The sequence below is a fragment of the Mustela erminea genome, chromosome 10 (assembly GCF_009829155.1).
Source record: "Mustela erminea isolate mMusErm1 chromosome 10, mMusErm1.Pri, whole genome shotgun sequence".
NCBI classification, from domain to species: domain Eukaryota; kingdom Metazoa; phylum Chordata; class Mammalia; order Carnivora; family Mustelidae; genus Mustela; species Mustela erminea.
Window position 1 is genome coordinate 10,064,660 of NC_045623.1, and position 71,075 is coordinate 10,135,734.

General features: G+C 47.0%; 1 protein-coding gene and 1 long non-coding RNA gene across 3 annotated transcripts; one reads left to right on the top strand and one right to left on the bottom strand.

The window, feature by feature from the left end:
* Nucleotides 1-2,375: 2,375 nt before the first annotated feature.
* On the top strand, nt 2,376-25,742 carry LOC116600747. The gene is made up of 4 exons (XR_004289789.1): nt 2,376-2,545; nt 4,119-4,357; nt 21,935-22,010; nt 25,451-25,742. It is a non-coding gene; the product is annotated as an uncharacterized LOC116600747 (long non-coding RNA).
* A 64-nt stretch (nt 25,743-25,806) lies between these two features.
* ATP1A1 (ATPase Na+/K+ transporting subunit alpha 1) lies at nt 25,807-54,505 on the bottom strand. Of its 2 annotated transcripts, none has more exons than XM_032361022.1 (23): nt 54,393-54,505; nt 44,221-44,325; nt 43,459-43,518; nt 41,470-41,673; nt 40,307-40,420; nt 39,895-40,029; nt 39,690-39,807; nt 38,964-39,232; nt 38,283-38,481; nt 37,915-38,024; nt 35,910-36,044; nt 35,201-35,393; nt 33,690-33,865; nt 32,552-32,688; nt 31,595-31,745; nt 30,898-31,066; nt 30,607-30,761; nt 30,156-30,279; nt 29,008-29,153; nt 28,788-28,918; nt 28,417-28,518; nt 26,471-26,562; nt 25,807-26,101 (listed from the first exon to the last, which is right to left on the bottom strand). In XM_032361022.1, the coding sequence occupies exons 1-23, from the start codon at nt 54,402-54,404 to the stop codon at nt 26,073-26,075; spliced, it is 3,066 nt and encodes a 1,021-aa protein (XP_032216913.1). In that variant the 5' UTR covers nt 54,405-54,505; the 3' UTR covers nt 25,807-26,072. The 2 variants fall into 2 exon arrangements, with proteins under 2 accessions (XP_032216913.1, XP_032216914.1); XM_032361023.1 differs by lacking the exon at nt 54,393-54,505 and adding an exon at nt 53,621-53,724.
* Nucleotides 54,506-71,075: the final 16,570 nt, after the last annotated feature.

Genomic DNA, 71,075 nt, shown 5'->3' on the forward strand with positions numbered 1-71,075 from the left:
ATGTTTCTCAGTTGCCTTTCTGCACCCCTATCCCTGCAAGACCCGTAGGCTATCTCTGCGTGGAGGGATGGCTTGTCTGCTCATCACCTCCAGCTCTGCTGGAAATGATGGATAGAACAAGTGGTAGTAACATTGATCTGAACATTCTGGACAGTGAGTAGATTCATACAGTGTAAACAAGAAGCTGGTCTGGGTTTTGGTTTGATTTCTCACTCCAGAAACCCACAGGCTGACAGCATGGTCAGCTCAGTGGTATTTATATGCCTTGGCAGCTGGGGTACATGGTGGCTGTTTGGGAGCATTATCCCAGGATCCCAGATTATTACTCTCTGTTACCTTGTCATCTCTAAGAGGAAGGATATGGTTATTGGTAGTGCATGATTTGTGAATTATTTCACTTCTCCTAGAGTGAACTGTCTCCCATAGGCCTTGTGACTCTTGGCCTTCATCAGCACTCTCTGCAGTGGCTGTGGGTCAAGATTAGCCTTAGGCATATGAAGGACAGGTGGCTACCCACTTAAGGTCACCAGAAAAACTCTCCTACCCCCAACAAACTTGACTAACTTGCTTTTGGATGCCTGAAGGCCCACCATTAGGCTTTTTGACTTCAAGCTCTGGTGCTGGGTTAAGTGTAGATGCCCTCAGAAAAGGGTTAATGACATCTCAGTGGAAGTACATTTCAGAAGTTCTTCAGAAAGAAAATCCTGGGATGTAAGTGGTAGCATTCCAAGTGCCCAAAAGCTTCCATGTAAAGCCATTTGGCAATAATACTGAAAGCCTTTACAAACATTCACACCCTTTGACCTAGTAATTCTGCCCCTGTGCATTAAACCTCAAGAAACTGGTCTGAATAGCAAGAGGTCTTTGTACACAAGAATGTTTATCACAGGGGCACCTGGATGGCTCAGTGGGTTAAGGCCTCTGCCTTCAGCTCAGGTCATGATCCCAGGGTCCTGGGATTGAGTCCCCCATCCGGCTCTCTGCTCGGCAGGGGGCCTGCATCCTCCTCTCTCTCTGCCTGTCTCTCTGCCTACTTGTGATCTCTGTCAAATAAATAAATAAATAAAATCTTCAAAAAAAGAAGATGTTTATCACAGAATAATTCATAATGATGTAAATTGGGAATGTTAACCTTAAACATCATTTTACCAGCAAAAATGAACTTATTCAGGAATAAGAGAATTGCAATCCAGGACATGCATGCTATGATAGAACCATAGGCAAGTTGAACAAACAAAGGAAAGGAACAGTTATTTTATGGAGAAGAAGGAGGAAGTTGGGAGGGGTTGTTTTGAAGCAAAGTCCCCTGGAGGAAAGCCCAAGCCCAGGGTGATGACAGTTTCTCATTGGCTGGGTTTCAGGGTAGTCCAACTCCTACAGAGATGCAACCTACACCTTTCCCTGTTGGGACCTGTAATGGATGACTCTTACCTCAGAGGATTCTTCTGTGGGAGTTTGTAATTGACAGGCCTTCCTGTAATTGACCTGAATGGTACCAGCTCTCCCTGCTTGTGCTCTCTTTCGCATTGACAAATAAATAAACAAAATCTTGAAAAAAAGAAAAAAAAGATAAAGTGGATTTGGGGATGGGAAGGGGGGAAGCTAAAAGGGGGAGCAGCAGGCAGAGAGAGAAAATGTCTCTCCCTCTCCCTGCTCATCAGGGAGGCCAATCCCAGGATTTTGGGTTCATAACCTGAGCCAAAGGCAGCCGCTTAACCGACTGAGCCACCCAGGCGCCCCTCCCCACTCCGCTTTAATAAAAAGTTTCTTTTCATTCGATTCCATAGGAACCACGTGAATGCTAAAACATTTGAAAATGCTCTGGTCAATACTAGCATATGTGCCCAATGAAAAACTACCCTGTCATTAGAAATGATACGACGGAAAGTTTTGTGTTACAAAGGTGAAAATGACTGTGCATTCGCATTTTTATGTGCGTTTCATCGCAGCTCTGTCAAAATAAATCTGTATACATACAAAAGGAATGAAGCCAAATATAGGCAATTAACAAGAGTGATATGCTTGGTGGTAAAACTAGAGTAGTTCTTAAAATCATGGCATCGTCCTCAGGATTTTCAAAAAACCTTGCGCGGGCTCTGTAGGACCTCAGTAAGGCACTAGGTCAAGTTTTAAGCACGGTGCATGCAGGTCGCCTGAATCTCCGGACCCGCGCGTTCCCAGCAGGACTCTAGCTTTAGGACCAGAGACCGCTCCCTCCACCCAGAATATCCCCACCTTTCCCTGAAGCCTGGAGGCTGGGATGGCTCAGAAGGCCTAGAGAGACTTCCCGCCGACCCCGCGGGAGGACCCGCCGCGAAGTGCCCGGCTCTGCGGAAGGACCCTCGGCGGCCGCCGTAGCTCAGCGCGTACTCCGCGGGTCCCCCTGCGCGGCGCCTATTGCGCGGTGGCAACCGCCGGAGGCCGCCGGGAGCATCCTCAGAGCGCGAGAAGCGTGGCTTCCTCGCCTGTAAGATGGGCTCCGGGCCCACGGGGCGTGTGAGGACTGAGTGAGGCGTGCGTATGCGGTGATAAAGCACTTATCACGGTGCGCGTTCCCCTGGTGGGTGGGTCACCAGCCCGAGGAGGCGTTCTTAGCTGCGTCGTGAGAATTCAGTGAGAAAAGTAACCACAAAGAAACTGCTTCTGGTTAGGACGTGGGAAGCGGTAGCTGTTGCTCCTGAAGTACGGTGATCTACACGCTGCACCTGTGGAAGCACACGCCCGTAGCGTCTGCTGCTTGTAAGAGTGCAGGTGGGCTGGGAGAAGGCATTTGCCAGAGAGAGCCAGAGGGGAGCCGGCCCGCGGCGCCCAGGCAGGCAGCAGCACCGGCTGGGACACGACTGCCCACCCCCCTGCCCCCGACCCTGGGGCAACGTGTCTGCTCTAGGCCCTGCCTGGTGTTTGCACGTGCTGTGCCCTTCAGTTCCCACAGCCGGACTCCGAGGCCAGGAGCACAAGTACAGCTTGTCCCGACTGAGCCGAGCGGGTGCCGCACACACTCCTAGTAGTATCCCTAACAGCTAGCTGGGACTCCTAGTAGTATCCCTAACAGCTAGCTGGGACTCCTAGTAGTATCTCAGCTAGCAGGGGTTGGCGGTGCAGCCTCCAGGTGAGTGAGGCGCTGTGAGGCAGCTTCCTGCAAATAGCCAAGTCCGGGCCCGCCTGGCTCAGTCCACCCTCCGCTCCTCGGTAAGCCCGGCCTTCTCCAGTACTACAGAGAAGCAGGTTGACCTTTCTTCGTCGTTCAAGTGAAGGTGTTTCACTTGCATTGAAAGTGCATTGTACCAGCTATGTTTAGCCCTTTCTCTTTGCACCCATTGTACTGAGTGCTCTGTAATCTCACTTAATCCAGGCAGCCAACCTCACAGTGTTCTGTCCGCTTTACATGTTGCGAAGCTAAGACTCCGTTTAAGAGGCATGTTGAAGGTCATAGCAAGAGAGGAGCAGATCCAGAATGCGAATCTGGGCTGATTTGACTCTTAAACCGTATGCTCTTAACAGCTACACTACTCTAGAGATCTACCCATACTTTCTGCTTTAAACAAAATGCTTTCTGAACCTTAATTTTCAGGACCTGTAATGAAGCGTTTTTCAGAGCAGGTTTTCTAAGTTCTCCCCTCTTCCCCCCTCCCATCCAGGCTCCCTTCACTAACCTTTTATTCACTGCAAACATGTAATAAATGTGGGCTGAGTTTGTGAGCTCAGCACTGGGCTTAGCCGACTTTGCTTAGAAAATTCAGCTGCAAGCCACTTGTTGCCCAGCCAGACCCTCAGAATGAAATCCAGGCGTTCAGGGACCTTGGCTGTGCAGCAGCAGTCACATTATGATATGGCCTCCTTGGGTCCTGCCTCAGATGCTTTCCATCCACCTGTTCTAAGCAATGCACTTGCCCTTCCCCACAAATTCTTGGGACAAAACGTCCTATGCTTTCACCTTTATGTGGCTTCAGATGTTGGATTTAATTAACAAAAATTTTGCAGCAGTAATGTGGTTATGAGTCAGGGATGTGTACGTGTGTGCTCGCCTGTGTGTGAAGCCAGTCTCTCAGCACCAGCTAAAAATGTGAAGCTGCCTGTCAGTGCCGGGAATTGAGGACACCATATGCTTGCATTTCTAGGTCTTCCTAAGAGTTACATAACTGCCCCCAAAGCCAGGGGGCAGGAGCAGGGCCAGCCGTGGGAGATGTTTCCAAAGAGGAATGCTGAGGAAGGACTGACCTTGAGAAGACCGGGAGTTCGCCAGGCCATGGAATGTTCCCAGCCTCAGGGCTTAAACAAAAACTGTATTCAGAGAGCGAGTGCTCTGTTGAGAACAAGCCCTGTCTGTCTCCCTGCTTTGTCTTGGGGGTTTATCAAGGTGAGCCCTTACTCTTTGGGGCACTGGCTATTGAATTTAGAGCTGGGCACAGCTGCCAGAGCAGAGCCCTCGTAATCCTCCCGGCCATCTCTAATTAGCAGGCTTTGGGGCCCAAGCATCTTTAGGGCCAGGCAGAGGTGAGATAAGAGCTCTAGCCTCATCTAGTCACAGAATATGGCTCCAGAAAGGCATTGTTGAGAGAGGAGAGCTGTGGGAGGGGACAGCCGATCAGCAAGGGCTTATCAGAGGCTCGCTCTGGTCATCTTTGCGGGAGGGAGGTATCCGATTGGCCCCTTGCCTTGTAGAGAACTTTCCTCCCCACCCTCCCTGCCCTCTGTCGTGCTTGACTAGAGCTTATTTTTCTTTCAAGACTTCAGTTCTGAGGTCTGAGACCTCGAGCTGCATTTTTCAGACTCTGGGTCATGACTGTTAGTAGTGGCTCACACCCAGCATTAAAAAAAAGAAGAAGAAGATGAATAAAGTGGGCTATCCAAGCACGTCAGACATAATAAAGATCATGTTATTTCAGGTATATGTATAAAATTAATTCCTACTGGTGATGATAGTTAAAAAAAAAGGAAAGCCTCTGGTTAAGAAGCTATCTATGTTGATATCCTTCTTACTACAACATCAGAAACCCTTGCTCAACCTAGTTTAGGCAAGAAGGGTGTTTATTATATCACTAAAAAGGATGTTTAGAGATGGAGCAGGCCCTGGGGTTATTGATACAGGCTCTACCATGCAACCAAGGATGTCAAGCCTTCCTGCTGGGTTTTAGCCTCAGGCTGGTAGCAAGATTTGCAGAAGCGCTGTGTCTGGCTGTCCTTGTGTCTCTGCAGAGTGAGGACATCCTCCCTAGACGCCTTCTGGCTACTGTCTCTCTGTTGGTGGAGAATCAGTCACAGCTCTAGTCTTAGACCTGTCACTGGCAAGGAGGGCATGACTCCCATGAATAGAAGAGCCTGAGCAGGAGGCCTTCTGGATCTGGAACCAGGAGGGAAGGAGGCATATCTGATCAGAAAGAGGGTTCTGACCAGGTGCTAGAAGGCAGAATGGGAGAAGGTACTTTCAGTGTTTCAAACTGACAAGTGACTGAGGCCTAGAATACACGAGAAATTCCTGCAAGTTAGGAAAAAGAGAGCAACCCCAGCAGAAAAGGAGTCAAAAGATAGGCAATTTTCATATACGAATTAACCCTAAAAGCTAACAAACAAGACAAGATACCCAGTCCTCATTAATCACCAAAGAAGTATATATTTAAATGAGGTTGTACACCATTAGGTTAACAGTTAGAAAGCTGGGTAACTCCAGTTGTTGGCAACCCAAACACACTGCTGGTGGCAGTGTGGACGGATGCAGCCATCCTGGAAGGTAGTCTGGTCTTCTCGTCAAGTGATGTAAATGTGTATAGTATATGACCAGCAGTTCTGCTCCCAGGGAAATTCTGACAGAGGCCACTGGGGATGTGTGTGACGATGTTTCCTGATACCTTATCTGTGGTGGAGGGGATTTTTCCACAATTCTGCCATCCATCCCTGAGAAAGAAAAGGTCAGGTGGGCACACCAACAAGGTACTATGCATCACTTAGGGGGGATGGATTAGACATATCCATGGCAACATGGATGGATCTTAAAAATCAAGTTTGTTGTTGTTGTTGTTTAAAGAATCTGGTCATGAAATTTTTAAAGGTCATTTTTTTTTTTTTTTTTGAAGTGGGAGACATGTACTGGATTTTTCTGGGTGAAGTGACACGATGTCTGGAATTTGTGTTAAAATACTGAAAGAATAAAGTGAGAGCATGGGGAAGGGAGATCAGAGGGAACAAAACTGAGGAATGTGGGTAATTGTTCAGGCCTGGTGATGGCTACATGGAACGTTACTACATTGTCTCTACTTGTGTGTACCTTAGAGATTTTTCATGACAAAAGCTTGAAACAACACATTCAAACAAAAAGCTGCACATTAAAAGGGTACCCGTAGTGCAGAAGAACATGGTGAAAGGTGGTTCTGGCAAATGAAAGACAAAAGAAAATAGAGAAGATCTTTGGTGTTCCATCTGAGAGGCTGAGAAGACTTGCCTCCCTTGGAGCATGGGCCAGGGAATAGGGAAGGACACGCCTCCGAGATCTGCTCAGTGCCCACCTTTATTTTCTCCAGGAGCCTCCCTCTAACGCCCAAGGCTTGGTTAGGCTTCTCTTGTGGGTTTCTGCAGGACTGGGGGCTCTCCTATTCTGCCATTGACTCCGCGGCATCTTCGTGCACCCTCTTCCCCAGCAGATATGTGTAATAGGGCCTGGGAATGTGCATTGTGTTTTGCTCAGTGGTCTGTCCCCAAGATGTGGCACAGGCTCTACTGCATTGGCTGGTCTCTGTAAAATCAGTTGAATGGAAAATAATAGTCAAGGTTTGTTGGTCATGACCTCATTTTATTCTCACAACTCTGCGAGGTCGGAAATCCCACTTTCCCTATTCGATCAGCAAGGAAATGGAGGCTCTAAGAGGTTAAGAGATGTGCTCAGTGTCAACTAGCTGAAGCAGGGCAGAGCCCAGGATCCAGTCAGACCTTCTGCCCTGAGAACTAATATTCTCCATCACTGTACTATACCATCCTGGGGGAGGGATCACAGCCCCTGAGGTTGAGAGGAGAAGCTAACTTACCTGAAGCGCTTTGAGAGCCCCGGCAGGTACTCCCAAACCAGGAGCCGGAGGGTGGTGGTACAGGCTCTGGAGTTAAAGGCATGGCTGAGAGGGAAATGGTGTGATCAGGGAAATGGGAAGCAAAGGAAGAGAGCTTGCGATAATAGCTGCTAGAGGCCAGCAGGTGATTGAAGCCAAGAACACTTTTTCTAAATTGTGCAGGGCTTGAAACTGGAGGCCGAGATCCAGTGCTCCCAGATGGTGTGTCTTTCTTTCTAATAGTTTCTTAATCAGTGGTTCTCACTGGGGGGCGGGGAGGGGGATTGTTGGCCCCAGGGGTCCTTTGGCAGTGTCTGGAAAGAGAAGGGGTAATTAATGACATCTAATGGGTAGAGGCCAAGGGTGCTGCTAAACGTGCTATAATGGAAAGGACAGCCCTCCCTGCCCCCCAACAAAGAATTATCCAGCCTCAAATGTCAGCAGTGCCAAGAATGAGAAACTCGGCTTAAAACTATGGATTGCTCTTAACCTGTAAGATAGTTCTGACCATTCACCCCTTTTGCTTCTTCCCGTCCTCTCTCAGCCTCCAGAAACACTGAGTACAAGGACTTGGCAAAGACAAGGCATTGTCAGGAGAAACCTGCATGCTGGCAGGGCGTAGGGGGGTTCATGTGTTGGAGGCATCATCTCCTCTGATGGTTCACCGCAGTCCTGGCCCACTGCACCATGCCGCCTTCCCACTCTCTGATACTTAGTCCTGGTTAGTGGTTAACAACCAGCTCTGAGAAAACAAGCCCTGGTTTGATAATTTCCACACTGTACATATTCCAACCTTGGCCAATTTCAAGCTACCTGTGTGAAGTCAGCTAGCCTGCAAAGGACCTGAAAATTGAACTGTCAGATGAGCTGGAGGGAGTTAGCTCTCACACACCACGGGTTAGACCCAACTTTGGATCTCTCATATTCTCTCTTCAGTCACACAGACATGCACTGAGCCAATGGCTTATCAAAAGTTTCTCACCTTCCCAATATGGGTATTTCTCTCTCTCTCTCTCTCTCTCTCTCTCTCTCTTTTTTTTTATTTTATTGTTTATTTATTTGACGGAGAGAGACAGCAGGGGGAGTGGGAGAGGGAGAAGCAGGCTTCTTGCTGAGTAGGGAGCCTGATGCAGGACTCGATCTCAGGATCCTGGGATCATGACCTGAGCCAAAGGCAGGCGCTTCATGACTGAGCCACTCAGGCACCCCAGCTCGGGTATTTCTGATACAGCCCTCCTGTGTGGCCCTTCCATGCAGCTCAGGACCCAAGCTCTTTCTGTCCTACAGCTTACCTTCCTCTAGGGCAGTGGCTCTCAGCTAGAGATCTGGAGACACAGTTCCCTGGGGCCCTGATTCAGCAGCTGGCGGGGGCGGGGTTGGGGGGGAGTGCCGGGGAATGGGCATTTTCTTATCAGTCCGCAAGTGATGCTGCTGGATGGGGCACACCTGTTGAGAACCATGTTGGAATCACCTGGAGAGCTTTAGCAAATCCTGATGGCTGTGTTCCACGTCCTGACATCCTGATCTGATGGGTCTAGGAGGTAGCTCAGGTGTAGAGATAGATAGGAAAGTTCCTGGGTGATTTCAGTGTGCAGCCAAGGATGAGAACCCCTGTTTTAAGGGCCTTACTATGTCTTTTTTCATTCAGCAGATGGATGTAGAAAGAGAATGAGGACTTTATGGGCAAAGGCTTAGGGCCAGGCCTGGAGGTGATCTTTCTATTAGTCAGCTCATATCTCATTGCATGCCTGCATCTCACAGGGGAGGCCAGGAAATGTGGCCTTACTGGGCCCACGGGTGGAATGTGTGCATAGTCTTTGTTGAACAACTAACAAGTTGCTGCTGTACCTACCCATAACTGCTACATTGGAATGGTTATGAGTGGGCCCACAGGTGTCGGTGCCTCTATGTGAGCTGTAGTAGTTGCTGGCTTTAGGGTAAGTTGAGATGAAAAACTCCCAGTGGCAACATAGGGTGTGTTTGAGTCCCTAGAGGGAGGCAGCTTGATGTAGTGGAAAAACCAAGGCTTATGGATCTGTGCTCAAACCCTTCCTCCACCACCATCTACAAGTTACTAACCTCTCCGAGTCTGTTTCCCCTCTGTAAAGTGGGAATAATTCCTACTTCTGACTGCTTCATAGGATTAAGTGAAATGACCATTAAGCTGCAAAGACATAGTACAGGTCCCACAAATATCTGTTCCCCTTCCCTTAGAAGATACTGTTGTGTTGGCACCAGAGCTCAGGGCACGGGGGCAGATGACCTGCAAAGACTCTGGGCTTCCCTCCTGGCGCATGCGTGGAGAGCTGAGTGTGCTGTGGAAGGGCTAGCTGGCTTTCAGGGTTCTGCTCTGTTCTCCGGGAGAGGAGGAACCCACCCACAGGCGACTCTCATTGTAGCATATGTTTCTGGGACGACGTTCAGTTGGCACAAACATCCTGGGATGTCTCATTTTAGGAAGACTTTAAGACCTTGCAGCCAGTTTTAAATGGAGGAATGATTTGTATTAAAGAAAGGTTCTTGACGTTACCGAACTATTTCTTTATAAACCATAATGCTTTCCAATGCATAAATTACACCAAGGCAGCCCTGAATGTGGGAAGGGCGGGGATCCTTGATCCCTAGAGAAGCCAGGGCCAGGAAGGACAATGTTGGAACCACTGAAGAGCGGGCATAACACTGAGGTTGCAGGAGGTAAGGGACTTGCTACCCTCCAGCTCACAGCCCTGCCACCTCCTGGGAAACAGATCTGTGGCTGCATAGCTGGCCTGGGATGAGAGCCACCTGCCCTCACACTTCCCAGTTCCACAAGCTGTGGGGTTGGTCACCCAGCAGTGCCTGGGGGCAAATCCACTTGAATTCAACGGCCTATGCTTAATTTCCAAGAAACTTTGCATGATCTTATGTTTTAACACCGACTCTGACCTTCCCTGTTCTTTTTCATAAAGCCACTGCCTTTCTCTGGTCCTTGGCCCCAGCACCAGCCTTCTGCCTGCCTAGTGTTTGCTTATAAGGTACCAGCTGCGAAGTTTTAGGAGGCTGGACTCTGAGCTCAGCTGTCTGGGTCTGAGGCAGATTCCCCTACTTCTGCCACTTTTTAGCTGTGTGACTTCAGGCAAGTCACCCCACTTGTCCGAGGCTCACTTTTCTTGTTTTGTAAACACTGGCAGTTTAGGACATTGCCTGGCACAAGTCACTGTTTATGGGACTGGGGAACACCGGGTAGGCGCTCCTAGATTTTATCTTCAGGGGACACTTGGAGCACAGCTGCCGTTGAGATGTGTGGAAAGATCGGGGAGGTGGGGGCTTAGGAAGTAGGTCACCCGTTAATGAATCCTGATGAAGAGCCAGGCGCTGTGCCAAGCCCTTTCCACGAGTTACTTCGCCTTACTCTTCACAGCACCCCATTAGGGAGGAATGGCAGAGGCTCGGGGAATATAAATGCCTTGCCCAGATTGCCTACCTATTAAACTGAGGAAGCAGGCTTTTCTGACCACTGCCGAGGCCACTCCGTTCTAGGCACACGGGGTCAGGGGCAGGAGGAGCGGACATGGACCCTGTACATGAAATAAGCAAGCCTGAGCCCAGCCAGGAGGCTCTCTACCCTATAAACCTCTGAAACTGTACACAGCAGGTCGGCCTCCAGGAGGGCAGGAAACCAGAGCCCACCAGCTAGAGCCTTGCCTTCGGAAGCCACATGAGGTTGTGGACAAGTCCCTATGCCTCTTTTCCCTTCTGTTTATGTTTTTTATACAATGATTTTATTGTAATTTTTAAATTGAAGTATAATCGAAACCCATATTCATTTCAGATGTACAGTTTTTGTATATATTTCAAAATGATCACAAGAAGTCCTGTCAACCTCTGTCACCATGCATAGTTACACATTTTTTCCTGATGATAACTTTTAAGATGTATTCTCTGATCCTCTCAAATGTACAATACAGTATTATTAACTGTAGTCACCATGCTTGTATATTATATCCCTAGGGCTTATTTATTTTATAATGGGAAGCTTGTACCTTTTGAACTCCTTTAGCCATTTCGCCCACCCCTCCTCCACCCCTGCTTCAAGCAACCACCAAGATATTCTGTGTATCTGCGAGCTTGGGATTTTTATTTGATTTAGAATCAATGTAAGTGAGATCATATGGTATTTTTCTCTCTCTGATTTATCTCATGCAATAATGCCCTCAAATTCCATTTACTGAGTCTCAAATGGCAAGATCTCATTCCTTTTATGACTGAATAATATTCCAGAATATACCACATCATCTTTATTCATTCAACCGTTTGATGGACACAGGTTGCTTCCATATTTTGGCTATTAGAAATAATGCTGCAATGACATGGGGGCAGAGAACGCTTTTGGAGTTAGTGTTTTCATATCATGTAGGGAAATACCCAGAAGTGGGCCTGCTGGATCTCAGGGTAGTTCCAGCTTCTTTAGCTTTGTTCTTGTTTGTCAGGATTGCTTTGGCTATTTAGGGTCTTTTGTGGTTCCATAGAAATTTTAGGATTTTTGTTCTAATTCTGTGAGGAACGTTATTGATATTTTGATTGGGATTGTGTTGAATGTGTAGATTGCTTTGAGTAGTAGGAACATTTTAATGATATTCTTCCAATCTGTGAGCATGGAATCTCTTTCCAGTTGTTTGTGTCATTTTAAATTTCTTTCATCAGGGCTTTATAGTTTTCAGAGCACACGTCTTTTACCTCCTTGGTTAAGCTTATCCTCAGGTATTTTATTCTTTTTGGTGCAATTGTAAATGGGATTTTTGTCTTAATCTCTCTTTCTGCTACTTCATCATTAGTATGTAGAAGAAATGCAGCTGATTTCTGTATATTAATTTTACATCCTGAAACTTTACTGAATTCATTGATTCTGATAGTTTACTACAGGAGTCTTTAAGGTTTTCTATGTATAGTATTATGTCATTTTCAAACAGTGACAGTTTTACTTCTTCCTTAGCAGTTTGAAGGCCTTTCATTCCTTTTTATTGTCTGATTGCTGTGGCCAAGACTTTCAGTACCAATATAAATAAAAGTGGTAAAAATGGATACTCTTATTCCTGATCTTAGAGGAACAGCTTTCGGATTTTCTCCATTAAGGATGTTGTTAGATGTGAGTTTTTCATATATGGCCTTTATCATGTTGAGGTGTATGTTCCCTCTCAGCCCACTTTGTTGAGAGTTTTTTTTTTTTTTAATCATGAACAGATGTTGAGTTTTGTCAAATGCTTTTTTTTTTTTTTTTTGCATCTATCGAAATGATCATTTGTTTTTATCCTTCATTTTACTTATGTGGTGTATTGTATTGATTGATTTGTGGATATTGAACCATCCTTGCGTCCCCAGAATAAATCCCATTGGATCCTGGTGAATGGATCCTTTCAATGTATGTTTAAATGCAGTTTGCTAATATTTTGTTGAACAGTTTTGAATCTATGTTCATAAAGGATATTGGACTGTGTTTTTACTTCTTTGTAACGTCTTTGGTTTTGGTATCGGGTAATGCTGTCTACAGAAGGTATTTGGAAGCTTTCCATCCTCTTCTATTTTTTGGAATGGTTTGAGGAGATTAGGTATTAAATCTTCTTTAAATGTTTGGTAGAATTCATCTGTGAATCCTTCTCATCCTGACTTTTTTTTCTTGGGAGTCTTTTGATTACTGATTCAGTTTCATTGCCGGTAATTCGTCTGTTCAGATTTTCTGTTTCTTCCTGATTCAGTTTTGGGAGGTTATATATTTCTAATAATTATCCATTTCTTCTGTGTTGCCCAATTTGTTGGCATATAATCTATCATAGTAGTCTCTTCTAATCCTTGTGTTCCTATGATGTTGATTGTTCTCTTTAATTTCTGATTTTATTTATTTGAGTGCTCTTTTATTTTTTCTTGATAAGTCTGGCTAAATGTTTATCCATTTTCTTTATCTTTTCAAAGAACAACCTCTGGGGTTAATTTATGTTTTCTATTTTTTTTTAAGTCTCTATTTCATTTATTTCCACCATGATCTTGATTATTTCCTTTTTTCCTACTTTCTTTGGGCTTTGTTCTTCTTTTTCTAATTCCTTTAGTTGTATGATCAGACTGTTTATTTGAGATTTTTTCTCAGTTCTTGAGGTAGGCCTGAATCACTATAAATTTCCCTCATAGAACTGCCTTTGCTGTGTATATTTCCTGTTTGATTTCTTTGTTGACCCATTGGTTGTTTAGTGGTATGCTGTTTAGCTTCCATTTGTTTGTGTTTTTTCCAGCTTTTTCTTCTTGTAATTGATTTCTGGTTTTATATTGCTGTGCTTGGAAAAGATGCTTGATATGATTCCAGTCTTCTTAAATTTATTTTTTGTTTTGTGGCTTAATGTGTGATCTGACCTAAAGAATGTTTCTTTTGTGGTTTAACCTGTGATCTATCCTAAAGAATGTTCCATGTGTACTTAAAAAGAATATGTATGCTCCTGTTTTTGGATGATGGAGTATTCTGTATGTATCCGTGAAGTCCACCTGATCTAATGTATCATTCAAAGACACTGTTTCCTATAGACTTTGTACCTGGATGATTGATCTATTAATGTAAGTGGGGTAATAAAGTCACCTAATGTTGTACTACTGTCAGGTTCTCCCTTTATATCTGCTAATGTTTACTTTATGTGTTTAGGTGCTCCAGTATTGGGTCCATACATATTTACAGTTGCTATCTCCTTTAGTTGGATTGATCCTTTGATCATTCTGTATATATGGCAGCATAGAGGGCTCTTGGGCTTTTTTTCCCCCCATTCCATCACCCTGTGTCTTCTAATTGGAACATTTAGACCATTTACTTGTAAACTAATTAATAGGGTTTACTTACTGCCATTTTGTTAGGTGTTTTCTGGTTGTTTTGGTAGTTCTTCTCTGTTCCTTTCTTCTCTTATTCTCTTTCCTTTTGACTTTAAGGTTATGTTTGGCTGTGCTTGAATTTCTTTCTCTTTATTTTTTGGGTATCTATTATAGGTTTGTGATTGCCCTGAGATTCCTGTATAACAGCCTAAGTATATAGTAGTCTATATTAATTGTCACTTAAGTTAGAGCATATTCTAGAAGAACTTTATTTTTACTCCTTCCTCTACATTTTGTGTGCATAGTGTCCTATTTTACATCTTTCCTATTGCGTGAGTTTAAATTTTTAAATATAATTGATTTTTATTACTTTTAAAAATCTTTATACTAACCTTATAAGTGATTGCTCTGCTATCTTTACTGTATGTTTGCTTTTACTCATGAAATATTTTCCTTTCTAATGTACTTATTTTCTTTTTAAAGGTTTTTAATTTATTTCTTTGTCAGAGAGAGAGAGAGAGTGAGTGCGTGCACAGGCCAGCAGAGTGGCAGGCAGAGGCAGAGGGAGAAGCAGGCTCCCTGATGAGCAAGGAGCCCCACTCAATCCCAGGATGCTAGGATCATGACCTGAGCCGAAGGCAGCTGCTTAACCGACTGAGCCACCCAGGTGTCACTCTAATGTACTTCTAATTATGGCCTTTTCCACTTAAAAAAAGTACATTTAACATTTCTTACAAGGCCAGTTTAATGGTGATGAACTTTTTAGAGGTTTGTTTGGGATAATTCTTTGTCTCTCCTTCAATTCTGAATGATAACTTTGCCAGGTAGAGTATTCTTGTTTGTGGGATTTCCCCTCTCCCCTTTCAGTACTTCAAGTATATCATGCCATTCTCTTCTGGCTTGCAAAGTTTCTGATAGAAAATCAGCTGATAGCCTTATGGCATTTCCCTTGTATGTAACCACTTGCCTTTCTCTTGCTGCTTAAAAAAATTTTTTTTTTTTTTACATTTTAATTATTATGTGTTATGGTATGGATCTCTTTAAGTTCATCTTGCTTGGAACTCTCTGTACTTGCTGAACCTGGATATCTGTTTCCTTCTCCAGGTTAGGGAATTTTTCAACTATTATTTCTTCAAGTAAGTTTTCTGTACCTTTGTCTCTCTCTTCTTCTGGAGCTTCTATAATGTGAATGTTTGCTTGCTTGATGTTATCCAAGGGATCCCTTAAGCTATCCTCATTTTTTTAAAAATTCTTTTTTCTTTTTGGTGTTCAATTTGGTGCTTTCTGTTCCTGTTTTCCAGATAACTTACTCATTCTTCTGCATTCTATAATCTACGGTTGCTTCCTTCTAGTATATTTTTCATTTTGGTTGTTGTATTCTTCAACTCTGATTGGTTCTTTTTTATATTCTCTATCACTTTCTTGAAGTTCTGAGCTCATCCACTCTTTTCTCCAGTCTGGTGAGCATCTTTTTTTTCTTTTTTTAAAGATTTTATTCATTTATTTGACAGACAGAGATCACAAGTAGGCAGAGAGGCAGGCAGAGAGAGAGGAAGGGAAGCAGGCTCCCCGTTGAGAAGAGAGCCCGATGTGGGACTCAATCCCAGGACCCCAGGATCATGACCTGAGCTGAAGGCAGAGGCTTTAACCCACTGAGCCACCTAGGCACCCCTTTGGTGAGCATCTTTATGACTATTACTTTGAACTCTGTTAGAGTTCATTTCATTTAGTTCTTTTTCTGAGGTTTCATCTTGTTCTTTTATTTGGAGCACAGTCCTCTGTCTCCTCATTTTGGTTGACTTTCTGTGTTTGTTTCTATGAATTAGATGGAACAGCTACTTCTTTTTTTTTTTTTTTTTTGGAACAGCTACTTCTAAATTTGAGCTCCTATGTGTGGTCATTCCCTGTATGAACTGTGTGTCCATGGTGACTTTGGCTGGGTGGCTGCTTGGAGATGTGGCTGACATTGGTTGAGGGTCCTAGGGCACTCCATGTTGGAACTGCCCTGGTGGGATGGCTAGAGCTGAAGTGGGCCTGGGCCAGGGAAGTTTCAGGGCTCTTTGGGAAGAGGGTACCCTGGCAGAATAGCTGAAGCTGAAGTGAGTGCAAGCTAGAGGGCCCTGGGGCACTCCTCACAGGGGCACACTGATAGGGCAGTTGGATCTGAGGCAGGTGTGAACCAAGATTTGCTGAGGCACCCCATGCTGGGGGTGCTCTGGCAAGTCATCTGGAGCTGAAGTGGTGCAGGCCTAGAGTGTTTCAGGGTGCTTTCTGCCTGTGTCACCTTGAGGAGATAGCTGAAGGTGTAATGAGCTCTGACAGGGATATCCTCATGTGTACTACACTGGTACCACATTGGTGGGATACCTGGGGCTCCTGTGGGCTAGGGGCTGAGGCTCACTAAAGTGGCAGGCCTGGGGCGCCTGGGTGGCTCAGTTGTTAGACATCTGCCTTCAATTTAGGTCATGGTCTCAGGGTTTTGAGATTGAGCCCCAACTTGCGCTCCTTGCCCAGCGGGGAGCATGCTCCCTCTCCCTCTGCTGCTCCCCTGCTTGTGCTCTCTTGCTCTCTCTCCCTGTCAAATAAATAAAACCTTTTTTTAAAAAAAGATTTTTATTTATTTATTTGACAGAGATCACAAGTAGGCAGAGAGGCAGGCAGAGAGAGAGGAGGAAGCAGGCTCCCTGCTGAGCAGAGAGCCTGATGCGGGGCTCGATCCCAGGACCCTGGGATCATGACCTGAGCCGAAGGCAGAGGCTTATTAACCCACCGAGCTACCCAGGGGCCCCTCAAATAAATAAAATCTTTAAAAAAAAAAAATGAGCAGCAGGCCAGCTAAGGTGTTGGATTCTGCTCCTGTCCATGTTATCAAGGTAGAAGAGGATATATCCCTCTGACCCAGAGGGATTACCAGCAGCAGCCCTGTCATTTTTGGGCTGCTAGGCTAGTTTCTCTATATTCTGGTTGCACTTTTAAACCATGGCTTTTTTTGTGCCCCAGAGTAGACAGATCTGCTCATGGTCCCTCTGTGTTATCCCTCCCCCGCTATAATTCATGGTGGTAGGGCTAGAAGTTCCTTTTGTTACCATGTTTCCATCTCTCTTGTCATTCCCTATGTGGGCTTTCAGTTGTTGTGCAGAAGCTGTTCAGCCAGCCCTCAGTTCTTTTTCAGGGGGAATTGTTCTATAAGATGGTCTAGATTTGTTGTGTCTGTGGAGGAGGTGACTTCTGGACCTTATTTGTCACCATTTTGGACCAGAACCAATCTTGTTTCTTTTTCTTACCTAATTGCTCTGGCCAGGACTTCCAGTACTATGTTGAGTAAATGGTGAGCGTGGGAATCCTTGTCTTTCAGCTATTGGGTTTGTGATATATGGCCTTTATCATGCTCGGGTATGTTCTCTCTGTACCCACTTTGTCAAGAGGTTTTTTTAAAAATCATAAATGAGGGCGCCTGGGTGGCTCAGTGGATTAAGCCTCTGCCTTTGGCTCAGGTCATGATCTCAGGGTCCTGGGATTGAGTCCCGTATTGGGCTCTCTGCTATAGTGGGGACCCTGCTTCCCCCTTTCTCTTTGCCTGCCTCTCTGCCTTCTTGTGATCTGCCTCTGTAAAATAAATAAAATCTTAAAAATAGATAAATGCATAAAAATAAAATAATAACTGAATGTTGAATTTTGTCAAATGCCTTTCTGCATCTATTGAGATGGTCATATGGTTTTTATCTTTTATTTATTAATGTGGTATATCATGTTGACTGATCTGTAGGTGTTAAACCAGCTTTGTATCCATGGAATAAACCCCATTTGGTCATGGCATATGATCCTTTAATGTATTTAATGTAATACATCATAGTTAATGTACATAATGTATATTTATTTTTTTGCTAATATTTTATTGAGGATTTTTACTTCTGTATTCATCAGGAATATTGACTTGTAAATTGTTCTTGTGGCATCCCTGTCTGGTTTAGGTATCGGGGTACTGCTGGCCTCATAAAATAGATTTGGAAGTGTACTCTCGCTTTCTATTTTTTGGAAATGTTTGAGAAGGATTAGTGTTAATTCTTTAATGTTGGGTAGAGTTCATCAGTGAAGCCTTTGGGTCCTGGGCTTTGTTTTTTGGGAGGTTTTTGATTACTGATTCAATCTCCTTATTAGTAATTAGTCTGTTCAGATTTTATTTCTTTATGATTCAATCTTGGTAGTTTGTATGTTTCTAGGGAATTTATCCATTTCTCCTACATTGTCAAATTTATTGGCATATGATTGTTTATAGTAGTCTCTTATGATCTCATCTATTTCTGTGGTATCAGTTGTAATGTCCCTTCTTTCATTTCTGATTTTGAGACCTCTTTATCTCTTGTTTTTCTTGGTGAGTGTAGGTTAAGTTTTATCAATTTTGTTTATCATTTCAAAGAACCAGCTGTTGGTTTCATTGATCTTTTCTGTTGTCTTTTTAATTTCTGCTCTGATCTTTGTCATTTCCTTCCTTCTGCTAACTTTGAATTATGTCCCTCGAGGTAAAATTACATTGTTTGGGATATTTTTGTTTGTTTCTTGAGGTAGGTATTTATCGGTATGAACTTCCTTCTTGGAACTACTTATGCAACATTATAAGTTTTGGTATGTTGTATTTCCGTTCTCATTTGTCTCAAGGTAACTTTTTTTCATTTATTAAGTTTTTTATTTTAATTCCACTATAGTTGACATAAAGTGCTATATTAGTTTCAGATGTACAATATAGTGATTGAGCAATTCCATACATTACTCAGTGTTCTTTATGGTAAGTGCACAGTACTTTTTGATTTCTCCTGTTTTCTTTCTTGATGTTTTAAGTAGCATGTTGTTTATTCTCCACCTATTTGTGATTTTCCCAACCTTCATCTTTTTTTTTTCTTTTTTAAGATTTTATTTATTTATTTGACAGAGATCACAAGTAGGCAGAGAGGCAGGCAGAGAGAGAGGAGGAAGAAGGTTCCCCATGGAGCAGAGAGCCCACTGTGGGGCTTGATCTCAAGACCCTGGGATCATGACCTGAGCCGAAGGCAGAGGCTTTAACCCACTGAGCCACCCAGGTTCCCCCCCAAGCCTTCATCTTATACTCAATTTCTAGTTTTCTACCATTTTGGTCAGAAAAGATACTTGATGTGATTTCAGTCTTTCATTTTTTTTAAGACTTGTTTTTTGGCCTAACATATGATCTTTTCTGGAGAATGTTCCATGTGCACTTGAGAAGAATATGTATTCTGCTGCTTTGAGATCGTATATTCTCTAGATCAGATGAATTTTAACAGATACATAATATGCCATATGAGACTGATGTTTCCTTATTGATTTTCTGTCTGGATGATCTGTCCATTGATGAAAGTACAATATTGAATTTCCCTACTGTTACTATATTACTGTCTGTGTCTCTCTTTAGGTCTGTTAATATTTCCTTTATATATTTAGGTGCTCCTACACTGGATGCATAAATATTTACAACTGTTAAGTCATCTTGTTGGATTGACCCCTTACCATTATATAATGCCCTTCTTTGTCTCTTACTACAGTCTTTGTTTCAAAGTCAGCTGTGAGTATAGCTATACCAGCTTTCTTTGGGTTTCCATTTGCATGGAATATCAAATATCTTTTCCATCCTTTCACTTCGGTCTGTGTGTGTCCTGTTTAAAGTGAGTCTCTTATAAGCAGCAATAGATCGGTCTTTTTTTTTTTTTTTTTTTAATTGTTTCAGCCACTCTGTCTTCAATTGGAGAAGCTAGTCCATTTACATTTAAAGTAATTATAGAAAGGTATATACTTACTGCCATTTTGTTCATTGTTTTCTGGCTGTTTTGTTTTTGCTATTTTCATTTGTGATCTGATGAGTCTGTTTAGTGGTATGCTTAGATTTCTTTGTCAATGGTGGCTCTTCTGCAAGTTTTTGCTTTGTGGCTACCGTGAAGTTTACACATAACAACTGGTATTTATAACAGTTTAAGTTGATAACAACTTAAGTTTGAGAACGCATACTAAGGCTCTATAGTTTTACTCCCCTCCCCACCCCCACGTTTTAGGTTTTTAATGTCACATTTTAGGTTTTTAATGTCACATTCTATGTCTGTTTGTCTTATGTATCTGTTAAACATCGTAGTCTTTTAACCTCCATACTAGCTTTAAATTGATCCACCATCTTTACAGTAGATTATTCTAAATTGTACTATATAATTACCTTTACCAATGAGATTTATATTCTTATATTTTTGGTATTTTCTTATATTTTCTATCTCTTGTGACGTTCTCACTGTGTTCATTCATTCTTTTCCTGAGTTTGGCGAGGCTGTTTCTTGACCATTACTTTGAACTCTTTATTGAATAAATCATTTATTTCTGTTTCATTAAGTACTTTCTCAAGGCTTTATCTTGTTTTGTTTGATAAATGAAACACATTAGATAAAACAACCCTGTCTTCCCATCTTTAAGGAGTGGCCTCATGGAAGAAATGAACCTTAGAGTTCAACCCTGCCCGAGCCTTGGATTATCTCAGACCTTTGTGACTGTCTAAGCATTATTTTTGGTGGCTCCCAGTAATTGAGGGTGAGCCAAGGTCTGCCAGTATCCAAAGGGGAGGAGTTCAGTCAGCACCTAGGTTCAGGCTGATTGGAAGCTAGACCCTTAGGCAGCAGCTTTTAAAGAATGCAGATACATATGGTTCTGTGGAACTGCAAGCATAAGTCCTTCTGGGCACCAGGAGGGCACCAGGGCACCAGGTCCAGGCAATCTTGAGGTGTCCTCTGGGTAGTAGTCCCAGACATTAGTGTGCCAGACAAATGTATGAGTTCCTCTCTGGGAGATACTGACAGTTTGGAGCAAGGCAGGGGGACCGTGCTTAGATGATGTGTCCACTGGCCTCTATCCCCACAGTGCATCTTAGTAGACCCCTAGATATGTACCAAACTGGAGGTCTGCCCCTCAGGCTGAAGCTCCTGAACGAGCAAATGGTTCTGTCACAGAGAGACCTGGTGTGTCTTTCGGTTTGCTGTCTGTGCAGTGCCCTGGTGGTGACAGCCAGAAAGGAACCATCCCCCGAATTGTTAAGAGTCCCATGGGATGCAGGAACACATGCCCTGCGGGTCACCAAGTGCTCAGTGATTGAGGGGCTTCCCCTGGGTGACAGCCATAAAAGCTGGCGCACCAGACACATGGACAAGCTCCTTTCCAGGAGGTACTGGCACTCTGGAGTGTGGTGGGGGTGGAGGGAAGTGAGAAGTCAGCACTAGCTGCTGAGGGCTCTGGAAAGGATGACACTAGGGTGTTAACTGTGGCTTAATTAGAAGCTGGCCCCTCAGGCTGATGATTTAAGATCAGCAAACAAGCCTCTTTCCCTGAAAGCCTGGGTGCCTCTGAATCGGCTGTTCCATGCTGGTCCTGGGGCAACTAAGTCTGGGCACAGGCTTTTTTTTTTTTTAAAGATTTTATTTATTTATTTGACAGAGAGAGAGAGATCACAGTAGGAGAGAGGAAGGGAAGAGATCACGGAGAGAGAGGAAGGGAAGCAGGCCCCCTGCTGAGCAGGGAGCCCGATGCGGGACTCAATCCCAGGACCCTGAGATCATGACCTGAGCCGAAGGCAGCGGCTTAACCCACTGAGCCACCCAGGCACCCCTGGGCACAGGCTTTTGAAGAGCAGTTTTACAAGTTTGCTCTATAGCCCTAAGGGTCTCATGAACAGAAACCCATTATTTTCAGTGTTCAGTGTTTTGGGGGCTTGTGTCTTAGAAGCTGGAGTTGCCCAGTGTAGAGCACAAAACATTTGCTTCTCAGGAAAAGCTCTGGGTTTTGAGTATCTGCCTTTGTTGGTGCTCCTGCCAGGGGTGGGGTTAATGGCCAGATTGTGTTTCAGCCTCCCATAGCTGCATCAGTGTGGGGTTTTCTTGTTCGCCTGATATGTGTAGGCCTCACTTTAGCTTTTAGGGTTGTTTTTCCAGAGGAAACTGTTCAAATGCAGCTGTAGATTTCATGTGCCTGTGGAGGGAGGTGAGCTCAGGATCTTCCTGTGACGCCATCTTGAACTGAAACCTGCTTTTCTCCTTAAATAGGGAGTACTGGCCACCGTGCTAAATGCCAGCTTCTTTTAAAGGCACTGAGCCGAGCGTGCAGGATGAAACAGAAAAGGTAGGTGCCTGGACCTCACAGAACTTACAGGTTAGCAGGGGAAAGTGGATATGAAATTAATAATTACCCAATAGAACAGCACTGTGAGTTCTGTGAAGGAATAGAGTACTAATCAATTATCTAATAAGAGATAGTGACCTAGTTGGGGCGAGGGCTGGGGAGTTTTGGAGATCATTTGAGGCCCAGGACAGGGATTCACATGCTCTGGGACGCAGGCATGTCCAAGGACCTGTGTCCTTGGTGTCTCTTTGTCTGTAGATCTCTTTGCCTTCTACCATCACTGGCCATGGTCTCCCACCGCTTCTTGACATCTTGACTCTATGCATGTTCTCTTCTGAATCTTCTTAATTTCCAATTTTAAAGTTTTAGGAGAGGCAGAGGCCCTAACTCATAGATTGCTGGTAGACCTGGGCATGGATTTCTCTTGGGTGAAGTGTCAGCCCTGATTTAAGAAACTGAGATTCAAGGTCAGGGTGAAATATTAAAAATATGGGGGTGGGGTGAAGTCTGGTAATGAACATTCATTCACTCAACAAGTACTGAATGTGCCAGATGTTGGGGAGGGTATGGCCTGGACTGTACAATTATGAACTTGTAGTATACCAAGGAACACACTAATACATAGGCATAAGTGCCAGGTGTGCAAAAAACAAGGGCCCAGTGAGCCTTCCTGAAGAAAGAATTGGGCCTGAATGGCATCCAGAAAGTTGAGTTGATTAGCCAGCAGAATGCAGGGTGGGCCAACATGGGGATGGGAGTTGCTAAGGGGACTTGCAGGATGCTGGGGGCAGTGTTGTATAGCCGAGGGACTTCCCGGGAGCCTGAATGGGGGAGCAGAGATGTGCATATGTGCTAGAGTCGAGGGTGAAGACATGGACGGCCAGAGAGGCAGCCAAGTGGAGCTTGGAAGGTGGGACAGAGCCATGGTTCTCAGATTCTGGCATGCATCAGAGTCACCTGGAAGGCTTATTGAAACAGATTGCTGCATCCCACTTCCAGTTTCAGAGTCAGTCTGTAGGAGAAGATGCATTTCCACAAAGTTCCTGGGTGATACTTGTCCAGAGACAACATGCAGAGAAGCACTGGGTTAGAGGAAGGCCAAGAGTGAGGGGACTGGCTAGGAGTGAAGGGAGGCACCTGGAGAGAAAGGGTTTATTGGGATTTATTTAAAGGATTTATTTAAAGGATTTATTGGCAGCCTCTGTGCTCATCTTTTTACATATTATCACAGTCCTGAGATGTCATCCTTATTCTAGAGTAAAGGAAGCACAAAGGCAAAAATCTGTGCCCATGGCCAGTTAGTCAGTGACTGTGTCTAGATTAAGACACAAAGCCTGTTCCCAGCCACACTGGAATGGACAAGTGGTGACTGACAGCGTGGTGGCAGGGGCCACAAGGGAGACAGAAACTTCATGGGACTTCCAGCTTTCTGTTTGGGCAACAGGATGGTAGACATAATTGCCTAGAGCAGGTTCAATTTGGGAGACCTCAAACTCGGGCTTGCCTTTGGGGTTAGGACTGGCATGTTATGCTTTCTGAATAAGTTCAGATGTCCGATAGACAAGTGGATGCAAGAGTCTGGGGACTTGGGAGAAAGGACCAGACTGAGGGGCTGGAAAGCATCATGTGGGTGACATCGTGTTGGGAAGCCCCAGGAATATGAGGTAGGCAGAGGGAAAGTATGGGGCCCTCCCTGAGGAAATGAACAGCCAAGGAGCAGGCGAAAAGGGGGCTGAAAGCTAAGGGCTAGGCAGTGATGTTGATGGTAGTTTCGGGAAGTGTGTGATGGAAGCAGTGCTGCTGTAGAGGTCAGGCAAGGACTGGGATGTGCTGCTGGATGTAATAAGGAGGTCAGTGGTGACCTCAAGCAGGCCACTTTCAGGGGACAGGTTAATGGGAGGCAGGAGGTGGCGGAGGGATGATTAGGAGGTGAGCAAGTCACGGGAAGAGGCCAGTCAGGATGGTTCTATTGCGGATTTATAGGTCTGAACAGGAGTTGGGGTCAGTATTCAGGAGCAGTTTCTGTCACTGTTCTGGAGCCTTCCTTAGGGACTATTAACAGGGCTTAAGGGAGAAACCAAGTGCAACATAGAAATTGACAACACAGAAAAGACAACACGTCTTGCTTTTAGAAAGCTTAGAAAGATCTGGCTCCTTAGGAGGGCTGATTTGGGTCCTAGTTTTACCTATCCCTTAGCTGCTTCCTCCAAAGCAAACTTTGGGCTACAAAACTTTTTATTCAGAGGATTGTCCGAAGGTAGAAATATTCTGGTGGGAAGGGGACAGGAGGTTCAGAGCCTCCCCTTGTCCTGCTCTGTTCCACCCTCCCTCCGGGTGTCTCAAAGCCTAGGGCCGCTTAGAGCAGTGAGAAGCCCCAGCCTGGAGGCCACCTGGGGTCACCCCCAGCCTTGACTATGTCAGGTCACTGACCATCATCATAGTAGTGTGTGTGTTCCCTGCTCAGTTCTCGGGGATGCCAGAAAGCAGACACGTGGTGATTAGGGGCGGGGATAGCAAACCTGCCAGGGCTGTATGGGTTTAAGCACATGGCAGGGGTCTCCTGCCGCCATCATGGCAGTGAAGCCCAGCATGTCCTCCAGCAGCTATTTACTACCTGTCTCACGGTCCAGTAATCCTGACAACTCTCTCTGTAGCTTCCTCCTGGTTTCCTTATGTCGGGCTGAGCAGATGGCTCTCTTTAAAGATGGCTGGCTTACAGGTGCAGAGCTCATCCCAGGGGAAGGGGCCCCGAGAAAGGAAGAGCTGCTGGGTTAAGGGCAGACCACCCAGCCCTCCCAGTCCCTCCGACTGGAGGGGGTAGGGACAGTTGACAGCCAGTATGTGGGAATGGTCTATCTCCCTTCCCCACCCAACTGCGCAGCTTAGAAGTGAATCGCAGGCAAGAGGCATGAGCAATGGATTAAATTTTGGAGGAGAAAAAATACTTGAACAACTTCTCTGATCACGTGCAGAGCATGATCAATCTGGGTCCAGTGGTTAAGGACTCTGGACTATTACCTGCTTGAAGCAAGGACAGCCTCGGAGCAGGGCTAGTGAATAGCACTCGGGCTGGAGTACGGAGCCAGGAGACCGAGGAGGGCGTTTTTCTGCTCCCTCTTTGAAAGCAGGCCTTCTCAGACTTGACCCCGAAGTAAACAGATCTCTTACCTTTTTTCCTTAAGTGCCTTCTGGCACATAAGAGCTTTCTGAAATGGAGCCGTTTGCTGCCACACTGGGAACATGCTATGTGAAAAAGGAAGCACGTGTAGAGACACACATGCCGCTGAGACAGTGTGTACGGGGGCTTCTGCCGCTCAGACCCACCGGGCCTCACAATGCTTGAGGCGTTGTGGCGGGGACCCGAGAGATGGCAGGTGGGCTGAGGGCTGGGACCAGGCTGGCAGGAGTGTTATTACACCAAGTGACTTCATCTTTCACAGGGCATGTTTTTCCACCAAGAAGCAGAGGATCGGCTGCAGCTGGAGTTACACCACCCCCAGCCCCCCCCACCCCTGTCCTAACGTGGCCCCTACAGGAGAGAACAGGTTGGGTAAAGCCATTTCCTCACAATGAGAGGGAGCCTGGGCAAAAAGTTTCCCCTGAACAGTGGTTCTGCACGGTGACTGGGACTCCAAATTGCCTAGAGAGCTGAGGAAGCTGCTGGGACCGGGCTGTGTGCTCGGAGAGTGGCACTCAGATGCCCAGGTCCCAAAAGGGAGGAGGGCACGAGACAGATTCCGTTATAATAGCCATCTTTATTTGTAAAAATCCAGATATAAAATGTATTCTTTCAGTCTTTCCAAGTTTTCCTTTTTACAAAAACAAAAAGGCACATAAAAACCATCCCCGCTGTCATTCCCATAGACGAGGTTTTTCAGGCAGCCCTCCCCCCTCCCCCCCATAGAGCTACATGCTTCATTCCGGGACGTCTCGCTCCCCCACATGCTTCGGTGCTTTCCTACCAGGGTAGAGTTCCGAATTCCAAGACTGAAGTACACAAAGGGGGTGGGGGTGGGTGCGAAGTGTGTGGCGCGATGCTCCGCGGCGTGCAGGACACGGGGTCTAGTAGTAGGTCTCCTTCTCTACCCAGCCTGGGGGCAGCACAGACAGACAGACACATGGCAGTGAGAACTCCCAGCTCTACCACAGTGGGAATGACAGGGAGCGACCGGGGGTGGGGGTCACCCAAATTCAATACCGGGCTTCAACTGTTCTTATTGCAAATGCTTCTAGAAAGGACTTGTTGATTGGGAAGACGGCTCCAATTTTGGACCAGCTTTCCACTCTATCATATTGGGCTTGAGTTCCATTCAAAATAGGATTGCTTCTGAAAGCCCTTGGGGATGGTACTGTGGCTGTAGGCAGTCTGGGTTGCCTTAGCCCACCCGACTGACGCAACAGAAGCCACGGAACGACAGCCTCCCCCACACCCCTGCTGAAGCTAAAAGGTCTGGCATTACCTCCAGGGCGTCGCCTGATGATGAGTTTTCGGACTTCATCGTACACGAAGATGAGAAGAGAGTAGGGGAAGGCACAGAACCACCAGGTAGGTCTGGAAGGAGAAGCAGGTACCGGTTTAACTCATGAACACAATTCAAAGGCAAGAGAAGGTATATCACAGTGACAGTGGAATAGTCTGGAAGGAGCCAAGCACGGTCACAACTAACCACTAAGCCCTTAGTGTGGACCACACAGGAGGGTCTTAGGAACAGAACGGTGCTCTCTGTGCCCAGGGCCTAAAGAGAGGCAGGGCAAAGCCAACCACGGACTTTCTTCCTAAGTCCCCTTCCCACCTTCAAGTCTGGTTTTTGTAATTTGGTTTATAGGAGGAGTTGAGATTTTTTGTTTACCATCCCACAGCAAAGGCACATTTTCTTTCCTCCCTTTCCAAAGTTTAAGAAGCCTGAGAGTGACCTTTGTCTATGTCCTGGTCTATGTGCAGATCAAGACTGCCAATGTGGGTCAAACCAGTTTCTCTATCCCTTGTATTCAGTCAGCTGTGTGTTGAATCCCTGTGTTGGGGAACGAAAACAGCCGAGCTCTTAAGAGAGAGCAGAGGCCTTTGGGAGCCTGGCGGGCCGCAGCCACAGTCCCTAGCCTGGAGACAAGGCGGCTGGGGCAGCCTCATCATAAGGCTGTGCTTTCCTGATGACCAGCTCCTGCAGTCAGTGCGTGAGGGAGGCTGTCCCAAGACAGAGACCTGGCACTCTCCTTCTTCCTGGTGCTAGGCATCCTCCTCCCCAGCTAGGAGAGGACCTCCTGTGACTTAGCCACAGAGTAACTAACCCACCTTTCGAACTGAACAGAACCTGTTCGGGAACAAGCTCCCTAGTCAGAACAAAACATGGCCTGAGGCACTACTCCATTTCAGTGACTTTCCATCTCAGCCTTTTGGAGAACTGGGTTCTCCTACCCTCTTCTCAACAAACAATGGCTCAAGCTGATGGGGCAAGCCTTGTCTAAGCTGCATCCTCCTAGTGTACGCCAGCTCTTTGTAAGGTGCTGCAACAAAGATCCCATAACCCATGCCTTAAAAGATCACAACCTAGTGGGGAGCAGAAATAACAAGTAATAGCAAAGAAGGGTGCAGATGTACATGTCCAAGAGGGCAAGATCACACAGGGCTAGCTAGCTCCAGGAGCTAGGCCCTCAGGGACTCTCTGGTGTCAGAGGTGGGAGGGAGCATCCTTACCAAGAACCCATGCAGGGAGAAAGAATCCTGAATTCTAACAGAAGCTTGGATGGCTACAAGAGAAGGCTGAAAAGACAAGCTGGACAGTAGCAGACAGACCCCTGGACGTCAGGCCACCCTTGCACAGAAGGGATGTCTGTATAGGCCCAGCAAGATGCTGGTAAGGCCCATGGGGCTTGGCTCCTTCGGGGATGGGGTCAGGTTACTGCAATTCACGCTTCTGATAAACCATTGTTTTTCACCTACAGGGTTTACCACCAAGTCCCTCACTGCTCCGGGCTGGTGGGTTTCCTTTGGTCTACTCTACCCATGACCCACCTCCAGCCTGCTTCTCCCGCCTCCTTCCTTTGAGAACAGAGGATTCAGGGGCCCACAGAGGTGGGGGCCTGACAGCACACACAGGGGCTAGGTAAGTAAATCAAGATATGAACCCGTCCCCAAACCTCAGAATACCAATGACAAGTGGGACTGTTGCTATGAGGGACCCGAGCACTCACACAGTTAGCTGGTGAGCCATCCCAAGGTACCAGAGCCTGTCGGGCCTGATCTCAGCCAAATCCCAAGCACCCTGGTCAGTCCTTCCTAATTTCCAGTGCAGAGGAATTCTCGTACAGGCCACCCCAAACTCCTAAAAACACCAGCTACTAGTGCATGTCACGAGGGAAGTCCCACTTCTGTTTCACGCTTTGGGGAGCTGGGTGAGGAGCAACTTACTTGAGGGGGTACATCCTCAGGGCAACACCCATTCCAGGGCAGTAGGAGAGGAAAGCAGCAAGGGCCGTCTCTTCAAAGAGGCCAAATATTAAGATCTTGTTCCTAAAATCAAGAAGACAGAAAGCTTAAGAACACAAACAGAAGTTTATGTTCTAACACTGTTCAGCAGCAGATCAATGTCTTTATGTGTTCGTTGCACTTAGGAACTGGAGGGCAGATGAAAACAAAGGCTGGAAAATGACACTGGCTCCTAAATTTGTGCCAAAGGGGAGATTCCAGAAACTGCCACGTGCCTCGGACCTGGATCTTACAAAGCGCTGAGAGATCACCAGAGCCCGGGGGTCCGAGGGCCCCAACTGTCCTGTACTCACTTCATCCCCTGTTGGAAGACAGAGTTCCTCCTGGTCTTACAGATGACCAAATCAGCCCACTGCACCACGACGATACTGACAAAGAAGGCTGTGTGGCAAGTGAACTCCACGATCTTCCTCTGTTCGTAAGTCTGAAACACAGAAGGCAGACAGATGAGCCCGGCTCGTGGCCCTCACGGCCGGCGGCCTAGGAGCCCCCATGGGTTGGGCCCTCACTTACCCACTGCTGCCCGTAGCTGTCCTCCACGTCGTTGATCCAGCGGTCATCCCAGTCCACGCGGATGCCCAGCAGGTGGGTCGGGAGGAAGCCGTTCTCAGCCAAAATCACAAAGTATGTGAAGAAGCCGCCCAGGGCCTGGATCATACCTGCACGTGTGGGAAACCATTCTAACCTGGTTCCAGGGCACCCGCACACTCGTCTGACCGCCACAGCCGGCCCGGGACGGAGCGCATTAGGGGCTGTCTTTCGTACTGGTTGGGGGAGGAGTGGGAAGACGGAGGGCCCCAGGGACACAGCCCTCACCCAGCGGCCGCTTCTTGTTTTTGAGTCACTGTTTAAAAACTTTAAAAGGGGAAGACACACAGGCCTTGCTCTGAAACACCCACTGCTGTCATATGATCATGTATCTACCAGGGCAGAGTCTCTTTAGGGGAAAAAGGCTTCCCTATTTTTAAAATTTCTGCTACAATGTGACTTTTCCCATCTCTGTTTTCACATTCCCGATAGTCAATGTGGCACCTTCTGACCAACCGCCCCCCCCCACCCCCTTCAGGACCCTTCTCCCCTGGCATCTGATCCCACCACACCACCCTGAGTTCCTCAGGGCCAGGTTTCATCCTATGCGCTGGCCCTCGTCCCCCTCTGAGTTAGGTCTTCCTGGCCATTAGCCAACTCCTTGTCAGCAGCTGTTAACCAGTCTCTGCCGTATTTCCACCAGAAACTCCTCTGTTCCGCTTCACATAAGTTCAGTGATGTAACCCATTGATCCAAAGGCCTGGGCTGCTCCTGGTGGCCTCACTGGTTTCTCCTGAAGGCCACTAGGCAGAACACGGTGGATCAAAGGGCATTTTCACCGCCCATTCCCTGAAGACCACCTGTTAGCTGGTCATGCTTCAGGTACCGTGGGAATCAAGTCTTGGGGTGGGGAGATGGGGGTGCAAGGCCCTTTGGTGGTGACCCGCCCGCCAAACCTTCAAGCTCGTGCAATTTCTTCAAAGCCTAACTCTCTACCCAAATTAGTGACCGACACTCTATCCCCAGGAAACGCGGCCTCTGAGTGGACTGCGCCTGGCATGAGAAACCAAGCCCATCTGAGGCCTCCCCTCCCCCCATGCTCCCCTCTCAGGACCGGGGGTGCGGCGGCTCACCGATCTGCCCGTAGGCCATGCTGATCAGCCGCTCATTCACAAGCTTGTCCGTTTTGGGGTTTCTGGGCTGTCTCTTCATGATGTCGCTCTCAGCTTGCTCGTAAGCCAGGGAGATGGCAGGAACCTGGGGGAGAAGTATCAAGGTTGTCAGTTACCAGGAAGCTGACAGCATGAACGTTTTATTATAAAGTCCTTGCCACCCTCCCCTTTAAAACTGGTTTTCATACCATGAGATGCTAGAACCAGTCCTATTATAAAACAAAACAAAACTTCCCTTTCATATAATGTTGCTATCTGATAGTCGGGTGTTGCCAGCTGCCTCGAGGACTGGGGAATGCTGCTTCCTGGGGGCTGAGGCCATGACACACGCCGGGTGCCCATACGCCCAGCCTGACTGGGTGTTGCAGCACCGGGTGAGCGAGGGCCTGAAGCTGCCACGCCAGGCACTTACCATGTCCGTGCCCAAGTCAATGCAGAGGATGGTGACGGTCCCCAGTGGTAGTGGAATGTTTGCAATAATAAATATCAGGAAGGGGGTGATCTCCGGAATGTTACTGGTCAGGGTGTAGGCAATAGATTTCTTCAAGTTATCAAAGATCAGACGACCTGGGAAAGCAAGAGTTTGGCTTTTTTATTTTTTACTATAGAGGATAAAGGAATGGGCAGGCTAGGAGTAGTCACAGAAGGGCAGTACTAGGATGAGGTTTTGGTGAACACTTTTAAACACAGTGCTCTCTCTCACCTTCTTCTACTCCAGTCACAATTGATGCAAAGTTGTCATCCAGAAGAATCATGTCGGCAGCTTGCTTAGACACATCGGAGCCAGCGATCCCCATAGCAACCCCAATGTCTGCCTTCTTCAGGGCTGGAGAGTCGTTCACGCCATCGCCAGTTACAGCCACGATAGCCCCCTGCCAGAAGAAGGGGGGTGGGTAAGAGCCCCGAGGTCCAGGGATGGAGGCACACCAGGCACACACCTCAACTTGCCTCTCCTTGCTACGACCCTGCCCCTTTCCTCGGAGACCCTCAGCAGGCTCAGAACCAGCTTAGCCAAGATGCCACCCAGCCACCAGCCAACCACAGAGTTAAGGAGTGCTAACGATCGGATGCCCTCCCCAGACCAACAAGGGCTTAAGGACTTCTCAGGGGATGGGACAGGAGTCTCCTGCTGTTCACATCCTCTAGAGAAACAGCGAGCCTGGACTGGTCTTCCAGGTCAAGTGTGGAGCCTGACTCTGGGCCACAGTGAAGACGTGTGTGGCCAAGTACAGGGCTCTGTTGGGTCGTTATCAGGTTCCCCTGCCCTGAAGGCGCCCGCAGCCTCTTTCCGGCACACAGGCAGCGAGTCTAAGAAAAGCTGGGCCATGTTTCTGGCCCTGGCACTGTGATCACGGAGGTCAGCAGGGCCTGAAAGAGCCTGGCCCTGGCTGCCTACTAACCTGTCTCTGGCAGCCTTCCACGATGATAAGCTTCTGCTGAGGAGAAGTCCTGGCAAACACGATCTCTGTGTGGTACTTCAGAATGTCATCCAGCTGCTCAGAGGTCATGTCCTTCAGGTCGCTTCCATGCACCACGCAGGCCTTGGCGTCTCTAGGATTGGGATGGGAAGAAAGGTCCCCCACTGCGTCACCCATGTGATGCTCCTCACCACCAAGGATGTTCTACTACACGGGAGACTTTGTGCGACAGCCCAGGGTTAGACGCGATCTTCCCCATCGCGTTAGAGCTACCATCTGGGCAGTAGTCTGCAGGTTACAAGCATGTTCCTACATACTAGATCTCGTTCAAGACTCACCACCACCTGTGGGGCAGCCTGCCCTCACCTTCCTTATAGAGGACATGTTGAAATGATAGGACCAAGTTCTAGACAGGAGACCAAACCCTCTCGTAGCCCAACGCTGGGGGAAGGGGACCCCACACTCCAACGAAACACCAGAACAATACCGCTTTGTCTCTGTTGCCTTCTGTACTATACTGTCCAAAATCCTTTTTGGCCTGAACTACCTGGACAAGTTGGCGTGGCCCGGAAAATGGACTTGGTGTGAGGTGCTGGGTCGCATGCTCTGTGGTTAACACATGAAACTGAAGGCTCGACTACAGAGTATACCGTATGACAAAGCTTCAGCTTCCCTGCTCTGCAGCGTGGGACTGATGCCCACCTTCATAGGTTACTGCGTCAGTGCTAAGAATATGGAAGCACCACCCAAGTGTTGGCTACAATGACATGCTCTCACCGAAACCTTCCCCTGGAAGGACAGGCTGCCTTCTGGAACTGCAGGGGCCTTTCCTATTCAGAGCAAGCCCAGAAGCACACCATCATGGAACCAAGCTGATGATCCCCAACCACCATCATCTGCACATTCAAGGCAGAGCAGACTCTGAGTTTCCTGCCTTACCTGGGGTTCACCTGGCTCACTGGGATGTTGAGGCGGGCAGCAATGTCTTCCACGGTCTCATTGCCTTCTGAGATGATGCCCACACCTTTGGCGATGGCTTTGGCTGTGATTGGATGGTCTCCAGTGACCATGATGACCTGGAACAAGAAACAGGGCAATTTATTTGAATGCAACTGCCTAAGCTGGCAAGAAGAAATATTAAGGATGCTTCATCTTAGAATATCAAGAAAGCAGGAATGCAAACCTAAAACGGGTAAACGTTAACCAAAAATACAAACATGCACCTATTTATGAAAACACAAAGCAACATCCAGATCCTATCTTGGTGTATGACAAGATGTGTAACGTCTATTTTTCCTTTTATTACAGTCACAAGAAAACTCAAATGTACTAAAACCAGCCCCCCCCACCCCAAAAATCTGATGCTGATGGGACCGTAGGGCAAAAGTGCCAGATACTGCCTGGGGAGCATACCCAAAGTGGCTCAGTTTGGGGAGAGAACATAAATACGTAGAAAGAATTCAAATCTTGTTACTGCTTTTCTGACCTGATGATTATATTCAGAAGACTACACTTACAAGTATAGTCGAAGTGGTGGGGGAGTTATTTTTACAAAGCTTTTCAGGGTGGTATTACCAACAAGAATGAGAGAGTGGAAACAAATCAGACAGCCAGCACCAAGGCAGGCTCAAAAAACCACCCGTTATCGGTGCACTTGAACAATGTTCCGTGACTTAGAGAGACAGATACAGAGGACACCAAACATTCATTAAAAAACCAGTTAACTGAAAACGGAGAAGATCTCCTATTTGCTACATGAAGTAGATCAATTTAGAAGGGGAGTATTTCAAATTTAAGACCTTATGCCAAATTTTTTTGCTCTTTTCAATGATTTTCAGGCTTCTGTTTGTTTCCCCCCAAATATATGTTTTTTTAATTTCGAATCCCTCATCTGCTGTCTACACCAACATTTTAATACCATTTGGCCTTTTCTAGTGGTAACCAAAGCTTTAGAGGTAAGAAACTCATCCTTCCAGTGAGAAAACGAGCTGGCCACATGGCTCCTGTGGGGCCACGTGACTAAGCAGGGAGCCCCGAGGCAAGACAGTGATGTCAAGGAAGCACACTACATACTTACCTTAATGCCAGCACTGCGACATTTGCCCACAGCGTCAGGGACAGCGGCCCGCGGAGGGTCAATCATGGAGATGAGGCCCACAAAGCAGAGGTTTTCAACAGGGAAGTTCACATCATCTGTGTCAAACTGGAACCCTTCAGGAAACTGTTCATCGGGCAGAAACAGGTGGCAGAAACCTACAAGGAGGGTGGGGGGGGGGGGCGGTATCTGTGAGGACCTCACTGCAGCCAACAGCCCAGGACAGTAGCCACCGGTCATTCGGATGGTCTACCTCTGGCTCCAAGCTGAGTTTAGAATATTGTTTCGAGTTTTAAAGCCGTGAGGTTTTATTTAACAGGTACAGATGCTATGGAGTCAGAAAAACCATGCAAATGACAGAGGCCATGACCAAACCTCAGCGGAAGCACCCTGTCCAGCGCAGAGAAGACGGACAAGGACAGGACTGCTGGGCACTGGGACTGCAGGGTTCTAGACCTGCCACTCAGGTGCCTGGATTGGGCAAATCATGTAATTATTGGTCTCTGCTTCTTTCTTTAGAAAAATTGAGCTCCCATCTCTGCTTGCTGTTTATCTAACCACAATACATCACTGCCCATCAGCAAGGTCCAGCCTGCCAGCCAAGCTGAGGATAAATACGCAGCAGACACATTCTGCCCGAGGTGCTTATCACACAGTATCACTGCTGCAAGATCAGGACATTCCAGAGGCTCCCGCAATGTGGTATGAAGGTTACAATGTTCCTTAAAGTGGTGAGAGGTGGCAAGTAGGTTCGAGGAAGAGAGAACGCTTCTACTCTGGGCCCGCAGACACGGGAATGGAGAAACAACACTGGACAGTGATTTTTCAGTGAAGAGAGACTTATAAGAGAGATACCTCAGATCGGATGAGGGAACAAGAGGACAGGCCCAGGCAATCAATTCTGAGTTACTAAGCTAAGCGGAACAGGAATACATCAATGATGGCTTTGTACCTGTCCACCCCCAAAAGAGTGCAAACGTCTCTTTCTCAATTACATTGTATAATGAGTATAACATACTTCTCATCTGCCCTTGCTGACCTACTCGGAAGGACAGGTAGCTCTCTAGATGAAAAGTTTGCTGCCAACATCATTTGTGAGCCGACACGTATGGTCCAGTGTAAATTCACAACTGTTGGGCCAGTCAGGAAATGATTTTACTCTAGGCATTAATTTTAATTTCATTAAGTTTGTAGGTCATAGTCCTAGCAACAAAGGTTTGATAATAAAGCTCTTCCCTTTTGATCTTTTCCCAGGCAAACAGAACTGACCAGCCTGAGACCAAAGGTCTAAGTACGAATCGGAAGCAAACCAACAGGGTTTTGTTGCTCCGAGGCCCCCAACACACCAAACATCTCTCCAGCCCTTCCTATTTTCAGAATAGCGGAACAGATCGAGGAGGAGGAGGAATCTTCTGGAAAGGCTCAGGGGAGGTCAGGACACTGCAGAGGCGGACCAGACCAACAGCCGTGCAGCTGGCCGTCCACGTCCGTACCTAGCACACGCTCTCCGAGGCCGCCGAGCTCCAGGTAGGCGTTCTGGAAGGCATCCTTCAGCTCCTCATCCAGGGGCTGCTCTTTGCCGTGCAGGAGGATGGAGCTGCAGCGGTCCAAGATCCTTTCCGGGGCACCCTTCATCACCAACAGGTGTCGGGGCTCAGACGTGTTGGGGTTCTTGTGGATGGACAGCTGTAAAGGATGGTGGGGACGTGAACACTGGTGGCTGCAGGGAGCTCAGCTCACCTACTGCTGGAGAGTGTCAGGACAACCTACCCAGGTCCCCTACTTCTTAACTTTGGTGTCCCACACCTTGTAGCACACTTTGAATGCTACCCGAAAAACCAGAACGGCGATGTCGCCCTAAATCCCTGGCCTGTGTTCCCACGGAAACCTTTCCTGAAGGGAAACTGGGGAAGGACAGCCCGTACGTAGATGCCTCGCCCCCTCCCCACAACCCCTCTCCAAACCTAAATACACCAGAGGGCCCCAACATGTTAGGAGAGGGTTTGTTTTTCCTACCGAAACACAAATTAGCATTTTCTATACCTAATTCAGGGTCAAATGTAAAAGCTCACAGAAAGCTGGGAGAATTCATTTTTTGAAGCCATTTAAGCTTGTAACATTTCAAATGGGCAAACAGCTCTCCTTCTGGCTTCCAGCCCTCCCTGCCTGCCCCCTGGGCTGCCTGTGCCACTGCTAGGCCACCTGGTACTTGTTGGTGGAGTTGAAGGGGATCTCCACGATCTTGGCATATCGCTCTCTCATCTCCTTCACAGAGCCACAGCACAGCTCGATGCATTTCAAGAGCGCGGACTCCGAGGCGTCGCCTGCCACTGCCCGCTGTGAACAGAGAAGTCACCTGTGAGTAAGTCTGCAGTGCACCACTGAACACCTCAGAGTTCTGCAGATGTACTCCGAGCTTGTTCGAGGTGGAGGACAGGACAGGCAAGGGGGAAGCAGTGGTGGCGGCAGGGACCAGCCTCCCTCTGCTCAGACACACCCCAGCCTTCTCCTATCTGCCCTCCTGCCCCACCCCAGTTCCAGCTTCCAGTAGAAGAGGGGTGTCTGAAGGGGTTACCCACCCTTGAGAGGAGCATAACACACTCTTCTAACCTACTTTAGCCTGTTTTTTGTTTGTTTTATTTTTTAAAAATCTTCCCCTGTTGCAAGGTCTCAAAGCCAACACTATTCCGAAGGATGTACTCCTGGTTGTGAACCTGAAAATACCAAGTGAGAGTCCAAATATTTAGAGCACCTACAACTTAGAAGAAAATCCCTTCAGTTCCCGGGACTGAGGGCATACTGTTTGTGTCAAGGGCAAAATAGAGGGCTTTAAACATTATTCAACTGTGCAAAATTATCTTGGCCTGAATGGTGTGAATGGAAAGCTATTATTAGCTCCAACAGTCATATAATCAGCTAACATTTGAAGTTAAAGCCCACACTCGAGGTAACACATACTTCTATTTTGTGTGATATACTGGGACCCACTAAGAACATTTTTAGGTGTAGTCAACTTTTATATAAACACTTGAGAACTCCAACTGCTTTAAGACTGCACAGGCAGATGAAAAGATTAATGCTCACAAACACAGTAGCCCCATTTAATAAGAAAGGTGGCTAGGTTTGTTAAGAAATGTGGAATCAGTGGGATCATTTTTAACAAAGGCCAGTTATTAAAGCACAATAGAGCGGCATGCCTTTTGTTGGGGGGGGGGTGGAGGAGGGACAATAATAATGCCACTGACTTGGCCCCGTCCCCTGAAATAGTCAAATACAGGCCATGCTCCCTCTCTGGCACTTTTAAGTGGGGAAAGATCTGAAACCTATTACATCCTATACTGAAAACCTAGAAGATTTCCACTTTGAGGTAAGGAAATACATGAAAGCAGGCATCTTGAGTTCTATCCCAGGATAAACAATATCTTCCTCTAATCAACATTAATTCAATGCCAAGAATGCCTCCTTCAAAGGATACAGGGGTCCTATCTTCCCAGGAGAAGCCCTCTCAGTTCCATCTAAGTGCGCCTGCCTGCTCTCGGACAGCCTGGTCTCTACCCAGAACCACCCCCAGCAGCCCTGCTGAGAACAGGAGCCCAGAGGGCCTCCTCACACGTCTTCCGCAGCCTCAACAACCCTGTGCAGCTATGACCTTTCCAAGATTGTCTCCACAGGCAGCACAGTGAAACCTCAGTCATTTCGCATTTCACATGAATTCCATGAGCCTGAGCTTATTTTTGCATCATTAGTAAGCAAGCGGAGAACAAATAAGATAAGAGAAATGGCTGGGCTATTTTAAGAAAATAAATGGCTTAAGGGATTTACTGGAATCTACTGTATCCTAATATGCAAATACGATTATCGAGTCACAAAAGCAGCCCTCACTGTCTCTAGGTTAGCAGATATCATACTCAGAGTGGCAAAACTGGGTTTTACTCATTCGGTTTCTCACAGTAAAGACTGCTTCCCACTTCTGATCAGTTCTTAGAGCAGAGTCCCTCTTCTTGAACCTCTGCAGACTGAAGGTAACCCTCAGGGCTTTGGGATCCCCAGACAATACTTCACAAGGAGGGTGTCCCATGAGGAACAATCCCCTTACAGAACCCAGAGGGCACATGCTTTCTGAAGGAAACACTCGGGTGGTGGTTCTTGTGGGGTACCTACACTCCCACACGGTGGCCTAACAGTAAACAGGAACTCCTGAGCATACCTTAAGGATAGGTAGATTTTCCTGGTTTGCCTGAAACACCGCCCTGTTACAGAGACCCGCAATTCTGGACAAAGCGAGCCAGGTGGCTGAACTCTTGTCAAATGAGACACCTGGCGGGGGCAGGAAAAAAAAACAAAAAGAAAAATAATGCATTATCTTTGTGTTAACATCCCATAAAAAGGTAAATGTTTCATCTCATTTCCCAACTAATGAAACTAGTCAGGTTTCAGGGCAAAGTCAAGAGAAATCTCAAACCCATTCCCTTAACTCCTTACCAAATGATAAAAAACAAAAACAAGAACTTAAAAAAAAAGAAAAAAAAAGCCACATAAGGTAAGGCTATGGTGTGGGGTGGGCCTGGGCCTTACCACTCTGATTCTCTGTCGTGTCGGCTTCATGGATTTGATTGTCGAACCACATGTGGGCCACGGTCATCCGGTTCTGAGTCAGAGTTCCAGTTTTATCCGAGCAGATGGTAGATGTGGACCCCAAGGTCTCCACGGCTTCTAAGTTCTTCACTAAGCAGTTTTTCCTTGCCATGCGTTTGGCAGTAAGGGTCAGACATACCTAAAAACCATTAGGAACCAATTATTTCAATCTCAACAAGAATGGAATTCTATAGAAACTGTGGGTACTTCCTAATATGGAAGATGCTGGTCTAAAATTAAACCTCTCTGGCCATCCTCTGAAGTCTGAATAATAATGGGAACATGTATAGAGGGCTCCCCTCTTCCCATAAAGCAACAGATTAAGAAAAGTGAAAATAGCCAGGATTTACTGAATTATAGTGCCCCTGCTCACCCCCTAATTGTCCTCCTTTGTTATATGCTGTGGATCATGTGATCAAGTAAGATCAAGATTTAGACCTATTTAGGCTTTGGGGTTACTATCTTCCATGTAAAAAACACGCCACGCCTCCCTGCTATCTAACCCTACCACGCACAAGCACGTGGTGATCAACCCCGAATCAGCGGCCGCTTGGGGGGAGGGGGCGGTTCTCAGGTGTCAGCGGATGGAAGAGTGTGCGCGGTTTTCCCTGAGCTGCTTACCGTGACAGTGGCCAGCAGACCTTCGGGCACGTTGGCTACGATGATGCCGATGAGAAAGATGACGGCCTCGAGCCAGGTGTACTCAAGGATAAGAGAAAGGATGAAGAAGGACACACCTAGGAACACGGCCACACCCGTGATGATGTGGATAAAATGCTCAATCTCAGCAGCAATGGGAGTCTGTCCTCCTTCCAGCCCGGAAGCAAGTGTGGCAATTCTTCCCATCACGGTGCGATCCCCGGTGTACACGACAATGCCACGCGCGGTACCTTAAAAAAGGAGGGAGGGGGAATTGTAACATGTTTCATCACAGAAGTCACAGCTTTTGGACGATTACCTGCCGCAGTTAAAAGAGACAAAACTACACGTTTCCAAGGGCCAGCTCTTTGGTGGGTTAATGCAGTTTCACACCACGGAGACTCTGGCGAAGGGCATTATTATCCAGGAGCAGGACAGCAGCTCCCAAGGCCACTGCCAGGTTAGCACGCCCAACGGTAGAGGCGTGTGGGAGGTGGGGGGTGAGGACAGCCGGCCAGCCAGCCCCCAGGCTTCCAGAGCCTTCCTGCCAATGACTGAACCGCATCTGCTGTGCTTGACCACAGCAGTCAGACAAGAGGCCAACAAAACCAGAACAGGAATTGCGTTTCTGGTTTTTGTTGTTGTTATTAATGCCCAAGATAAACAGCACGCTGTGAACACAACAGCGCCTTAAAATGGTCTGTCTACCTTCCACACAGTTGGTTGAAAAGAAGGCAATGTTCCTCGTTTCCAGGGGGTTTTCATTTGTGAAGTCTGGAGACCTAGTCTGGGGCTCTGATTCACCAGTGAGTGAGGAGTTGTCCACCTGTCCGTGAGACAAGAGGGCTGTGTGAACACACGCCGGGCTGCCCTGCGCACTCCGCCTGAGCCCTGGGGACCCCGCTGAACCCACCTTGCAGCCGTTGGCAGAGATGATTCTGAGGTCAGCAGGAATTCGGTCCCCTCCTTTCACTTCCACCAGATCCCCAACTACAACTTCCTCTGCGTTAATGCTCATTTTTTCACCATTTCGAATCACCAGGGCTTGCTTTGGGAGAGAACAGTTTACACTATTCAATCCGAGAAAAGAGGCTGCCAACAAGGACTGGACAGTGTTGAAACAAGAAAGCCAAACTCCAAAGGGATCTCTAATATGAATTATACAAGTACACGACAAGGAGATTATTGATCTATTTATACAAGTTACAAAAGCTTGTTGGGTTATCTGCAAGGTGGCCCTCCTGTTCCCATCAGCTCAGAAACCTTAGCTCCACACTAGCTCTCATCCCCAGGGGTCTCAATGGAGAGGGCAAAGCAATCGGTACCTGGGGGACCATGTTTTTGAAGGATTCCATGATCTTGGAACTTTTAGCTTCTTGATAGTAGGAGAAACAACCAGTTATGATGACAACAGCTGATAGTACCACACCAAGGTAAAGCTGGAAGGGAACAAACAAGTTAGAGCCACAGGCTTGTAGGAAGGAGCTGGGACCATTCACTTTTGGCCAAATAAAAACCAAATTTTTTAACAGGCCAAGGCTTCAGAAACAAATACAGAGCTCGTGTCTTCAGATTTATCTTCCTAGAGACTGAGTACAGGCAGGTCAGAAATGGGGGTCCCAGAGACACTTGGTTATGACACCTTGACCGACTTTTGAAATGTTCTACCTGTATCAATTTCTCCCACCTTATTAAAATAAAGATCTTTTGAGGTGCCTGGGTGGCTCAGTAGGTTAAGCCTCTGCCTTCGGCTCAGGTCATGATCTCAGGGTCCTGGATCAAGTCCGGTGTCAGGCTCTCTGCTCAGCAGGGAGCCTGCACCCGCCCTCACCTGCTTGCCTCTCTGCCTACTTGTGATCTCTGTCAAATAAATAAACAAGTAAAAAAAAGAAAAAAAAAAACTAATATAAATAAAATAAAATAAAGATCTTTTCAAAACAACTTGTGACATCCGAAGAGGGGCTACCAAACGCTTCAGGATGTGTGTTATGGGCCAACAATAAAAGCAGTGCTCTGCGGTGTGCATGGCAGCTGGCCCCGGGCCAGGACCTGCACAGCGCTGTCTGTTCACTGCAGCCACATGTGCAGTGATGTCCAGCGTGGAAGAGCATCTAGAAGTGGGAGATGGAGAGACAAACTGGAAACGAAGAAAGAATGGATGGGCCTTGAAGGCCATAGTTGCTAACACTGCTTTCCCTCGTGTTTGTTTGCTTCTAAAGACTTCTGTGAGAGAGGGAGAGAATCCTAAGCAGACTCCTTGCTGAACATGGAGCCCAGTACATGATCTCATGGCCCTGAGATCATGACTTAAGTGGAAATCAGGAGTCGGGTGGATGCTCAACCAACTGAGCCACCCAGGTGGCCCTCTCCCGCCTGTGTAAGATGATCAGCTAACCAGTGGTAACCAGTGGAAAACAAGGGAGTGGCAAGGAGGAGAAGGGTACCTCATGCACACTTAGTCATCTAAATGAGGAGCTACAGAACTCACGTTATCATTTTGAGGTTCCTCTTCCGTGGCAGCCTGGATGCCGTAAGCTAAGAAACAAAGAATTGCTCCGATCCACAGTAACATCGAGAAACCCCCAAAGAGCTGCCGACAGAACTTGACCCATTCGGGAGTGGTGGGAGGCGGGGTGAGAGCATTGGGGCCGTCTCGAGCCAGGATCTCTGCAGCTCGAGCAGTTGTCAAGCCCTGAGAAGCAGAGGAATGGAAGTTAGACACGCTGCCCCAGAACGTACAAGCGCATTTATCTACCTGGTAGCTTGAGAGCCCCAGTAATGGATTTGGGAAGAAACAAAATCCCCCAAGCTAGAGAACCTTAAAAGCCTGGCAAGTTCTGATAAGGACCCTCTCCTGGTCCGGGCACACAGCTGTCCAAACTTCCTGAAGATCCTACAATACCCAGACTCGTTTTACATTGATCCATGGATAGATCTGCATGCAGTCTGATCTAAGTTAGGTAAGGGACACAGGCCAAATGGTATTTTTACCAAAAAGATACAGCAGTGTTAACTCATTGATTCAGTTTTGCAAATTAAGAGCTTTGAGTTCTTTTGCATACTCAATCTGTCAGGGACCGGAAGAAAGAAACCCTCTGTAAGCATCAAAAAAAGAGAAAAACCTCTGTAGGAATCCAACCTGTGAATGGTTTAATAGCTAAGTTTTCAGTAAAGAAGTCTATCCTGTGAATGGCAACTAAAAGGACGGTCTGGCTGGGAGGGTTCACACAGGTGTACATTCCAGCCCACCCCCAGGAACCTGCCAGCTTCAAAGTATTCACTGAAAAAATCTCACTGTACTAAAGCCTCGTGCTGCTCTAAATGGGCCTTAAAACCAAGATACGTGGATGGCACACAGTAGATACAAGGCTCCTATGACAAGGGGAAGAAAATGCGATTACTTTCGTATTATCAAAATACCCAAGTGGGGTGGGGGGGGGGGGAGACAAAACCTGTATCTGCCCAAAGTATCTATTAATAAAGAATTCATACTCATGATATTTTAAATATTGGGAGTTACCTAGGGAGTATGAAGAACAGGGAGATGAAAGCCAGGCAGTTAAGAGAAAGTGAGACTTGGCTAGGACCCTCCCTCAAGTTCCTGGTGGAACCCCAGGGCAGAGTAACGGACACCCATCATCCGAGCGCTCCGTGTGTGCCGGGCACGGAGGTTGGGGCTACCCTCACTCTCCTGAGGCCCCCTTCCCAGGCGTCACTACAAGGGAGAACACGTGCTCAGCCGCCCAACAGTGAGCAGCAGCTCTGTCTGGGAGTCAGGCCTCCCCTCCGAGCGCAGGACACCCATGCCAGCAGCGCCGCTGACAACTTCTTGAGGATGTGTTGAAATAATGGGGGCACAGTGGCTGGCACCCATGTGAGTCCCCAGAGTTTTTACATTTTGCACAGAAATAACAAACTGCACCCTTCCCCGACTGTTTACTTTTATGTCATTCGTGCGGCAAATTTAATACCAGGTAACAAGGACCCCCAACACAGGCTTTGCGGAAAGATTACTTTAAATGGGGTAAAATGACAAGTTTTGGATGAATACTAGAATAACCAAGGTTCTGGAGCAATGGAGCTAGATGGCAAAAGTGCAAAAACTTAAGTGCTGAAGATTCATCTCACTCAAACATTCAACTTCATGTCACGAACGCGGAAGAACAGAGACAAAGATCTGTAATCGAAAGGTCAGGGAAGGAGCGCCGCTGTGGAGCCACTCCATTTCAAATCCAGATGCTTCCCCTGGTTAGATCTCACCTGTTATAAAACGGGGACAATAATGTCCACTTTCAAAGTGTCAGGAGCCAAGAAAATACTAAAGAAGAATCCAAAAGCCTGAGCTTCACCTGAGGCACAAGAGATACTCAGAGGGTGCCTGTCACCCTACTCCTCCCAGAGGCTCCAGGCTTAGGTCTGTGACATGGGAGAGAGGCCCCAGGGAATGATCCCATAAAAGCGAGACATGACAACATACTCGACTCAGGTCTGTTCCGTATTTGCGATGAAGTTCGTCAAGGCTAAGTTTATGGTCATCCTAAGGGGAAACAGAAAATGAAAGAATTAAACACTGTTCCACAAAAAAAAAAAGGTCAGAGGAAAGCATTAATGTCACTCCTGGCAGGTACTGACTCAGCTCAGCTAACAGGCTTTCCTTTCCTTCCCTTGCAATGTGGGAGACCTCTCACCGATCCCCAGTGGCTCGGCAGCCACACAGCCCTGTGCTGAGAGCCCACCCTGGAGGATGGTGGAAGCTGTGGGACAAGCCCCCTGCGACCCTCCTCGGCTTCAGGAAGGCCCAGGAGTCTCGGCACTGGACGGAAACCTTGCCGGCCTTCTCGGATGACCAGCACGTTCTAGACAGGCTGTGTCGGCGGAAGCCTCCACAAGCTGGAGGGGCTCGAGGTCTCCCCTCTATCTGCTATCATCCAGAAACAGAGAAAAGTGGAGGCCCCCCTGATATCAACCACAGTTCCTTCTGTGGACCTTTGGTTATGCCAGGGCGGTGGATAACCTTCCCAATGCTCCAACAGCCTGGAAAGTGAAAATTTTCCATATTGACCTCTACGGCTTGGTAAGGTCTGTAGAAACAACCACAGTAATGGCTTCACTTTTCAAATAAAGCCTCTGACTGAAGGATTCAGGGGGCGGTGGGGGGGGGTAGATATCGAACACCCAACAGATAGGATTCAATTAACTTACAAGGAAAACAGAAAGCAACCTGCCTCCTAATACTCACCATAGAAACTTCTTTCTTCAGTTCATCCATATCCCGCTCTTTCTTGGCCTTCTTCTTGTCGCCATGCTCTGAAACGGCTGCGGGTTCATATTTATCACGTCCGACCTACAGGAGATGTGGGAGAGGTGAGGCTGTGTATGATGAACACACGGGAGATTCTGGAGCAGGGGATTTCAACAGGTTTTAGGACGGCCAACAACAAGACAGTACTCGTGGAAACGCACGGGAATGTAGGTGCACAAACCACAAACTAAACAAGAGCGACTACGATTGTAAGTACTGCGCATGCACGACACGCCGTCTGCGCCCAAGGGCATTAAGACCAGGGGAGAAGTCACGGGAGCCACAGAAGGGTCCCGCCAGGTACTTCCATTTGTGGTGAACAGGGAGAGGGTGGTGCAGCCGAAATCTCTGCACCTCCCCCTTCCATCCACCCCACTGAGAGAATGTAACCATCTTGACATTAGTAACTGGGGTGCTGATGCCTCTGCGTTCTGAACCAGCCAAGTTCAAGGTAGACCCCTGCTCTCTATCCTCGGGTGAGTCCCTGACTCTCAGGCTCCTGCTTTTTCCTCCCTAGCATGGAGAGAATCACTGTGCCTACCTCCACGTAGCGTTTTCTGGGAGAACCAATTAAACAAAACCCTTAGATGCAAGTCACTTTTATCATGTTTAAATTCTCAGCTTTGCCAAGAAGCCATTAAAGACCCAATTTAACTTTTTTTAGGTCTTACATAAGAATAGTGACCTGTTCATCTTTTCTTATATATATAAAAAGAAGTTAGCCTAAGAATACTTAAAGTTATTTAAATAAAAAAGAGAGAGAGAGAGAGAAAAAAAAAAGTCCTCTCCCCAGTCTACATCCTGAAAATAAAGCCCCCAAAGGCAAAGCCCCTGGAAATGTTTTGACATAAGCAGGGTGGAGGAAAGCATGTGCATTATCACACAATTCACAGGACCCACCTACGCCCTCGTGAAAACTGGAACAATTTTTAGAGAAAACGGTGATTCTCTAGTTTAAATTTAGAGTGTTCCACATACCCCTCCCCCCCCCACTCCGTTTAAAATGCTGGAGCTTATCTAGACAAAGCCTGAACTTGGTGCTTCAGAGCTTGGTCAGCCCAGAAGAGGCCTTCTCTCCAGACACCCCCACTGCACAAACTGCCTCCCGTAACTGTCACCTTAGAGGGAGCAGGGGAAGGAGAGAGAGCAGCATTTTTCTTAAAATGGATGCTCCGTCGTGCTACTGCTCCATTACCTGGTACCTCTCCCTTGCTCACTTCCAACTAGCAGAAGTACACTGCTAGCTACGAAAGCAATTAATTGAGAACCTGTGTCCAGATCAAAATTTTACTGTGCTTATAAAAAAAAAAAAAAAGAAAAGAAAACAACAACAAAAAGGACACAGGTGTCTCTCAGTCACAGCCAAGACGGCTGCAAATAAAATACAACACTCACTTGACTTTGGGAAACATCCTCTCTTAAGACTCTAAAGAGAAATCCTGCCCCAAATGAGTTGGTGCGGCCCACAAGCAGAGACATTTTTATTATTCATGCTGTTCAACTCCCGTGGTTCCTTCTGCACTGTTCCTTGACTAACTTCTCCCACCAGAGTGGAGTTCTTTTTGTTTCTATCTTATCTGTTAAGAATGAAGCAGGTCTAAAGATAGTCAACATTCTTGAAATTCTCTCCACTGTGGAGCAACCACATTTGTAAGTGCCTCTTTGCAGAGAGCCCTCCGTGCCAGTGTTAAAATGGAAAATAATCACACACTGAAAGCAAACACACAAATAAAACAGAAAGAAAGGACAGGGCTTCCACCAGACAAGAACCACAGCCTGAAGTGGATTTCTTTCCCGTATTTAATGGGAAAGCACATCACTTAAAAGTCGTTTTAAAGGCATTGACTAGGGAATCTCTAAAAGACTATGTGGTCAGTTTGTATTGACTTTTAAAACAGAGTTCACAATTTCTCTTTTAAGCAAGATATCATTAATTCAAGTTCAATTTAAATATGTGAAAACCAGATTTAAAAAATCCCTCTGCCTCACCCCCTATATGCTTGATGCTCAGACTTTCAGTATTTTCCACTCCAAAAAAGGGGGAGAGAATGATTAAGAGCGAGAGGCCCTGGACAGGTTCCAAAGTTGTATCCCCATTTACAGAAAAGGATCCTGCCTGCAGACTCCGTTATCAGTGGTTAAGTTGGCTGGGAGTTTGACTTCCTAATAGCTCGCATCCTCCCTCATCAACTCATGCTATATAAGGCCGAGTTTTAAATGAGGACATCTGTGAGAGAGACATGGCAAGTATTAACATGTGGAATTTCGTCTCCTTTAAGATCTTAATTTTTTCAATGGGCAATGTTTGTCCAGAAGACCAGACATCATTTACAATTCAGTTCTTCCCTACAAGTAAAACAATGATTTAATATCCGCTTATTGTGACAGAAACGAATTATTTCTTAAGTCTCCATTAAGACTCAATTATCATAGGTTTGAAGCAGAAAAATATGTGTGTTTGTGTGTTTGGGGTAGAGGGAGTGTAGAGTAGGATGGGGAACAATGCTAAAAATTGGGTGAGACGGCATTTTCTTTATTATTTCCTTTAAAAACATTTGGGGAAAATGAGAGAAACATGGTTTCCCCAATTGACTACAAGAACCTTTCCTGCAGGTTCTGAGCAGTGGGCACACATTCTTACTTCTTCAATCAGAAAACTCAGATCACTTCTCCTACACCCACCATGCTCCCTGCAATGGCACCCCCCACACACACACACCCCAAGGTCTCTGAGGGAGGATACAATGGGAAGCTCAAGGTTCCCATGAGGCCCCACATCAATGGGACACTGACTAGTGAAAATGATGAAGTGAGTTAGGTTCTGGTTTGTGTGTGTGTGTTTTTCCATTGCTAATTTAGGAAGCGGGAGGTCACAAGGAGGGCAGGGGCGTGCCCAGTGTGACACGGCTGAAAATGGGTCCTTACTTCATCCTGTGCTTCCCAGGGATTCCATTCTCCCAAAGATGCCCTAAGGACTTCTGCTACTGTTGGATCTGGGCAGTGGGAAAAGGTACCCAGGACATGGGAAGAGAAAACTCCCGACAAGAGAAACCAAGGTGAACACAAGTAATGAGGTTCACTCATGTAAAAACACGGACCACCCCCTAGATGTGCTCCTTTGTCTCTGTCAGTAACGAAAAGCCTAAAGAGGGGACCCGTCCCACCACAGCAACAGATGGCCCTGGGGGCAGCCAGGAGTTCCATGAGCTTCAGACTTCTAGAACTGCTGAAGCTGCCTCCGGGCTACTGGGAAGCTCTGGACATCCATGCCCTTTCAGCTGGCATGGCTGTCATGGTTGAGGTAAGCCCCACCCCCACCCCACCCCGCCATCCTGGATGGCTGCGGGACCCTCAACAGTCAGCCTCAGCTGTCGTCCCTCCAGAGGGCAGTAACATTTGGTGTGATGACTGAAGAGTCTAGAAGGCATTCTGACTGTCTGATTCATCAAGGGGCTGCTGTCAAGCCTGAAAACAAAACACCTAAAACCCAAGCCTACACACAAACTAATAAAGCTTTGGACCAGCAAGAGGGGCCAGAAGGGGCGCTAGGCCTTCCTTCATGTGGGGGGGAAAGGGGGGGGGGGACATGGGCTCTTCCCATCTTCGCGGGATTGTGCATGATTAAATCATGCTCAAACACAACGGTGTACTTAGAGGTACTCTGCAAGCACAGGACCATGGTTATTGTAGAACTGGGTTTTAATTAACATATAAATTACTGCCATTCCTCACCTCCTATGAAAACCCCTTTCAAGCTTAAAAAAAACAACCCATTGGGGTATTTTTTTTAATCTCATCAGTTAAAACATAAAGTATCAGAAACGATCAAGCCCAGTTCATTACAACCCCCAGTTGTGCCTAAATGACTAAGTGGTTTAGTTTACATGCAAGGAATTTTCTAGCTGGGGACCCAGGGCTCCGAGGTGGCCGTGGCCAGGGTTGAGGGAGGACACACACTGCCTGAATACTGCAGCTGCTCTGTGCCTGGAGCAGCATTTAGGGCAGTTAAAGAATGAATTGGCTTCTTCTGCAGGAGGTGACCCAGGGGACCACCACACCAGGCCTTCATATTCCTCGTCACTCACCTGAACATGCAGCAGGCTGGAGAAGGTCATGAAGCAAAGTCAGAGCAATGGGTCCCTTCATGAGACCAGCTCAGGACCCCCATACTTGGACTGTAGCCCACCCAGCTGGGCGTGGGGAGAACCCAGCTCCAGCTCTAGCCAGCAGGCTCCCTCAGCCTCCCAAACAAACTAGGCATAACCTTCCTCCCCAGTTTCTTAAGGAAATTCTTAAGGAGCTTGCCGGCCCGCCTGCCCTGCAACTGTACACCCATAATCAAAAAAATATTGTAGAATGTCTAAACGATCTATATACTTTAGATTTACTCTTAGATTTACCTCTTTTAAAATTCTTAGTTCTAATATTCTTAGTTCCTTCAGTGATTGAAAAGAAAACAAAACAAAACCCAAGACTGTTTTTTCACTGGGGTTAATTAACTCAGTTAACCTCCATCATTAGGCACTGGGTTATGAAGAGTTAAAACTTTCTGCCTATTCCTTCTATCCGCTGCCCACCTCACCCCTTTTCTCATTTTTATAGAGCACTCTTTGGCTGGTGCTACTCAAAAGATGCTGTCAGTTTGAGAGACAAGGATTACTAGCTGGCACCAGCGTTCCAAGGGGACTGAATAAATTCCCAGTCATCATTCCTCAGTTGGTACACGAAGCGTAGGGTACGAAGTAAACCAGCTGGCAGGCTGAAGAGGACAAAGGCAGCACAAGGCTCCAGACACAGGTCACCCGAACTGAAACAATAAAACCAATATGGCCCCACGGAAGGATCATGTGAAAGATGTTAAGAAAAACAGAAAAGGGTATCGCCCCAAAGTGCCCAAGGGCCCTGGCCACGATGACAGCCTGGAAAGATAAATCCGACACCAAGACCCACTGATCCCCACAACTGGCACTCTCCACTTTCTCCCCAACAATACAAGCCCCAAAGACAAAGCACCAGCCACCACGAACCAACGCTTTGGGTCACTACTAGAAAACACCAAACAGTTGTTACTCAGTAGAGTTTGGATAAAACCAGATTCAGAGATAATTAATGTTTAGGTATAATTCATTGTACAGTCACAAAGGAAGTAAGGAATGAGGTGTACTGGCCCCAATTCCCAAGGCTCAGGATGCAAATGAAACCCGAGAGAAAAACTGCAGGGCGGGTGGATGGATGGGGGGCTCTCTTCTCGCTGATCGAATTTGCTACCCAAACATCAGTCAAATAAATGTGAAGAACTTCTTGTGGATTCCTGACAACAGATTTCAGCACAACTAATGAGGTGAGTCATATGCAAAGAACAGTCTCTCTGAGATTCCAGCCAAAGAATACACTTCCTCTCATACACTCAATTCATAGCAACGTGAGAAAAGTTCAAACCTGACTTGGTTACGTCTCCTCTTCCAAAAATACAGAAACGAAGGAGAGCGTAAAAAAAAAAAAAAAGAAAAAGAAAAAAAATAGCCAGTGGGTTTTCAAATTCTCTTTGCTTCGCATTATTATCGCTTACCGGCCATGTATTTTCAGAGTAACCCAGAACTGGACAGCTCTGGCAGGGATGGGGAAACATTCTGCCCAGCGTCATGCTGTCCAAACGCAGCCACTCTGATTACTGTGAGCCCATCTGATCTGACACTCGTGTTTCTTCTTCTGGCCTGCTAGCTGGCAGAGAGCCCTGGGCAGCTAGAAGGCACCGTAGCACAAATGTTCACACTCCCTTCCCATCACAGAGGGTTGAAAAAGCAAGCCCTCCCACCCCCCCCTTTTTTCTTTCAAGTCTTACAAAGACTTAAAAAAAAAAAAAAAAAAAAAAGAAAGTCAAGTTCCTTGCTTGAAAAGTGAAAGTAGACAAAAGCTCTAAGATGCTGTTAAATTAGGAGGTCAGCAATGTCGAGGGATACTTCCACTTGGCTTTCCTTTGGAGGGTAATTAATAGTAGTTCCTATTATCTTCCATCCTTAATATGTTTTTCAGGTGAAAGAAAAATTCTTGTCTGGCTTTGGAGGCCTTAAGACTAACCGATGAACAGGAAACCTATAGTTCATAAAGATCTGATCTTCTCTCCATGCCAAATCCTTGGTAAGCCTGACCATAGCTGTGATATGTGCCTGCACTGCACTCACTTTGGACAGAACAGAGATGACTGCATTCCGTCCTGGGGGCCAGGAGCCTACTTAAAGGGTCAGCTGAAAACCTGAAGCTTGAGAGCTTTAAAAAAAAGAAAAAAATTATATATATATATATAGTTTGTTTGTTTTGTTTTTACCTTTTCATTTTTAAATGAACAAACTGATTTTTCTTACTTTTGCCTACAAAATCCTTCAAACAGTTAAAGCCTTTATCTAATTGCTAAGTTTGGATTATCTTTAAGACAACACAGCCTGATTTTGAACAGAAAGTCACTTAACTGTTAATTTGTTGCTAAAATAATCAGGAAACAAGGACTTGGAAAAGTTCTGGAATGGAGCATGTTTGGGTACCAAGTCTATTGTGCTTTCTAATTCTGGGTTCACTTTTTACTTTTAAATGCAACTTAGTGGTTAACACTTCCAGAAGTTTACAAGAAGCTGGGTGGGGGTGGGGAGGAATGTCACCCTCTGTACCAAATTGTACACCTTTCTTCAGTTTTAGCTCTCATCTGAATGCGCATTTACTGAATTTTTTAACCCCCCTGCAGGGTGCGGGAGGGAGGTTACAGGGGTTAGCCTCCTCTCAGCCTCCTCATTGACAATGCAGACCTCCCCCTTCCTTACCCTCCCACCCAAAGGTGAGTCACTAGAGTGTTACAAACTTACTGGCAGAGAACACTACAAATTAACAAACAGTAAGTTACCAAAAGAGGATACACCCTCAGAACAGGGTACAGAAAGAACCCTGAGCCGTGAACTGTCACACTCACACACTGAACACTTCAGAGACAAAAAGAGTGTGATGCAACCTGGGCACTCTGGTCCCAGCCCTCTGGTCCAGCCCCCCCAGCTGGTCAACAGTTCCTCCTGTAACCGCTCTCCGCCTGCTCCAGGCCAGGCCTGGGCAACTTTCCACTCTGAGGACTCTGCCTTCCGAGGTTTCCAGTCTAAAGTACTCGCTTTATAGCGGCCAGAGGGGATTTAGTCACACTTTCAAGTTGAGCTCCCAAAGGGCAGCTGATAATGTCACCATAGGATTTCTGCTGACATGTGTATCCCTTGTGCAACCGTCACCTGAAATCTTTTTTCCCCCGGCTCCTCTTGAAATCACCACCCATAAGCTAGGATTTATTTTCCAGGTAACTAAGTTAATATTCAAACAATGGAGAACCACACGGAAGGACCTGGTGACATCCCTCCCACCCCCAGCTTCTGTAAACTTGAGAAAAGAGAAAGGTTTTTTTGTGTACCTTTTGGTGAGCTAGTTGTGGGTGGCAGGCCTGACTGTGGCATTAGGCCAAGTCACTGGCAACAACACCCAATATGAAAAAAAGGGATAAAATCCTATTTCATCCAGGAATGATTCAGCAGGAGCTGAATCTTTCATTTTCTTACCGAGAGCTTAGGAACTAGATTTTTAAGGAGAAATAAAATCACCTGAAATACCATCAAAACTTAGGCCTCCAAAGCAGTGGGAAGAGGAGGGGAAGAAATTAACAATGACCTTAAAAATTAGCTGCCAGCACAGGCTTCCTGGTTAACCAATTATCATGAGGGCTTTAGTCACCACTCCACCCACATTTTAATCCCCATGTGGAAAAATCCCAACATTTCAGCATAAAATATCCTTCTGAACACTGGACTATCTATCACGGTAAGTCACTGGGGACAGAAGGGGTGACTTATCTCAGGAGAATCACCAACAAACACACATCTCCCCCCTATTTAATATTCAATTTACCAGAGTCCCCCAAAACGCTTACTATGACCCAGCAGATAAGGAGCCTATCATCCTGGGAACCAGCTGTAATTCATTTTTGTGTTTGCAGCTACTTCCTTTTTATACTAAGATCCCTAAGACATCCTGAGTTCAGAACCTCCACAACCCAGGTGTGCGAATCACCACTGTTGTGCATGGGTTCGCTTATAAGAGACAGGTAACAGTGGCTAGAACTTAGTTACTCAAACAGCTCTTAGGGACATTAATTCAATTATCACAAATACCCCACTTTCATCTGAATGAAGAATAACACTGGAGTTCTGCATATAAGGCAACGTTAAGTGGGTGAGTGTTCAGGCTGGGGAGGCCACAGGCTGTTCAGGAATCAGGCAGGCTGGTGTGTCACTAACCAACCATTTGACCTTGAACAAGTCACTTCACCTTCCTAGGCCTTGAGTACATATCCCCAGTCACTACACCTCCCCCCGCCCCCAAGCAGGAATGTCCAGCTCAGGATATCAACTCTTCTCTTTTTTTGAGGGAAGGGAGATAAAGGGGTGAGCTTAAAAGGTCTTGTTTATGGGAATGACCTAGGGTTTGTCAGTGTGGCCTCGGACCACTAACCCACTTTTATATCGTGGGGAGTATGCTGGCTGGTTCTCAGCTCTTTGCCTCCAGCTTTGTAACCAGGGCCAGCCTTCCACATTCTGTGCTTTTAAAAGATACTGGTGGTACCTGCCACTTCTCCCTACCCTCCCTATCAGGTTCAAGGCTTTCTAATCACCTCCTTCAACACCCAAAATTAAGAATCCCCAAAGAACACACCGGGCCTCTTCCCCCACCACTCCCGCCACCCTGCGGAGCCCTGAAAATCTCCAAAGACCTACTAGATGCCCGCATCCTGCAAGCCCTGGAGATAACGGAGCGCCTGTCCTCCTGCCCGTGTTCTCACGACCTGGTCATTTTCTACCATTAATTGATACTTTGTGGGGGGCGGTTATCTTGTATAAACTTTTCTCAACTTGACTTTGGCTCCGTTAGGGTCTGATACTCGGTCTTTTGCCGTGGCTACAGGTTATCGCAGCTACGACGCACAGAGACACAAAAACGAGCTGTGGCTCTGGTCTCGCCAGAGCTTCGTGGATTCTCCGCCCCTGCCCCGGAGACCCCCTGGTTCCTTCGGGAGCCGCTCTCTCCCTCGGGTCTGCGCTCCTACCACCTCGTCCCGCCCGCCGCCGGCAGTCCTTTTTCGGGTTTATTGTACCCAAAGGCCCTGAAGAGCCAGCCAGTCCTCCTTCCAGGCTCATCCCTCAAAAAATAAAACAAAACTCTACACACCCCTCCCCACCAGGGAAATGACCACTCCAGCCGCCCCAGGGCGCATCCAGTGTTTATAGAAAGCGGCCCATTAAAGCTCTCAAAAGTATACCTTAAAGGCCATCTTAGGGCGGTGAAGACACACCCTTTCTGGCACCAGCCAGCACGACCAGCTCCGCAGTGAAGGGAAGCCAGTTTTTGTTGTTTTTTCCCCCCCTCTTTGGGGAGGGCGTCCGCCTCTCCGGGTAACTGGCTAAGCCCCAGCGCCACCGAGAGTGGGAGCCTCACCCCCTCAGGGCCGCCCCCGCGTCGGAAGCCCCAGCGGGCGCCCGGACCCGGGCCGCGGTGGGAAGGCAGCCCGGGAGGGGCCCCGGCGGCGCGCCCCAGGGGAAGGGGAGGAGCACGCCTTTCCTCCGGGCACTGAGGGCGGAAGGAAAAGGGAAGGCAAGAGATGGGAGGTGAGGGCGGGCGGGGGGAGGGGAGGGGAGCCGGCTCCGGGGATGCCGCGGCCGCCAGCTCCTTCCCGGGGCGGCCCCGCGCCGTCCGCCCTCCTCCTACTCCGGGCCCCGCGGCTCCCGAGCGCCGCCTCCAGGAGCCCCCGGCCCGCAGCGCGCTGGGACCCGGGGGTCCGCGGCCAGCCCCGCGCCGCCGCCCGCCCGCCGTCCCCCCGGCGCTCCTTCCCCCCGCCCGCCCTCCCGGCCCCCATTGCTGCGCTCCCTCCGTTTCCAGAGTGCGTCGTCTTTTAAGCCCGGCCGCCCTGCCTGCCCGTTCCACGCCGCGCCGCTTCCTCCTCCGCCGCCTCCTGCTGCGGCGGGCGCCCTCCTGACTTCTTCTTCCTCCTCCTCCCTCCCGGCGCCCCCTCGCCGGACTTGCCGCACACTCACCCCTTTCCCCATGGTGGCGGAGGTCTGTGCGCGCCGCCGGGTCCTGTCGCTGGAGAATCAGAGAGGAAAGAAGAGAGCAGCTCCCGGCCGAGCTAGCACGGCCGGGGGAGCGGAGAGGAGGGAGCTAGGGCTGCCGCGGGGCGGGAGGGAGGGAGACCGGCCGGCGGCTCGGGCCGATGCCGCCGCTGAGGCTGCTACCGCTGCTGCTGCCACGTGTCCGCCTCCTCCCGCCGCTGCTCCGCGCCCCAGACCCCGCCGCAGCTCAAGCCCGCGCCTCCTCCTCACTTCCTAAAATATGCAACCTGCGTGTTTGCCCCGCCCACGCCGCAGCACGTCACCGTTACCGGAGCAACCTGACACCGGCCGCCGGCCTGGCTCCGCCCCCGCCCCAGGCCCCGCCCCCGGGGCCGGGCTGGCCGGCTGCCGCCCTTCGGGGCTCCAGGCAGGAGGGCGCCGGGACCCGGGGCGCGCGTGCCCAAGTCCCGGGAGGCCGCGGTCGCGCCACTGCGGGGCGCGCTGGCTGGCTGGGCCGCAGGGATTCTGCGGCCGTGCGGCTGCCGCGCCCCTCCTCTGGCCGTCCTGCGTGACACCGGCCTGCTTTGCAGGACACGCGAGGTCCGCAGTGGGTGCGGGTACGCTTTCGGAACTGGCTCCCCGAATCCCCGCGGGCCGTGGAATGAAACCGCAGACGAGCCTTTGCAGTGTTTCAGGGAGCTCCTGTGGGATTAAGGATCGAGTCGGGGTGGGGGTGGGGGATAGGGTGTGATTGCACCCGGCGCCCGCCTGAGGGACTCCGCCTCCCTCGCTGTCCAAGCCCAGCGCCCACCTGCAGATGGCCTGCCCAGTTTCTCGCTGCCCTCCCAAATGCCTCCTTTGCTCTGGGACTCGCGTGATCCACTTCCCACTCGGCCCCAGGAAGAATGGGTCTGGGCTGGCCTTGCAAAAGGTCCCAAGTGCCCTCCCCCTGCTTCTCTTCGTGACCCCAGTGACCGCCCAAAGGGCTTCCAGTGAAGTTTTTCACTATATTGTGTGAAAGAAAGCTGTTTGCCGTTTTGGGGGATTCGGTTTTTCGGGAAGAAACAAGAAGCCCAAAGGAATGCTTGTCTTTAGCAAACGGGGCTGTCTTGATGGGGAGATGTTCCAGGACCTGTCTAGATCCTCTCTGTGCCTCCCACCTAGCAGGGCAGCGCCCTTGCCTGCGCGGCCTTGGGTGCTGTGAGGGACTCCGGGCCTGGTGTGTGATGATAAGCTCCAGAACCCCCAGAGAGGCAGGGCCTGGTTGTGCTGTGGGACTTCCCTCCCATTAGAGCTTCTTAGCAGAGGCTGCTGTGGTTGAAGGCCTCCAGCATTGAGAAAACAAAGTATTATTATTAATAATACTTTCAGGGAGTCAGATATACTCTGGGAAAGCACAAGATTTGCAGGAGAAAGTCTCTATGCGTCTCTGGGAATTCCTACAAGAAATAAGGAAAATATTAACTTCCTAAGCAAGTTAAAGCTGACCCTCTGAACTCTTAAGTATTAATTTAACATGGACAAATAAGGTGCAAAGCTTGAAAGAAATAAAGAAGGAAGGAAGGAAGGGAAAAAGGAAAAATTGGCAACTGTATTATCAGTACAAACATTAGGGTAATTTTTATTACTTCTTCAAAGATAACTGTTTCTTACAGGAGTCTCTTCCTCTTGCCCAAGAATGCATTGTTAAAGGCTAACATCTCTTCTAGGGACCATCAGGCTTGGTTACATCCTTCCAGACCATGAAAAGCAGCGGAATTGTGACCTGGATTCAGATTCAAGACTGTTGGGGAAAGAGCCCTCAAGTCCAGAACAGAGTTCCCTACCCTGCTAATTCGAAGACAGTTACAGTGTGTTACCAGTGCTCTGCTCCAGGGCTCTAGAAAGTGGTTCTTTCACAAACCCTGAGAGCCCCCATGACTGCTTACCCCTAGAAAGCATTTGCTGGCTAAACATCTCTTAGACTGTTCAAGATTTATCATCCCATGGACTCCCCAGTCTGAATGGGAAAAGTACAACAAGAACGGCAACAAAATGTAGAAAGGAGAAGCCCGAGAGATGTAGATTTTTCCTACCAGCTGATCTCCTTTTTCTCCCTTCCTAAGTAAAATTATCTTTTTTTTTTTTTTTTTTCCCCATTCAAGACTATAACCTCGACAGATCAACACATTTGCCTTTGTTTCTAGAGCTGTTTATCTGGCCACTGAAAGATTGCTGTAGGTCCTTCCAGGAGGACCTCAAAGTTCTAGCTGAATTCCAGCGTGGGGGAACAGGCATAAAAATATAGGAAATGTTAACTAAAATCTTAATGTCGCCTTGCCTTTGCAAAGCGCTTTTCCATATAAAAGCCCCTTATGGCACCATAAGTCAGGAGGGTAAAGGGTTTTAGTTGCATTTTACAGAGTGGGAAACTGGAGGCTCAGGGACTTTCTTCTTACCTGAAAGCCATTCAGTTAGTGGGAGCCATCTTCCTGCTTCTAAAGTTTGTTCTCAGCACAGCACCAAGGAAGTTCTGGTGGAGGAAGAGCAGATGCTTCCAGCCCTGCTGTCCTCACATTTTTCTACATGCTTCTCTTTTGTAATCAAGAATACCTCCACTAGAGCCTTTTACTCCCCTGACCTTGCTCTTCCAAGGTCTGCTGTGGGGCATCAAAGGCAGAGAGCCATTATTTTTGTAGAAACGCCTCATGTAGATGAACACACACTCCCTCCATCCCACTTCTGAACCACTGGATCCCCCCTGCCAGAGGCAAATCCCAATCCATTCTCAAGGTACTTGATAGTGTGTCACTTTTTATTGCAGTCTTGTTGAAAGAAACGTAATTCAATGAAAAATTTCAGCATATCAGAAAGGGCTTTACTATTACCCCAATAAATTTGATGCTTTCTCTCAACAGCACCTCCCCCAAGTGCTATGGTCTGGGCACTTCTGGGCAGTCTTCAGGGGTGTTTTTAGGAGTAAAGTTTATTGCCAGGAGTCAATGGCGAATTTTAAGAGGTGAAGGGGAAAACTGTGGTCAAGAAGCAAGTGACTAAAGAGGAAGGTCCTCTTCTTGGGAAAGCTTTCTTTCTTCCTCTTGGGAGAGGTTTTGAATGGAACCTTAGAGATCGAATACTCCCTCATTTTCTGATGAAGAACCCAACCAAGTGACACTGTTGTCAGCTGTCCCAGGAGATGGGCTGAGTTTTGTGTTCATTTTCAAACTCCCAGAGCAGTGCAAGGGATACACACTCCTTCCAGAAGAGAGGGCAGGGCAAGTTCTGCCTCTCAACTGTATCTGCCTCTTGTCCTATCAGCTATTTTAAGCTCTTCACTCAGGACACAATCAGCCCGGAGACTCGGGCATTCTCAGACCCAAGACTGCCAAGTGTGCGTAGCCTAGAGGAGAGGAGGATTTGACACAACCATGGAGGCTTGGCCCAGCCATTGTGAACCGTCAGCAGATGTATGAAAAATATGATGCAAGCCCGTATTTTGAGCCAAGAATGCTAGCGCTTTGAACAAGCACTTGCTGAACTGAATAAACACACCATTGCAATTAAGGGCTTTAGAACATGAGTTGGAGCATATACCAAATGAGCATTTTCCATAGGGAGCAAGAACTGGGGGAGATCAGTGGGCCAGGGATCTTCGGCCCAGCTTGCGCTGGAGCCGGTGTGGAAACAATTGTAAACATGCATCTTTATCTTTCACCATTTCCTAGTCCCCCAGAAAACCACCTAGCCACCACTGTCACTGTCACTGTCACTTCTCGCTGTCCCTAAGTTCCTCCTAGACCGTTTCTCTCCCACCATTACAAATCCACTTTTTCCTGCCCAGCAGCCGACGGCTCACCTCCTACTTTTAAAGCACAGTTCTGGGCACACCACCAACATAGGCAATCTGTCGGTGAAATAAGTCTGACCCCCACCCCCGCAACTTTTCCTCCCAGCCTCCATTTTCTGCTCATCTCTTCATTTCCTTTTAAGGCTCTTTAGGACTCTCTTGAACAGATCTTCTTCTGTTAATGATTTTTGAAGCCCTCAAGTTTTGCTTCTGGAAATTCAGAAGAGTCAGCATTTCCTTGGTGCTTGTCCTGGAAGCTGCTATCAGCTGCACAGCATTGGATCCTCAGTCTTCCCCTCGGCCTCCCTTTCCTCTGACTGGCCCTCAAATCAGTTGTTCTTCTGAAGCGGTCTGGGTAAGTTAGATGCTAGCTGGCTGCCATGGCTTTGACGCAGAATCCTGACATTCAGAGCCGGGATGTGTTCCTCTACTCCACCGTTCACCCCTCGCCGTGCATCCATCCCCCCGTTGCAATAAAAACTCTATTGAGTGTTACGATATCCCGACAAAATCAACATCCACAGGGGCATTGCAGACAAAAATGGCAACAGAGGAAAGATCTAGACGGGAAAATATTCTATTGCCCGAGTCCCATCTGCACTCTGATGGTGGAGACTTGGCGTCCGGCAGGCCTACAACCCAACCCAGCGTGGGGAAGCCTGCCCCAGAAGAGGCAGCAGGAGAGAACGCTGTGTAACCCTTCTTGTTCTCGGGGGAATATAGTCAGGACCTCTAAGGAAATGAGCGCTACAATTGGGGGTGGATCAATTTGCTCTTCCTGGCCTTTAAGTCTTCCATGGAAAAACAACTGAGGAAGTTCCATGGAAGATGGTTTTGTGGAGAGCATCACTCTTCCATAGATGCTTGGGCACAAGAGCTGGGTTGCAGGGACTGTGCCGATTTTCCTTGTGGTAGAGTGAAAAGGAAAGAAGACAAAACCATGGAAAAGGCGTTTGGTTCATTTACAAAAACTCCCAGAGCTTTTCTACAGCAGTAGAAAGTAACCAAAAAGTAGGTCAGGTACAAAAATAGTAACCAGCTCAATTCATTTTTAACAGCTTAGGTTTTCCTCTAGAGGCTACCATTTTGGCTGATGGGTGACCTCCCCATGTGGACTTCCACTGATAAGCCCACAGATAAGGAAGGTTTCCTCTCGTTCCTCCCATCTCACGGAGATGCCCCTAAGAAACCCCAGAACTGCACTTCTTGGGCATCTCCTTTGAGCCTAGCACTGTGCCTGGTGCTTGTGACTAAAGATGACCGAGACACATTCTCTGCCCTCAAATAGTTCACCAACTGGCATAGAAGAAAGACACGCAGAGATACTGGTACCACGCTGAGAGGGGCTGGCAAGGATCTCTGATGGAGGCATGAAGGGAGAAGTGGTCGGGTCTGTCCGCAGAGGTGGAAAGCCTTCTCTGGCTGGGTATTGAAGATGGGTAGGAGTTGATGAAGTGGAGCTGTACGTGTTGGGGTGCAGGGGGGTGGACATGGGCGGGCGATTGCAAGCAAAAGCAACAGCGTAGGCAAACCCTTTGGGACATGAACTTCGTGTGTTGGAGGGCAGTTGTTTCAAATGGCTAGAGCGTGGGTAGTGAGGGAGAGCACAGCAGGAGAGCAGCCTGGAGAGGTGAGCAGAGTCCAGATTGTGGAGCATCTGGATGCCAGTCTGAGGGCCCGGACTTTATCCTGTTGGCCCTGGGGAGACGCTGCCAGGTTTGGAGCAGGGAAGTGGCACGATCTGCTTTGTGCTTTGCAAAGATTTTTCTGACCATCTCCGAGCACTGGGGTAAGCCTTCACCATCAGTCCATTTATCAAAGCTCTTCGGACTGTATTATTGAATTCACCTTCCCAAGACATCTATGTCTCCCCATATATCTTTCAGATAGCACACTAATTTTATTTTCTTCCTTTTCTACGCACACCCATGCATGCTTCATTCCTATTATCCTTCCCATTGGCCATGACTTCCCCCAAACAGAGTCTTTAAAATTGCTGGATATGAAAAACTGGGATTTCAACCTGATTTTAACAATCTGTCAGCACATGACCACCTGACCCTGGAAGACAGCTCAATTAGCTGGGAGGGTGTGGGCATGTCACTCCGCTTTCCTAATAGTTTTTGTAAACCTGAATTCCACGTAGGCCAAGGACTCAGTTGGCTTCCCTTTCGATCACAGATCAGTTCTTGAGGCAATTCCCCAGACTAAGAAAAGTTAAGCCACTGGCTCCCAACTCCACAGGAAAAGACTGGGACCAGAGAGGAGAAAGAGAACAGTGTCAAAGGCCAAATTAGTGAAAACTTTAGCTTCAATTGTCCAGATAGTTCAAGGAAACGATGTTCACGTATAAACAAATCTCAGCTATTTGTATTTGGGGGGACAACACTGTCCATCTGACATTTAGCATCTGGAGTGGACGTGGCAGTAGAGGTGGGGGGAGCTGGGGCAGGAGGTGAGGAGGGACGGGGCAATGATGACAGAGAGTTGATCAACCAACAGGACCCCCGTCAGATACCTCTTTCAAGCAACAGCATTTCCCTTCTTCACATGAAACTTTTGAACCTTTCTATCTGTAACTAGATTACCAGGCTGCCAGGACCATCAAGTGACATGACACACTTGAATAATTAAAACATTGTCTGCCACAGAGTACCTGTTCAAAACGCCTAAGGAATTCTCCTGATTTCAACTTTGTCCTCAGTCTGGGAGAAACAAGATCTCAAGAAGGAGGAAGGCATCCACAAGAACGTCTAGAGGAGAAGGGAGGGAACACAGAACCTACTCGATGCTGGCTTTTCTCTTCCTCCACCAACCTCCTTTCCCCAAGGGCAGGCCTGCCTGCGGACACACAGCCAGCCCGTGGCCGTGGCGGTAAGCAGAGTGCTGAGTGCAGGAGTGGGGTGAGTGGGGATCGGCCAGCTCTCCACCTATCTGAACTGCTAGTCCCCCATCTGCAGGTGGGGACCAGGCAAATGAGCCCACTAACGCACCATGGCACCAGCCCAGCAAGGCCATTTGCAGGGTCAGAATAAGAAGCCCCAGTAACTGGTCTGAACTGCTGAGACCTATGATACAGCACAGCCTCCTTAGAAAAAAGAAGGCATTGTCTCCAAATGCAATTTCCTTTTCTGATTTTTCCTTTTCACTTAAAACAAAACAAAACAGAACAAAACACAAAAAGAAAGATACCATCTGCTAATGCAATCAGGAACGAGTGAGGGAGCATGCTCACAGCCTCCTAAGAGCAGACCTGGGAAGAGGTCAGGGCTTCAGAACCATCACTCCTGCTCCTGGAATAAAGCAGCCGGGGCCACTAGGCACTATGCTCCAGACCAGAGCTGCAGGGAGCTGGCAGAGGCCCGGGATCCACCGCCCTACCATACCTCTAATCTCATCAGCCAGAGTGCTTGGATATTTTCTTCCCCTCTCATTTTTCATAACAAGAAAAAAAAGAAAGGCCATGTTAAAGTTTTGAATTAAGAAACAGTTGCCATCTGGGTAATTGAATCCTGCTTGCAGCAGGCCACCTGGTTCACATCAGCAACTCCTGGCAGGTATGGATGTGTCAGCTAAAGTCCCGTGTGGACTTATTAAACACAGTCCACGCGCAGTGCGGCCACGTCGCTTCCTAAAAATCGCGTGTTGTTTTCCAGCGCGTTGCCTCAGTGCCTGGTGGATTTCTTAGACTGCAGATATTTGGAATGACCACGGTAATGCTGGTTTTGTCCATCCCCAGCCACCTGGTGCCTTAAAAAAACGAGATTTGAAAAACCAGTTCCCTTTGGTTTCCTGTTTGGACATCCGTGTCATAGAAATATGGGGGACTGAAATCACCTTGTTCTCCTAGAGGATTCAGGAGGCTGCTTCCACCTCCTCACACAGTGGAGAGAGGGGTGTGCGGTTTGGGAGGAATGCCCAGGGTCTGTCTATGGGCCGGATGCCACACCCTATCCTTCTCTGCAGCTTTCTCTTTGGCTAGCCACTCCTGTTCCCCAAAGTGGCGGGGGCCGGGGGGCACCATCAAGTTGCAGTCCTGTTCCCCAACCTCCAACACCCATCAAGAGAAAAGGAACCTGGAGCATTCCACATGCACCTCCCAGCCAGGGCCCAGGGCATCTTCCATTTTTTATATGCATAGACAGAGCTGGTGTCAAGGGGCAGGGCTGGCAAGGACAAGATGCAGAAGGAACAAGACCCAGCCTCTTGACTTGCCATTGGACTGTGCTGTTTCCTTAGCCTAAGGACCACTAGAAAAAATGTCAGCTCGAAGGACAGAAATGCTTTTCTTTCAAACAAATAAACAAACAAAAAAACTGAACAAAAAAAAGAGGGTTATCCAAAACATGTAATTTAAAGGGACAGCTCTTTTAAAATAGAGTTTTTTTACGATACCCTGGGTACTCAGATAGGTTGCTCTTAAAAGTCCCTCTCAAGAATTCATCCTTATTTCCAGGGAGCCGTATCTGAACACACACAGGCACACAGACACTCAAAGAGATAGACACATGTGCGTACATGTAGACAAACACACACACTTACACTACTGTTTGGAATTTCAGAGAATGTAAGGATGCTTCTCCAGCTCTTTGCAAAATGGCATCAAGGTAACATTAAATTAAAATCACATGCAGGGTTCTTAGCTCAGGAAGAGCCCCCTCTATTTCTCTCTCCGGGGACAGCACCGTGGGCCCTATGTCACACCTGTTTGGGGTCTCCTCAAGCTACTGGGTGATGTTACCCAGCAACGCCTCACAGCCATCTTGGCTCCGATGTTCTCGGACTTTTCCCCCTGCCAGCTGCTGGAGGAGGACAGTTCTGAAGAGAATATGGAGGACAGTAGATAGGGGCCAGGGCCCGAGTATGGAGCTGGGGTAAGGTTCAGCAGATACTGGAGGCAGAGTGGGTGGTTTGGGGTGCCCAGACAGCCTCCAGAAGCCCGTTCCAACTCCCTACAGGCTCACTTATGCGCCTTTGGCCTCAGATCTCTTTTCTTAATCCAATAAGGTGGCATTTGCCTACGTTTGAGAAAGTGCCATAAGATTATTTTATCCACAATATCCTGTCCCGAAGGAGTCAAGTTCTCCAATTTCCTCTTCAAAACTAGTTTTGGAGAGGGCTCCTTTGATATCGATCTAGAATCATAAATCATTTACAGCCCCTGAAGCATTATTGTCTTTTTACTCTCCCCTCTCTTGCCAGATGGACAATGTTTCCACTCTCCTTATCCCTTTACCGACTTCGTTTCTCTCTCTATTTATTGCTATGTCTCTGTCTTGACACAGAACAGCCTCTGCCCCCAGCTCCTCTGAAAACGAATCAGAATAGACTCTGTCTTCCCGCATCTGGATTCACGCATGATGGTCCGAAGATCGGGTCCCCACACTGGGGAAGAGGAGGGGGTTAGTGGAGAAGCACTATTCTAGACCCAGTTGCTGGGAGGCTGGATGGACCTGGGAGCCCCAGGGCTTTGGGGGTGAGGGCTGCTGGCTGGAGCAGCGGGATTCTTCCCTTTCAACATAGGATCAGAGATTTCTTGGGTAACTGCGTTTTTGTTTTTAAAGGCTGCTCTTCTTAACGTAAGTCGTATCCCACTGATAACAAAGAGTTGGATTTTTGTCAGAGAGCTGCATCACCATTTCCCCTTCGTGTGGTCTACAGGCTCTAAAAACATGAAGAAAACAGATCTGGTGAAATATTGAAAATGTTCCCTTGGAGCTTGGGAATGAGTGACTGATAGCCATTTCCACCACTTCTACCCACGATCACAGAAGTCCCATCCTGCTAGGTTAGCCGCTCAGCCCATGCCCTCAGGTAACTTCTTCCTCCACACCCTGCTTGGCACTGCTGCAGGTCAGCTCCGCCCCCCCCCCAATTTCTCCATCCCTGGTGGATGGCGGCTTCCCATAGTGGCCGCGCCACCTCACCTCCTCCAGGGAGGGCTGAACCTCAGCCTTGGTGGTGGGGAAGGGGGTCCTTTTACATTTCCAAGTATCTTCACTTATTCACTCTCCCACCATCCTCCACGATCCAGAGGGAGTCCCTACTTTTGCTCTTTCTGTACCCCTTAGAGCCATCTTTGACCCTCTTAAATAGATGTCCACCTTTTTCCTGGTTGTACTGGGTAACACAATTTTTCTATTAAAATTTCCTTGTTCAAATGACTGGTCTGGTTTTGACTCCCCATTGGACCCTAACTGAGACAAGGGCCTAAATAAATTCATGAACAAAGAATATTTGTGGTTTGGAAGACACAATATTGCAAATAAGTCATTCTCCCTGGTTTGAGCTATAGATTTAAGGACATGGGTTTCTCCTAGGTGTTTCTTTTGAGGGTAATAGACAAACAATGTGTCCAACAGTACTTGATTGTTGCTGCAGTCCATTTCTGGGAACCACATGGGAAATCCTAAATCTGATCTTACCCATGGGATCTGTGTTATAATTGGATGTTGCATTCTTGACCAAAGACTTGCCATTCAATAAATCAGAGATACTAAATATGTTGTAGAGTCAAAAATTCAGAGTTCAAATTAATAGTTCTCAACCCTGGCTGAGCATTAGAATTATCAAAGGATATTAAACAAACAAACAAACAAAAAAACAATGCCTGGGCTCCACGGGGGATCAGCTGAAGCAAAATCTCTATAGGTGAGCCCAGGAAATCAATTTTTTTGTTTATCAAGAGCCATGACCAAAAGAAAGAAATAGTTACCATTTGCACTTCCAAAATTAAAAGAGCCACTTGAAAGTAAATCACAAGATTTATTGACTTTCCCAATGGATATTTAGAGCTCCCACGTTGAAGGATGAGTCATCCCACATGGTAATAAGATGTTGAACATTGCATACGCTGTCCACCAGGGCTGAATCTGAATCAGTGCCCTCAAGGTACAATGTTCTAAGGCCAATGGTTAATGAGTTAATGAGTATTTAGAAAGATTACACGACAAGTGTCATGTCTCTGTTTCGGGAATTTGGCTGGGAGCCTTTGGAAAAGAATAGACGCAGTCTCTGTTCTTCAGTGTTCAAGGAGAGAAGAGCACAATGTATCTGAAGTTAGGCTTCTGGTAATTTAGGAACATGGAACTGTTGTTCTTTGCTGACAACAGCATTTGTATCTGAAGTGATTTCAATCAGATAGAGCCAGTTATTTGGAAATCGTGATAATCCAGAGATATGTTTCAGGATTCTTCCTTTTCCTTGGCAGAATCCTTTCTTCCTTTCCTTTGGTCGGAGAGCTGACTGGGGAGGGGAGTCTCGCTCCCTCCTCGGGTCTCCTCCAGGTTCAGTCAGTACACGGAGGAAGGCTGCCTCTTGAAAGCTAGCCACCAAGAGGCTCAGAGAAGAGACCGCCCTCTGCATCTCTCACCAGGTTTCTGGAAGTGGGGCCAGGACCGAATCCACGAGGTTGGTTTCTCTTTCAGATTCCAGTTCTTAGTCATGAATTATGTGATCTCTGACAGGGCACTTCACGATGTCTTGGTAATCCACTATTAAAATAGAAAAATGGTGTCTATTTCCTATCAAAGAATACCTTCAAGACAAATTAAATTGTATCAAAAAAGACATCTGAGTACTTTTATCATTTTTTGTCCTGCTTGTAAGAGAGGGATTTATCAGAAGAGAATTTGGAAATTAGAGAGAATGGTTATGGAAGGAAGAAAATAAAACCAGCCTATATCCCATAATCATTATTTTAAACATTAAAAAATACAAAAAAAGAACATTGTCCAGATGTGGGTCTGTATCTTGTTTTTTAATATAAGATTATATAATAAACATTCCCAGCTATCTTAAAATGCTTTAAAATACTATTTAATAGCTGCATAATATTCCATTTTCTGGCAAAATGTGATTTGCTTATTCATGGTCAGATATGCAAGAGGAGTATTTTTTAAATATAAGGGAAAGTTAATAATCCAAGAAATTTTGATCACTATTATTTATAACTGTACATTTGGAGATCTTAAAAATAGACAGATAACAGTTGGAAACCATCTCAGGAGCACAGAAAATGAGATTTAAAAAACAATCAAAAGCAATTTTATTTTTAAAGGTCAATTCGCTTACAAGGGACACAGAGAACATACAATAATTGTCTATAACTGCATTTCCATTGACTTCTGAGTGGTAATTTTATCTTTAACACCCCCTACTGGTTTGCCTTATGGTTTTAGTGTTACCATTTTCCCTAAGAAAAAGGGGGGGGGAAAGAAAGAATTGTGATTTCATTTGAAATCTGCAACCTTTCCAGCCCTAAACTCTTCATTCCTGCCCTCCCACCAAATAAAGTGGGAGGAATAGGGGCCCCAGAAAAACAGAACAACTGGTTATTACTTTATATAAATTTACCCCCTCAAGTCTACCCACTAGATACAATGAATAGGGAGGCTGGGAAAGCTGAAGAGAATAAGGAGGCGCTATCTTTCAACCTTCCTGTAAGAACTTTGTAACTTGTTACATTACTCATTCATTCAAGACCATTGCCATAGGCTCTATATCTCAGGTTCCTTGGTTCATCAGAAAGATAAACTCAGGAATGTGTGGATTCACTGAAACTGAGAGGTTAAGTCAGGTCAGGGGCAGTGTGGATTCATCCTTCTAACTGTTGGAACTCCAGGCAGATCAATTCAAATCTCTCCTTGAGATGGCCGCCAACTGGGCAGTCCTTTGCACCATCAAAGCACTTTACAGTCAGTTTCATCCAGGGACTGGACTTCTGCCACAGAGGCTGGTGGATGTGTATGTGTGTTGTGAGTTTCTAATGGCATGTGTGTTTCTGATGATTCTGGCTTTCCCTTCATTCATTCGAAAAGCATTTATGGGTGTTCATTCTGTGCCTGGTACCAAGTTCAGCCCATGAACGAGACAGACAGTGTCCCCTGCACCTGTGGAGCTTCTAGCCTGGGACAAAGGTGAACAATCACAAAATGAAAAGAGGGAGTCCTATTTGTTTCAACTGTGCTTTTCTCTATGTACAGCGTTTTCATTTGAATACAGATAACTCTCAGTACTATTTGGGATTCTGCTCCCCAGATCGCTATATAATATAGTTCATCACAAGTCCAATCAAAATCACAGCAAGAATTTCTGGGCTTCTGATGAACTGATTTCAAATTTTATATGGGAAAACAATGGCTTTTGAGGAACCGAGCAACTTTGAAAAAGAAGAACCAAGGGATGGGACCATTCTACTTGAAATTAAGTCATTTGAGAAAGATGTAGCAATGACAAGTGGAAGGCTGACATGCAGAACCAGCAAATGGGCTAATGGAAAGAATGAAATAAAGCTATGCAGCCTTGAGAAGCAAGTAGATGATAAGGACAGACTCATGAGCATCATGAATAGTATAAGGATAGATTATTCAGAAAATTTTGAAGGAGATGGTCTTACTTAAATGGAGAAAAATAAAATGGAATTCCTATCTTGATGCTTCAAAGTACCTCTAAATGCAGTAATTTCAAAATGATCAAGTAAAACTATAAAGCTAATCGAAGAAAACATTGGGGAATATTTATTTGCCTTTGGGTGATAGAGAAACTATTAGGTAGAAACCTCATCAGCTCAAAATGCCGAGATAAATTGATGATTGACAATAATAAACAATGGAAGTCTTGGCGTCGATAAGGACATCACAAAGTTGATAGTGACAGGTGTCTGCTGACAGTCTAGAAGGTATTTGCAAAACCTAAAACTTCAGGATGTTATGAGTCGGAATGTATAGGGAAATTGTGCAAGCCAGCAATAATACGATGGAAACAGCAACAGAAAGAAAAGGACAATGGCTATGCACAGGCATTTCAATAGAAGGGGAATCCCGAGTGGCTGATAATCATGTCAGGAGACAGAAGTTCAGCCCAATCAGCAGTCAGAGAAGACCCCAAGGCAACCCCACTGAGATTGTATTTCACAACAGATTGACAAAAACAGTAAAGTCTGACAATACCAAGTGCTGGTGAGGATGAGTTGGAACAAAAAGTTGCACAACTGGTGGGGGAAGGTAAGTGACTACAGCTCTCCTAGGGGACAATCAGGCCATTTCTATTGAAATTATATATTCATGACCCAATGACTCAATGATCTCCCTTAGAGATCTACACACCTTAGAGAAACTGTAAGAAGAAACTGCACATGTCCTTCCATGGATGGTTCCTCTGACCAGCACGGAGAAGAGTTTAAGTACAGGAAATTTACATGGAAGTTCACAGAAATGTTTTGGCAGCAACTTGAGGGCTTGTCCTGAAATATATGGATATGTACAGTTGCTGTGTGCGTTTGATAGAACAGTATGCAGCAGGTAGAAGTATGGAAACTAGATTTACATGTAGCATATGGATATCTCTCAGAAACGTAAAGATGGGGGATTAAAGATTAAACAATTTATAGCACAATATTATTTATGTAATTTTAAACCATAGACCTATAAATGCTTTTTAATGAATGCACATTTCTCTGAATGAATGTACAGGATGGACTGGAAGAATATACATTAGACACACCAGAGAGGGTATTGGAGAAGGGATGGAAGTGGGGCGGGGGTGGGGGGAGGCTGTGAGCATGAGGGTGGTAGGGAGAAAAGAGAGCAAGGAGGAACCCTGTGCAAACTAAGAAGGACATACCGCGGACTGAGAAGAATGAGTAATTCTGTTCTGCTGAGAAACTTCGGAGCTGGGGAAAGATCCTCATGGTTTGAAAAGACCCAAAAGATTTTTCAAGGAATAGGTGGGATGTGAAGGGGTTCTGGGTACAGTAATTAGCACATAAAATGACAGTACATCACTTCCAACATCTCCAGAAAATATTCCCACTGAGAGTATAATTAGAAAGACTCAAAACATAATAGAATACCCTACATATGAAATGTTTGTGTTTCCATGACATTGTATATACTTTCCCTTCTCATCCATCTCATTTTTTAAAAGATTTTATTTATTTGAGAGAGAGACAGAGACAGAGAGAGCACAAGCAAGGGGGAGGTGCAGAGGGAGAGAGAGAAGCAGGCTCTCCACTGAGCAGGGAGCCTGACTCAGGGCTCAATCCCAGGACCCTGAGATAATGACCCGAGTTGAAGGCAGATGCTTAACCAACTGAGCCAACCAGATGCCCCTCATCCATCTCATTTTTAAAACATAAATTCATTAAAAGTAGCTGTTACTATGAAGCAGAGTTGAATACATACTAGAGATATGTCCCTGTATTGATTATGAAAAATAAAAATACGGAGTTTTGTAGGTCTCCTCCATTAATTTAACTTTTTATTATATATTATTAAATATATATTTAAACATATATATTTAAAGATTTCATTTATTCACTTGAGAAAGAGAGAGAAAGAGCACGGGCAGGGAGAGAGGTAGAAGGAGAGGGAGAAGCAGACTCCCCAAGGATCTGGGAGCCCAATGTGGGACTCAATCCCAAGACTTGAAGATCATGACCCGAGCTGAAGGCAGACACTTAACCATGTGCGCACCCCAGGTGCCATATTACTTTACTTTTGAGGGGCTTACTTTTTTTTTAAACAAATTTCACACATTGGCAAAAAGACAGCCTCTTCAATAAATGGTGCTGGGAAAATTGGACAGCCACATGCAGAAAAATGAAATTGGACCATTTCCTTACACCACACACAAAAATAGACTCAAAATGGATGAAGGACCTCAATGTGCGAAAGGAATCCATCAAAATCCTTGAGGAGAACACAGGCAGCAACCTCTTTGACCTCTGCCACAGCAACATCTTCCTAGGAACAACGCAAAAGGCAAGGGAAGCAAGGGCAAAAATGAACTATTGGGATTTCATCAAGATCAAAAGCTTTTGCACAGCAAAGGAAACAGTTAACAAAATCAAAAGACAACTGACAGAATGGGAGAAGATATTTGCAAATGACATATCAGATAAAGGACTAGTGTCCAGAATCTATAAAGAACTTAGCAAACTCAACACCCAAAGAACAAATAATCCAATCAAGAAATGGGCAGAGGACATGAACAGACATTTCTGCAAAGAAGACATCCAGATGGCCAACAGACACATGAAAAAGTGCTCCATATCACTCGGCATCAGGGAAATACAAATCAAAACCACAATGAGATATCACCTCACACCAGTCAGAATGGCTAAAATCAACAAGTCAGGAAATGACAGATGCTGGCGAGGATGCGGAGAAAGGGGAACCCTCCTACACTGTTGGTGGGAATGCAAGCTGGTGCAGCCACTCTGGAAAACAGCATGGAGGTTCCTCAAAATGTTGAAAATAGAACTGCCCTATGACCCAGCAATTGCACTATTGGGTATTTACCCTAAGGATACAAACGTAGTGATCCAAAGGGGCACATGCACCCGAATGTTTATAGCAGCAATGTCCACAATAGCCAAACTATGGAAAGAACCTAGATGTCCATCAACAGATGAATGGATCAAGAAGATGTGGTATATATACACAATGGAATACTATGCAGCCATCAAAAGAAATGAAATCTTGCCATTTGCGACAACATGGATGGAACTAGAGCGTATCATGCTTAGCGAAATAAGTCAAGCAGAGAAAGACAACTATCATATGATCTCCCTGATATGAGGAAGTGGTGATGCAACATGGGGGCTTAAGTGGGTAGGAGAAGAATCAATGAAACAAGATGGGATTGGGAGGGAGACAAACCATAAGTGACTTTTAATCTCACAAAACAAACTGAGGGTTGCTGGGGGGAGGGGTTTGGGAGAAAGGGGTGGGATTATGGACATTGGGGAGGGTATGTGCTTTGGTGAGTGCTGTGAAGTGTGTAAACCTGGTGATTCACAGACCTGTACCCCTGGGGATAGAGTATTATGCCTCCATCAG

Bases quoted from the DNA above. Each gene is read 5' to 3' on its own strand.
- ATP1A1 (XM_032361022.1), bottom strand. The intron at 40,030-40,306 runs GTACCGATTGCT...TCTCTCCCAAAG, and splicing joins TCAAAAACATGGTCCCCCAG to CAAGCCCTGGTGATTCGAAA. The intron at 26,563-28,416 runs GTAAGTTGCTCC...TTCTCCTTCCAG, and splicing joins CTGAGGATGTACCCCCTCAA to ACCTACCTGGTGGTTCTGTG.